The 72,089-nt window shown below is 33.3% G+C and overlaps 3 protein-coding genes across 7 annotated transcripts; 2 read left to right on the forward strand and 1 right to left on the reverse strand.

Annotated features, from left to right (window-relative positions):
* The first annotated feature begins 586 nt into the window (after positions 1–586).
* Positions 587–7,144, forward strand: LOC120280344 (probable serine/threonine-protein kinase At1g54610). The gene is given in 9 exon segments (XM_039287144.1): positions 587–949; positions 952–1,134; positions 1,818–2,102; positions 2,329–2,646; positions 3,549–3,776; positions 4,089–4,189; positions 5,097–5,202; positions 5,944–6,414; positions 6,576–7,144. Coding segments are annotated over 9 exon segments (2,151 nt in total). The 5' UTR covers positions 587–763; the 3' UTR covers positions 6,849–7,144.
* Positions 7,145–23,701: 16,557 nt separating this feature from the next.
* On the forward strand, positions 23,702–37,891 carry LOC120280123 (protein SPA1-RELATED 4-like). 3 transcript variants are annotated; one of them, XM_039286861.1, is made up of 8 exons: positions 23,702–23,795; positions 23,885–24,494; positions 24,605–24,762; positions 26,023–27,007; positions 27,075–27,221; positions 27,350–27,661; positions 29,212–29,271; positions 37,297–37,782. In XM_039286861.1, exons 2-8 carry the CDS (start codon positions 23,925–23,927, stop codon positions 37,483–37,485), a joined length of 2,421 nt encoding a protein of 806 aa, XP_039142795.1. In that variant the 5' UTR covers positions 23,702–23,795; positions 23,885–23,924; the 3' UTR covers positions 37,486–37,782. The 3 variants fall into 3 exon arrangements, 2 of the variants coding, with proteins under 2 accessions (XP_039142795.1, XP_039142797.1); XR_005542253.1 differs by lacking the exon at positions 23,702–23,795 and adding an exon at positions 37,798–37,891 and having other exon boundaries at positions 23,802–24,494; positions 37,297–37,581; XM_039286863.1 differs by lacking the exons at positions 23,702–23,795; positions 29,212–29,271; positions 37,297–37,782 and having other exon boundaries at positions 23,802–24,494; positions 27,075–27,244; positions 27,350–27,614.
* Positions 37,892–44,395: 6,504 nt separating this feature from the next.
* LOC120280519 (serine/threonine-protein kinase STY8-like) lies at positions 44,396–48,965 on the reverse strand. 3 transcript variants are annotated; one of them, XM_039287381.1, is made up of 4 exons: positions 48,528–48,965; positions 46,484–47,609; positions 45,102–45,557; positions 44,396–44,890 (listed from the first exon to the last, which is right to left on the reverse strand). In XM_039287381.1, the coding sequence occupies exons 2-4, from the start codon at positions 47,435–47,437 to the stop codon at positions 44,609–44,611; spliced, it is 1,692 nt and encodes a 563-aa protein (XP_039143315.1). In that variant the 5' UTR covers positions 47,438–47,609; positions 48,528–48,965; the 3' UTR covers positions 44,396–44,608. The 3 variants fall into 3 exon arrangements, with proteins under 3 accessions (XP_039143315.1, XP_039143313.1, XP_039143314.1); XM_039287379.1 differs by having other exon boundaries at positions 46,484–47,777; XM_039287380.1 differs by lacking the exon at positions 48,528–48,965 and adding an exon at positions 47,973–48,231 and having other exon boundaries at positions 46,484–47,777.
* Positions 48,966–72,089: the final 23,124 nt, after the last annotated feature.

Genomic DNA, 72,089 nt, shown 5'->3' on the forward strand with positions numbered 1-72,089 from the left:
CAAAAAAATCTAAAAATCTAAAATAAACACTTTATGCAAGAGACCCGGTGGTGGCAGAAGTCCGTTGGAAGTTGGAAGATGAATAAAGTTTAGTTCATAAATAAATAGTATAATACCCGGATTGATGCCTCTACTTTTCTCTCTTTACCCTTTTGGTCCCTCTACTCAGAAATGCCCTCAACTAGTCTCTCTACTTTTGAAAATAGGCTTACTTAGTCCCTTCTACTCTTGAAGATATGTCAACTAGTCCCTATATTTTTAAGAGTAGAGGGACAAGTTGGGAAGAGAATATGAGTAGAGGGACTAAGTGGACCCATTTTCAAAAATAGAGGGGGTTAGTTGGGAGCATTTTTGAGTAGAGAGACCAAAAGAGAAAGAAAAGTAGAGGACCTATTCAAGCATTATATCTAACTAAATAAATAAATAAAAATTAAAAAAATAGTTTACAAATGAATAATAATTTTTTAAAAGAAAAATCCTTTATTATGGACTCCCAAACTTGGTTTGTCTTTTCTAATTTATAAAATTTTAAATACTGTTTAAAAAAAATAGAAATCCAAGCATAAAAACCAGAAGACACTAATAAAAAATGAAGATGTACTCTAGTGAAGTGACCAGTGTTTAGCTTTCCTCCCAAAAGCCAGCAAACCCTAGAAATTCCGATCCCGATGGAGCTCGACGGCGAGCAGCCTCCGATCAGTGGCCTCGGGATCGGCATCCCGGTGGCTTACCCTTGGTGGTGATCATCTCTCAAGAGCCGGCCATGGGGTGCATCTGCGGGAAGCCCGCCGTTGCCGAGGACGGCGGCGCGGCGCCGGTGGCCTCGAAGCTCGCATCGTCGGTGTCTGCTTCGAGGCGTGAGGAGGTTGTGGCGGGCTCGCGAGGCACCGGCGTTCCGGTGTATGTAGGGGAGAAGAAGCAGGGGAGCGGGCCGGTAAGGGTCCGGGCTGTCAGGATGGGGAGAGGAAGAGGGAGAGGCAAGGGCAAGAGCTGCGTCCATTGCCGAACATTCCGAAGGCTCTGGAAGGGGAGCAGGTAGCCGCTGGGTGGCCGGTTTGGCTTGCGTCTGTTGCGGCGGAGGCTATCCGGGGATGGGTGCCCCGGCGTGCTGATTCCTTTGAGAAACTTGATAAAGTAGGTTCATTATTTATTTGGTTCTTTTTTTGCTTATCAGTGATCTTTTAGAGAAAAGGATTGAAACTTTGGACCAAAAGGCTTTGATCTTGTCCCCATGAGAAGATTATTTTAGAAGTCAACCATTTATTTAAGTCAAAAGATATGTATTTCTTTGTCTCTTTCTGATTGGTGAGTGCTATTGAATTCTTAAACATGCTTGCTGCATTTGTTCATTTGTTTCAAATTCGCTATCATGACCTGTATTAAGATGGTTTTTTGATGAAAAGATAAAACTTTTCACCAAAAACTTCAATATTTCTCTCATGAGAATATTATTTTAGAAGTCATAGATGTGTTTCTTTTGTCTCTCTCTTGAGTGGCGAGTGCTGCTGAATTCTTAACAAAAGGACACGTTGGATTAGTTCATTTAATGCACATTTGCTATTCAAACTTTTGGCTTATCTCGTGGAGTGTTTTTTTTTTTTTTGGACATTAGGCAGCTTGTTAGCAGTTTTGAATTTTATGGGGTTCTGATTGTCTGGAGTGAAGAACGTGATTGGCATCTTTTGTTAGTAATTTTAGTGGTGTGGTGCTGATCTGTATCCTTCAGAAAGGAACAATAACCCAGCAGTTTTGTGTTGAGTGTTACTTTCTGTTATGCATGTTCAGTGCTAGTTAATGGTGCATTTTGTCTTCTGCAGATTGGTCAGGGTACGTACAGTAATGTATATCGGGCTCGTGACCTTGATAGTGGAAAAATTGTGGCTTTGAAAAAAGTACGCTTTGATAACCTTGAGCCAGAAAGTGTTCGATTCATGGCTAGAGAAATACACATTCTGCGTAGACTTGATCATCCAAATATAGTGAAGCTGGAAGGCCTAGTAACATCACGAATGTCTTGCAGCTTATACCTTGTTTTTGAGTACATGGAACATGATCTTGCTGGCCTTGCCTCTTTCCCTGGTATCAAATTCACAGAACCACAGGTAACATGGAGAAGAAAAATTAAGAGATCCATCTTTTTGCATAAGATCTTTAGTCACAGCTCTTGAACTCATGACTTTTTATTTCTGGATGTCATGCAATTGCAGCCATGCTAGAATGTGCATTGATTTTTTTTTTGGCGTGGAAAAATAAAATAAACAACTTTGATTTTGGTCCCTTCGGAATTCTTAGTATTGTCCTATAAATAATCTTATCATACATTGACAGGTCAAATGTTATATTCAGCAACTGCTACGTGGACTTGATCATTGTCATACCCGTGGTGTTCTGCATAGAGACATCAAGGGTTCCAATCTTTTGATTGACAAATGTGGCATACTCAAAATTGCAGACTTTGGCTTAGCAAGTTTCTTTGATCCTGAACAACGTCACCCTTTGACTAGCCGTGTAGTTACATTATGGTACAGACCTCCTGAGCTTCTACTTGGGGCCACTAATTATGGAGTTGCGGTGGATTTATGGAGCACTGGTTGCATTCTTGCTGAACTCTATGCTGGAAAACCTATAATGCCCGGGAGAACAGAGGTGACTTCCTTTATATATTGTTGTTTTTGCAGGGAGGGCATCCCTCAGTTCATTTTTAATGAGCTGCAGAAAGTTTACAACTTTTGAGATATCTTTTACATTGATCAGGTTGCTATTTGTCATAAATGGATCTTTTGAAATTTTAATTTAAGGAGAATTAATGAATTATAATAAAATTAAAGTGGGGCCTGATCTTGTGAAGGCTGCTGGAAATAAACTGGTTATAGGAACCAATTTGCATATTTAAATTCTGATTGTCTTCTGTTATGTTTTTGTAAGCAGTATTGTATTGAATATTGAAAGATGATTGATTGATTCTCTTGTTCAAACACAACCTCTGGAGATAGTGATGTTTCTCTTTTGGAGAAAAGGGTATGTGAGTGCCTATGCATGGGTGTGTGTGAAAACAATTGGAAAATCAATAAGGTGTTCACCATTTCTTTCTCATTGCTTACTCTGATCACTTGCTGAAAGTTTGATGCAATGCCATCTCACACAATTTCATCCTGCCAATATGATATTCCTTACGGCTTTTAGCTTACTGGTTTAGAGATTCTATCTATGGTGCCTATAACAAAATTTCTTCGGAAATGAAAGATACATCCTACAAATTGTTTTGAGCAGATCAGACCTGCATGAGCATATTGCATTGTTGTTCTTAAGTTGTCTACATGCCTATGTTTCATTTTAGAAGAGAGTGATTCTATAGTACTCTAGATCACAAGTGCAAGAAAGTCAAACTCAGTCATCGAGTTGTTCTTGTTTGTTTTACTCATTGAAAACTTTGCTTATTGAACTATATTATAGTTTATCACCATTTTCTGTTTGCACTATTTTATGTTTACTGTCCCTTGAATGAATGATTACGATGTGTTAAAAATATATTCTTTTAAATACTCTAGGTAGAGCAACTCCACAAAATTTTCAAGCTGTGTGGATCTCCATCTGAAGATTATTGGAGGAAGTCCAAATTGCCTCATGCTACAATTTTTAAACCACAGCAGCCTTATAAGCGATGTGTTGCGGAAACGTTTAAAGACTTTCCTCCATCTGCTTTATCACTTATGGATATCCTTCTTTCAATAGATCCAGCAGACCGGGGAACTGCAGCATCTGCTCTCACGAGTGAGGTTCGTACTTTATAAACTGTATTATCTATTGTTGTTATCAGATCAGACGATGCTTTTATTGAGGAAATATGCCTGTGGTAAAGCAGAATTAGTTTTGCTAATTTTTATTACGCCGGAAGAATTATGTGTCTTCTACCTTTATTTGACAGCTACATCCTTTCTTCTCACATGTGTTTTTTACTGGTAATATCTCTTCTAAAATATTTACTAGTTTAAGTGTTCATCAATTGGTCTCTTTTGATTATGTTTTCAGACTAGGGTTCTAGATTGATTTTAAATTTTGGAATATTGACCTTCTGTCTTGGCATGCAGTTCTTTACAACGGAGCCAGTCGCTTGTGACCCTTCAAGCTTGCCAAAGTACCCTCCAAGCAAAGAGTTTGATGCGAAATTACGAGATGAGGAAGCTAGAAGGTTTGCTTTCATACTATATTCTCAATTTAGCAATATAAATCATCTTCAAAGGACCGTTTTGCTTACATCTGAAATGCAACATTTTTTTTGTCCTCTTGTACTTTGTATTTTTGCATTTCTTATATCTAGAAGGCTAAAATGAACATGGCCTCTAATACACTCTAGTCTGCATACGAATGTCTTCTGTTTTATAGTCTTTATATGGTACTTCACTCATTGTCATAAATCATAATCTTGTTTCAACTTTTCCTTTTTTGTTATGCTACTACTGGCAGTGAACTTATCTAAAGCTGAAGCATTTGAGGTAGTCTGTTACTCTGCTGCTGCTTTCACTCCTATAATGAAGCTATAGAAACTTCTATTTGTTTGTATGTAGAATTTCGTGTATCTACACCTGTATTTCCTTCTCACTATAATTTTCCACGATGCCAAGATTCGCTTAAGGTAATGATAGTTTCTTAGATGTTTCCTGGTTAAAAAACTTGCTGTGAATGGTCAACCTGAAACTGATTGACATTTGTTTTAATTTTATGTCAACTGTATGGATTATGTACTAAAAGAAGGTGAAGTCTATAAAACAAAGCTCATATATGGATAGAAAGAAATTAGAAATCATGGCAAAATATAAACCTTTATTACTTTGATCCTTATTGATTTTTAGATTCAAGTATGAACTAGTCCTGTAGTTTTTTGTTGCAGAGACTTTAACACATATAAGCTATGTAATCTATATAGAACAAAGCATTGCAAGATTAGTATTATTATGACAATGGTGATGGTTCCACATGTGAGAATTTTTAGTTTTTAGACTGCATGTATCAGAATCTGGTTCAATGCCCTACCAACTTAGAATAATGTTATCATTGTTTTAATAGAATAATGATATTCAACATTTTGATGTATGAAGGCGAGGATCCAAGGTGCATAGGCTTGATCTAGAAAAGAAAGGAACGAGAGAATCTAGAGCAGTCCCTGCACCGGATGCTAATGCTGAGTTAGCAATCTCAATGCAGGTAATGGCTTTTATAGTCTTATTTATGCGCAATTGTCATTTTTTTTTTTAATCTCTTTTGTCTAACAGAATTGCGATAATTGCATTTCTTTGTTGCTACTTTGATCTTTGGACATATCTTTTAACTTCCCTGTGATGCTTCTAAGTGTATCAAATGGAATGACTAATTTGCCGTAACGACTTAAATATATCCATATTTTGGTTTGGTGAGCAACTATATTTTATGGAAAAAAAGATCTTTCCCAGTGTCGTTTCCCAAATCAAGAAAAGTTTTCATCTCATGTGAGAGTTGGGAAGACATTTGCTGACAAGAGACCAACTTGGTTATTGCATTATTGGTGACTGACAGAAAATGGTTTGTTCACAATCTAAAAAAAAGATCGAGTAATATTTGACTTCATCAAAGGGTACCAATAGAACACAAATTCATCTGGCAATTACGGCTTTCAGTGTTGTTTTGGGCCTTCAGTCTGTGTTAACGGGAATTGTTTAAGAGAGAAGAACCATGTTCAAGGTCTACTTGGGTTTTATTGTTTACTTGCTTATAGAAACCATTACCACTACTAAAAAGATAAGGACTAAAAGTGACTTTGTAAATGGATTCTATATTACTCTCCATGGTTATATTGTATTACCTTTAATAAAAATAAATACCTAAAATAAAATTATAAATGAATTTATATTACTCTCGGTGGTTATGTTGTTGACATGACTTTTGCTTTATTTTCTTTTTGTTATTCAGAAAAGGCAAGCTCAACCTAATTCCAAAAGCAGGAGTGAGAAATTCAATCCACACCAGGAAGAGGTTGCTTCTGGCTTCCCTATTGAACCGCCTAGGCCAACACAAGTCCTGGAAGCAAATGAAGAACCTCGTGGTCATTATTCCAATAGAGCCTCCCATTCAGGGCCTTTGACTCACCGAAGTCAATGGACGAAGGCTCACAAAAATGAGGATCCTGTGCCCAAGGTTTCTTCAGCAGCCAATTTGTTAGCTCTATCTAATATAGTAGCAATGAGGAAGAATGGGGTATTAGAGGGTGGTGACAAGCATGGTGCTCAATTTGAAGGTGCCATTCCACCTGGCAGATTGTCTGAATCGGTTAATGACACTGCAGATGCCTCGAAAAATTATGATCAATTATATCATTCCCATGGACTTTCAGGCTCTCGACGGAAGGATGAAGAAAAGAGTGCCAACACAGAGCAAACTTTGGTAAGTTGGTGGAACCATGATGCAATGTTTTCTTTTCTTAATAACCATTAATAACATTATTATTATCTCTGTCAAATGAATTTAATCTGATGGATTTGTTATTAGTTGTTACTTGAAGAAGCGAATTTTATCTTTTGTTTGTTGGATCATCTTTCCTGCAGCTTGGCTATGGATCGAAGGGAAACAAAAACCACTATTCCGGGCCACTGCTTCGTCCCTCAGGTAATGTTGATCAGATACTCAAAGACCATGATCGCCAAATTCAAGAAGTTGTCCGACAGGCTCGAATTGACAGATCGAAAGCAAGAAAAGTTCAAGCCGATGGAAACCAGACCGGCAATAAACCTTCAGATTTCGGGGTCTTTCCATTGTACCCCTCCAGCCGAGGATCATCGGTTCCCGTCTTCACCTCAAGTCGCGGAGCTGCTCAATAGAACATCCTCAGGAACATATTTCCTTCCAAGGACTCTTTATATTTGTTTATGTAGAGTTTGTATAGAGGTCTGTGATGTTTGTCTATGAATCATTTTAAGGCTATTGTTTTGCCAGTTGAGAGATGATGTAGCCATTCTATTCAAATGGTACTTTAGGGACTGTACTACTTTGCATTGATTTGAACCATCAACCAAGAATCTCCAATTCATTGTTATTCATAATATTGTAATAACTTGCTTGGGGATAATAGCAGTTTGAGCTCATCCTCTGAAGTATCTTTGCTTATGTTGTTTCATGGGGATTTTGATGGGTTGCTGGATTGTATTTTTGAAAATTTTTCCTAATAATTAATTTGGAATGTATACTAATAATTATTGAAAAGGTAAGTCGTTTATTATTTTTAATAATAATAACATGATTTATCTATTTTGTTATAAAAATATTAATTTTTGTTTGTCTGATTTTAAATGCTTCAGTTATAAAAACATGAAGTGTTTGTTTGGATGATCTTCAAATGGTTTCTTTTTGCGGGTCTTCTCCATTGTGATTAAGATCGGTTTACTTTAAAAGCATCAATCAATTAGATATGGAAACTATTCCAAAAACTCTAAAATTTTGAGTTAAAAAAATGTGGATGATTAGATACTAATTTAAGTTGGAAATTAAATTAAAGACCATAATTTACATAGGGCTGCAAACACAAGCTGTTTGTGACCACTCGGAACTTTGGTTAAAAACTAATTCATTAAGTAATGAGCTGAGCTTAAGCCGTGCTCGACTCATGCTATTTGGCTCATCTCATACTATTTGGCTCATTAAAACTCATAAACTTGTTTGCGAGACTGCTAACCGGCTTACTTGAGCTCTTTTATTCTCTCTCTATATATATATATACTATGGACCAGTTTGATGAATATAATAAGATAAAAAGCGGGATAAGATATGAGAATTGGATAAATGTAAAAAAGAGATAGGCATGATAAACTCATATCTTAACTTGTGTTTGATATGCACCATATCTTATTTTAAGTATGAAGTGGAGTGGCGCTTGCAGGATATGTTATGAGTTGTATGTAAATAAACAACATTATCCTTTTTATAATATAATTGACTTTTTGTTTTTTATTTGTTTTTTACAATTTACTTATAGGTATATTTATTAGATTCCTATTAAATTATTAAAAAAATTATATAACCTATAAATAATAGAAAAACTTAAAATTTATACGATGTAACAAAATAAATAGATTCGAGTGTTTTTCACATCAAAATCAATTAAAAAAAAACATCTGATCAAAGAAAGCTAAATATAAAATATAATCAAATAAGATATATTCAAGAGTTCGATGAAAAAAACCTTTCAAACATTTCATATACGAGAAACCTTACTTGTAATAGAAAAATTGATCTTCTACTTAGTTGTTGATAAGTTTCTTGTCTCAAGCCCTTGGGTTTGATGATAAAAAGAGATACAATGAAACTCTAAATGAGAAAGATAAGCCAAGTTAAAAGCACAAAAAATAAATTTAATTTTTTATCCTATCATACCCATTTCTATCTTGATTTACTCATACGATTAGTTATCATATAGTCGGTATGATAAAGTGGATCAATAGGATAAGGCTATCCTATTTTATTGATTCATCGCATATAAAATAATAAGAAGATATAATAGTTTATGGTATTCATCAAACGGTCCCTGTATGTGTTTCATAAATATTCAAGGTTTAACAAGCTAGGCTTGTTTTCATTATAATTAAATATTTTTCCAAACCAAGGACAAATCAAGCTTGTGCTTAACTTTTCCAACTCATGCCAAGGTGAGCTATAGCTTGCAGCCACTTCTACAAAACCAAACTCGAACACGTCAAAGATCGGCTAATGTCGACCATTAGAAAAAGTACGAATTATTATTTACATGGTACAATTGGATAAAGAAATAATAAAAGAATTTTTTTAAAATAAATTAGTAAAAAGTATCTTTAAAATATGAAAAAAAGGCCAAATGTTAAAATATTGGCATAATTCCTGACTATCCGGTGATTTTTATTTATATTAGGACTCATTAACCTATTTAATAACCTAAAAATATAATAGTTTATTATATCCTATCGTTATTATTAATTTTCACCAAATGGGCCTATAGTCGGTATGATAGTCAGTCTATATGATTAGTTATTATATAGTCGATATGATAAAATTGATCAATAGGATCTTATTTTATCGACTCACTAAATATAAAATAATAGGAAAATATAATAGTTTGTCTTATGGTATATTCATCAAACGGTCCCTGTTATTTTATCTTATGGTATTCATCAAACGGTCCCTGTCTCATAAATATTCTAGGTTTAACAAGTTAGGTTTGTTTTCATTATAACTAGATATTTTTCAAACCGAGGACAAATCAATCTTGTGCTTAATTTTTCCAACTCATGCCAAGTTGGAAACTTAGAAATTGGAGCTCAAGGTGAGCTATAGCTTGCAGCCACTTCTACAAAACCAAACTTGAACACGTCAAAGGTTGGCTAATGTCGACCATTAGAAGAAGGACGAATTATTATTTTCATGGTACAATTGGATAAAGAAATAATAAAAGTATTTATTAAAATAAATTAGGAAAAAGTATCTTTAAAATATGAAAAAGACCCAATGTAAAATATTGGCATAATTCTAGCCTATCCATGTGGTGATTTTTATTTCTATCTAAATATCCACGGATTCATCAACCCATTGAATAATCTAAGAAAGAGAAAACAAAAGTTTATTTCTCTAGTAGTATTATTTTTGTATTATCCATACACTGTATATTTGAGCATAATACTATTTATCACTATGGATTTCAGATATCGGTCTTTTGTGGGAAAAACGATTATTTCGTCTATTCATAATTATAAGGTAAGAAGATTTTTCTACAAGATGTAAGTAAGTTAATCGCATCTGTACTTATATATATCTTTGACAATATCTTAAATTGTAGTCGCTTATCGCCTATTTAAAAAAAAAAACTACAGGATTCATAAACAATGATCTCAATATCTCATCCTGCCATTGCGTCCCTATGTTTCTTTCTTCCCTCCCTATGTTTCTTTTTATGAGCTCCTTTTGTACCCTTATTCTTTTGGAACCATTAAGTTTTCACAAATTCATGCCAACAACTCCTTTTTTTTTATAATTTTTTTAAATTGGCTCTATTTAATTATTTAAATCACCTAAAGATTAATTAATATATTGTTAATTCATGTTGTTGAATATAAAACTAAAATAATTTAGCTTCCCCCCCATCCCCCCTGGCAGGTTTGCATACCAATTTTCTATTCTAAGCAATAGTACCTTGCATGTGCTTAAAAAAGAATCGAATTAATAAATATAAATAATACTTAGTGATGTTATTCTATATATCAAACGACTTTAATAAATTAATTTTTAAAATGGTGAATATGTATTTAACTCATATTAAAATGGTGATGTTGTGCATGTGGATTGGTAACTATTATTCTATTATTATTATTATTATTATTTTTTGACAAGAGCTAAAGACGGTTAAAAAAAAAAAAGACTAAAGGCCTGTTTGGCTGTAAAATAAAAAAATATGGCATAATTTTATTATGTAGGAAGTGTAAGTGATTATTACAGAAATTATAACATATTTTTATTCCTACGAGATGAAAGTGTTTGGTCATCGAAAATAAAAATACTGAAATCGATCGGCCGAAGAACTAGACCATCGGTGGATCGCCGGTAGGTCCCGGAGGCCTACCGGTCGACCACTAGTGGATCACCGCGTGTCACTCGAGGCCGGTGGATCGGGTGGCTGGACCGGTGACATCGCCGGAAGCTCACGGACCACCGGTGATCGCCGGTGTCACCGGAGTCTCGATGGACCGTGATCGGACTCGCTTGAGATCGACGACTCAGCCGGAGGCCGGTTGGACCGCCGGTCGGACTGGTGGCCGGTCGCCGGAGGCTAGCCGAGCCACCGGTGGACTAGTGACTGCCTGCTAGATCAAAAAAGAAAGAGAGACTTTTTACAATAAAAAAATATTCCACTAAGAGTGGAATATTTTTTTACGCCATAACGCTGATATTATCGCTATAATTTTATACTTTTAAGATAAGATCTCAAAACATCCAATACGCAGATACTCGGAAAATATTAAATTATGGCATATTGTACAGATTATGCCATAATTTTGGCCTATCCAAACAGGCCCTAACAAACAAACTGCAGAGTTTAGTTAGAAATAAAAACCAGCTTCAACAGTTGCAATATTGACCAATTGTGGTAACTCCATGTCTCTAAAACAATAACTTCTTGTATGCAGTTGAGCAGTGAATTGATTCAGTGAATAATTTGCTACAACCTCCAAGTGATGATGTGTTGCTCCTTGTTGATGATATCTATAAGGTTTTGGCAGTCCACTAGAATATCTTTAGCTTTAATGCTCCTTTCTGGGCATATCTCCAATGCAATAAGCAAACTAGTTGCTTTAGCCTGCAAACTGGAATTACAAATATTAGCAATGCAACCTGTAATAATAATAATAATAAATTTCTCTTCAGCTAACAAGACAACACCTATACCCATGAGGTGGTTGTATTTTTTGAATATATTTCAAAATACAATATTTTTGGGATAAGTATTTTGAATTATCAAATGATATTTTATATTTATTTATTTAATAATAAAATTTTAATTTGACTCAATCCTTTTTATTATTATTGATAAGATTTTTCTTTATCACTCAACAAACTTTTACCATTTCTCTCGTGTTTATTTAAGTTTTAGGAGAATGTTAGATCTTTAACGTTTATTAGCCCTCTAACGTTAAAAAGTTAAAGTGAGTTCTTATCTAGATATATAAATAATTTGCTATTCATGATCCCTTGAAATAGAGATCTTGAGAAAGACTTGTTTTATTCTGGAGAAATATTTCAGTATCTCGAAATAATTTCTTTAGGACAGTGCTAATTAGCACGACTCAAGCATCTCTTAATTCTCAAGTTTCATTGTTAAAGAAAGCACCACATATTAAGGTAATATTTTAGGGTTTTGGTGAAAAAAAAAGAGTGTAAACCCTAACGTAGTTTGGATGCTTCATAAACTGTTCAATTATTGATCTGATTGTTGGATGTGGGTCCCACTTGGTCCCACATGTTTTACACTTAAACCAAATCCCTCTCATTCTTTTAGTCCCACATTGCCTATTTTGAAGAGTTGCTAATGAACTCTCTCCTATAAATGCATGTCCAAACCATGAACCCAAAAAACACACTTGCTTACTTACTTCTTCTCTCATATTCTCCTTCTCCCGGGTGTGCTTTTACGTACCTGGAACTGGGTGTGATTTTGCGTGCCTGGAAAACCTAAACATTTTGTTCTGTGGTTCTCTGTCTGAACCTTGCGGGTGCTCTTGGGATATCTCGACGCCGAACGTGCTAGGCTACAAGAGTTCTTCCTTCCCGGGTTAGTGTATCCTGCGCTTGGAGTGAGGCTGGAAAATCCTGCACGAGGGAGGCCAATTCAGCGTTAGGGCAGTGCTTACGCACGCCTAACCCAGGCTGGAAATTTCTAATTGTTATTTTTGAACTATTATTGTAGTTTGTGTTTTGCATATTATAGTTTGTAGTATTTGCATGCTATTCAGTAGTATATTTCCTACATTCTAACGCTGAATTGTTGTCTTATACATAAACTGTTTAGCCGCAAATATATTTCTGTATTTTGTAAACATATTCTGCAATATTATATTTTGTACGCATAATACTATAGACTATATTTTATACGTAGATATCCTATATATTGTATTCATACATATAATACTGTATCTTGTATTCCTGTACATATAGTTCTACAGTATCATATTTCTGCAAATCAATTTCTGCACATTAAAACTTGCTTGTGTCACATTAGTAGACCTTGAACCTGATTAACGTACATTACACACACATGGATGTACAATCTAATACTTTGTGTAGACCTGTCAAGTTTGACGGTAAGGTGAACTTTAGGAGGTGGAAACATTAGGCTGAATTTTGGTTGTACACCTTAGGAGTATCCACAGCTCTTACTCTATCCTCTGATTCTGATTCCTCTGATCTTGATCCTAGTGGACTTCGCCGATTATCCATCTCAACTGTAGACCAAACATCTAGCTCCTTAGCTCCTAGTAAAACTCCTGAAGAGATCGATTTCCACTGCCGCCATAGAATTCTTAGCATTCTTTCTGATCGTCTTTATGACAAATACTTTGATTATAAGACTGCTAAGGATATATGGAGTGCCTTAGAAAAGGAGTATGGCCCTGATAATGCTACTAGGATTAGCCACCTGAGCATAGAGTTTGAAAACTACAAGATGGTAGACGGAGTAGAGATGGGAGAACATATTCACACCTTTCAAGACTACCTTAGTGCCATAGAGAAGTATGGTACTATATACAATGAAAGCCACATTGTGTCCATTCTCCTGAACAAGCTACCACTTTCTTGGTCAGGCTTTGCGAATGGACTTAGACACAAGATCGATTCCTTGGACCTTGTAGGAGTTTACAACACCATTAGAATTGAGGAAGCCAACCGAATCTTCTCTAAGGGTGTAGATCCTCCTAAAGGCCGGGTTTATCTAGATGAACATAGTGATAGCCCTAATAACTCTAAAAGCTCTAGGAATTCCCACTCTTCTGATATAAGTCGCCAGTTTTTCCCTAAAGGGAAATCCTTTAAGGCTAAGGTCAAGCCAACCCATTCTCGTTCTCAAACCTCTCAGCAACCCAAATCTTCTGCTTCTAAACCTTATGAGAAAATTCCTAAACACTGTTTTGTTTGTGGTAGGACAAACCATGTTGCTCGAGATTGCTTCTTTCACAAGACTGAACCTATCAGCAAAAATTCCGGTCCAACCAAACCGCAAGTAAATGTACTTGAGATGAGTGAACCCTCCTCTGGGACTTTCTTTAGGTCAGTATCTTTCATTCCTTCTGTCAATTTGACTTGTCAAAACCTAGAGTGGGTTCCTTGATTCTGGTGCTAACGTCCACGTTTGCGCTGATCATTTCTGGTTCTCCACTTATCAGGTCTCAAGTGGAGGATGTGTGACTCTTGGAAATGGCTCAGTAGCACACGTGTTAGGGAGAGGACGGATTGATTTGAAGATGACATCTGGAAAAGTTCTCACTCTATTAGACGTTCATCATGTACCCGACAGTAGAAAAAATCTGATTAGTGGTTCCCTTTTGATTCAGTCTGGTTATAAGATTGTACTTGAGTCAAACCGTCTTGTAATCTCTATAAGTAATCTTTTTGTTGGTAAAGGTTTTGTATCTGGTGGTCTGTTCAAGCTCAATGTTTGTGAACCTTCTGATTTATCTATCAATGAAAGTTTTGATTATCTTGCTTCTTCTTCTTCTTCTTCTTCTTCTTCTTCTTCTTCTTCTTCTTCTGTTGTCTTAAATATTGAATATTCTAATCTTTGGCATGGAAGATTGGGTCATGTGAACTTTGGATCCATTAGAAGGTTGATGAACCTTGAACTGATTCCTAAATCCAAGATTGATAAAGTTTCTAAATGTCAAATCTGTGTTCAAGTCAAATTACCCAAGAAACCTTTTCCTCGCATTCATCGTAATTCTGAAGTTCTTGATATGATCCACAGTGATATTTGTGATTCTTGTAGACCTCCTACCAGAGCGGGAAACCGTTATTTCATTACCTTTACCGATGATCATTCTCGATTCTGTTATAACTACCTGATCAAATCCAAAGATGAAGCCCTTAGCAAGTTCATGATTTTCAAAGCCGAAGCTGAGAACCAGCTAGGCAAGACCATTAAGGTTCTCAGATCTGATAGAGGTGGAGAGTATACTTCTAATTCTATGTCTTCATTCTGATAGAGGTGGAGAGTATACTGCTCCTTACACTCCTGAGTCCAATGGGGTTGTTGAAAGGAAAAATAGGACATTGATGGACATGGTAAATGCCATGTTATTAAGTTCTGGTGTACCCGAGAACTTGTGGGGGGAGGCTTTGTTCTCAGCTTGTTTTATCCTGAATAGGATTCCTTTTAAAGACCGTAGCACAACACCCTATGAACTTTGGAAAGGAAGAGCCCCACAGCTCAACTACTTTAAAGTGTGGTGGTGTCTAGCTAAGGTTAAGATCCCTGATCTTAGAATCCGGAAGATAGGCCCTAAAACCTTACATGCAGTGTTTGTAGAGTATGCTCTAGATAGCAATGTTGGAAGATTCCTAGTTATTAACTCAGAGGTGAGTGAAATAGCTAGAAACACCATCATTGAAGCTAGAGATGCTGTCTACTTTGAGAACAACTTCCCTCATAGATCAGCCTCCAATCCCAGTCCTTCTGTACCTTTTACCTCTAGCTCTGCTTTTGGATCAGTTCCTATTCCTGTACAGGAACCTAGAAGAAGCAAGAGAGGTATAGTAGAAAGGAACCCTAGGTGATGATTTGTCACCTTCATGATTGAGGATACTCCTACCACATATCAAGAGGCTTTGGCTTCTATTGATTCAGTTTTCTGGAAAGAAGCTGTATATGGTGAGTACCACTCAATCATGAGTAACCACACCTGGATACTTACTTCCTTGCCTCTTGGGAGTAAACCTTTGGGCTGTAAATGGGTCTTCAGGAAGAAGTTGAGACCTGATGGATCCGTTGAAAAGTTCAAGGCCAGGTTAGTTGCAAAAGGGTTCAAACAGAAAGAGGGACTTGATTACTTTGACACCTACTCACCAGTTGCTCGCACCACCACCATTAGGATTCTTATAGCACTTGCCTCTGCTTTCATTTTTGAAATCCATTAAATGGATGTAAAGATTGTTTTCTTAAATGGTGATTTAGAGGAAGAAATTTACATGGACCAACCTGAAGGTTTTGTTGTCCCTGGACAAGAGCACAAGGTCTGCAAACTTGTAAAATCTCTTTATGGACTGAAGCAAGGCCCGAAGCAGTGGCATGCCAAGTTTGACTCTACAATCATCTCTTATGGATTTGTTGTAAACAACTATGACAGATGTGTTTACAGTAAATTAGTAGATGGCAAATGTGTTATTGTGTGCTTGTATGTTGATGATTTGCTTATCTTTGCTTCTGATCTTAATCTTGTCTGTGATGTCAAGAACTTTCTGAGCAGTAAGTTTGATATGAAAGATCTAGGAGAAGCTGATGTTATCCTAGGAATCAAGCTTACGAGATCAGTATATGGCATCACTTTATCTCAATCTCATTACACTGAGAAAGTGTTGGAGAAATACGGATATCTGGATTGCAAATTTGTTGCTACACCTTTTGATCCCAGTGTACACCTTAAGAAGAACAAAGGTGAACCTGTGAATCAGGATCTCTATACTCAGATCATAGGATCTCTGATGTATCTATCGAACAGAACTAGACCTGACATCGCGTATTCCGTATCTAGACTGAGTAGATATACTAGTAACCCAAATCAAGAACACTGGTTTGCTCTTGAGAGGGTTCCCTAGTGTGGTAGAGGGATACACAGATGGCAACTGGATATCTGACTCAGTGGATCTTAAATCAACCTCAGGCCAAGTATTTTTATTTGGTGGAGGAGCTGTCCAATGGAAATCTGCTAAGCAGAAGCTCAATGCTAGGAGCACCATGGAAGCTGAATTGATTGCGCTTGATTCTACATGTACAGAAGCTGAGTGGATTAGAAATTTACTTTCTGAGATTCCTGTTATGTGTTCTCCTATGCCTCCTATTGCTATACATTGTGATTCCAAATCTGCTATTGAACTGTGCAAACGTGAAAGTACTAACGATAAAATGAATAGGTATATGCGGATCCGCCACAAGTCATTATGGAGACATATGAAGCACAACGTTATGAGCATTGATTACATAAAGTCAGAGCTAAATCTAGAAGATTGCCTGACTAAAGGCTTATCGAGACAAATGATAGCCGAGGCGTCGAGGGGGATGGGGCTAAGCCCATAAAGGTCAATAACAATAGTGACCCTACTTCTTTGAATGGAGATCCCATGATAGAAGTTCAAAGGGAAGCTATTGATTGGTTGACTGGGAGAACACCCTATACATATTTGAGATATGTACATTATAACCCTATTCCTATGACGTGTGCTCTCATGTAGTGCTATAAAGGCTGAGCATAGCTCTTAATGAGATCAAAGGCTTGCTAAGCGAGATATTACACTACAAATATCTTTGGAGATCTCACCTATATGGAGATAGTTGTCAGGCCGCAGCTATGAGAGTCATCGGTCTAACTCTCTAATAATCTCCATGAAATGATATCGAGCGCATGGCCAATAACGCGCCAACCCCGTTTATCCAAGTGCAATCACAAGATTATCATTAAAGTTGAATTCTGATTCAAGGAGTTGTAGTTCAAGAACTCAGTTCACTACTATCTCTATCAGTTGGAAACTCTAATGAAAGGTTAAGGTTCAAGTCTTCAAAGACACCTTAGCTTGATCGAGTGAAAACCCAAGGTTTAGGCTGTTCATTCCTTCATTATTCTTTTGATCATTTACTTTTGATTGATTATCTTCTGAAAATCTTTGTTGCATCTGTTATCATTGTTGGTCGTACTTAGGTTATGAGTGTAGTGGGGGATTGTTGGATGTGGGTCCTATGGGTCCCACTTGGTTCCACATGTTTTACACTCAAACCAAATCCCTCTCATTCATTTTAGTCCCCACATCGCTTTATTTCTGAAGAGTTGCTAATGAACTCTCTCCTATAAATGCATGTCCAAAACCATGAACCCAAAAACACACTGCTACTTACTTCTTCTCTCATATTCTCCTTCTCCCGGGTGTGCTTTTGCGTACCTGGGACTGGTTGTGCTTTTGCGTACATGTTATGTTTTGTTCATATAATAAAACTCAATAATCAACCATGGATGCAATCATTGTTGGATGTGGGTCCTGTGGGTCCCATGTTTTCCCACTCAAACCAAATCCTCCTCATTCTTTTAGTCCACATTGCCTATTTTTGAAGAGTTGCTAATGAACCTCTCCTATAAATCGCATGTCCAAACATGAATCCCAGCACACTGCTATTACTTTCTCTGCATATTCTCCTTCGCGTGTCATTTGCGTGAACCCGGGTGTGCTTTTCGTGCACGCAGCACAACCAGTCCGTGCACGCAAAAGCACACCCGTGAGAGCGAGAATATCCGAATAGGAGAAGTAGTAAAGCAGTGTGCTTTTGGCTCATGCTTTGACATGCATTTATAGGAGAGAGTTCATTAAGCAACTCTTCAAAAATAAAGAATGCGACTAAAAAGAATGAGAGGGATTTGGTTTGAGTGTAAAACATGTGGGACCAAGTGAGACCCACAGGACCCACATCCAACAATGATTGCATCCATGGTTGATTATTGAGTTTTATTATATGAACAAAACATAACAAGATCTCTAAATAAGCCAATTTTCTCTGATCAGGATCTACGTAACTGAAGTACGTTTTAGCTCTTGAATGTTTACAAATGCATGGAGTTGTCTACTGAGACTTGAAACCAGAGTATGTGCTAGTTTGTGATAATGGTCATATAATGCTCTCAGATTTCAAACTATCACTAAGATGTGCAGTTCCTCCAATACTCATAAAAACCTCCAACTTTGACCCGTCCAAACACAATGGCAACAGTGCATTCTACATCCAACCTGCCTATATTGAACCTTCATCAATCTGCATCCAACCTGCCTATTTCATGCCCAAGATCTTTAACCAGTAAAAACAAGAAAAAGTCCGAAGAAGTCCAACAAACCATGAGCAGAGTCCGGAAGACAGCAACCCCCCATCCCTACTAGTGCTCAGTCAATGTCATTCGTAATGGACATTTGGTATTTTTTTTTTCAACGAGAGAGAGAAGAAAAAGTGGGGGAGGGGGGGTAGAGATGGCAAAAACCAAACCAATCCGTTTCTTCCGATCTGATCCGCCCCGGCTTTGGACGGGGCGGGTTTGGTTTTTTCATGTCCCACCCCGCTATTAATTTAACTTATTATAAATATTATATAGTGCATGGGTAAATGAATTTTTTTAAAATTTTTTTAATAAATTTCTTATGAGTTTGTTTTTATAAGTACTGGGCATTCTCCCCGACTTCACATCGGAGTTTTGCATAAATAAATAAGTACGATTAATTTTTTTCTTCAATTATTAATATCATAAGTAATATAGAATAAAAACTTATATATAATAAAAAAATTTAAATTTGTTTTTTAAACACTCTCATAGCAAATTATAAAAATAATATAATTAAACAACTTAATGGAAACTGTTGAGTATATACTTTGGATTTCAAAGTCTTATGGACGTTTATTGCATATATAAATGAATGCAATTAAAGTTTTTCTATTATTAATATCATAAGTAATATAAATAAAAACTTAAATATAATAAAAAATTTAAATTTATTCTTTCAAACACAACATGAGCATCTTAAAATAATATAATTAAACAACCCATACAATTGAAACTGTTGTATACTTTTAATTTTAAAGATTTTATAGACAATTATTGCATAAATAAAAAAAGTGTAATTAAAGTTTATCAATTATTAATATCATAAGTAATACATATAAAAATTTAAATATAATAAACAATTTTAAATTTATTTTAGATTTTTCATCTTCTTCTACAATTGCCTATTCATCTTCCAATAAACCCAATCTATATCAATTAATAAATATAAAATTATTGGTAATTTTTTTAAAAAAAGATAAAGCTTATGTTGTAATTTAATGTAATACCAAATAAATGTCGTATATATTTTTTATTCATTTAATTATAATTTTTTTTATTAATAACACAATATTTTTTTTTCATATTTAATGTCATACCAAATAAATGTTGTTTATTCTTTTCTAAACCAATAATTCCAAATAAATTTAGCAAAGATTTTCAATTTTCAAAGACCATATGTTTCCATGAGCACGTCTATTAAATGTTTAATATAAAACTGGCTTAATGCCCATGATAAATCAATTCCATTAAATCTTATATGTTCATAATGCAATGGGAAATTTTTTTAAAAAAGAGTTTAAAAATCTTTATTAAAACCCTATCCAATCATATTATCATCTGTTTTCATTAGAAGATCTTATTTAATATAATAATATTATCTATTAGTCTCCTTTTTTTTTGCACTTTTTAATATTTAATATAATACCAAATAAATATTTTTAAATATTTTTTAAACCAAAAATTAAAAAAACACGAAGGATTTAATATAAAACCGATTTAATGGCCATGATGAAATTTATGCCACATTAAATATATGCAAAATCTTCCTTAAAACGCTCTCCAATCATATTATCATTCATTTCCATTAGAACATCCTATTAAGTATCTAATATAAAACCAATTTAATGCCCATGATGAAATCAATGTCTGTTATGCAATTAAAATTTTTAATTATTAATATCATATTTAAATATTATAAAATTATTAAAATTATTCTTAGAATCACTCATAGAGCACTTTATACATCTACTTTAATAATATGCATAGATATGTTTTATAAAAAAATATATTTTAAATTTTTTTTAGGAATTTTAGTTACTTATTTGTAACTATGAGCGGAGTGAGGACGGGGCGGGGTAGGTAATTTATAAATTAAAAAAACCGACGGGGAGAGAGATGGTAAAGGCGTGCCCTGTCCTGCCCTGCTTCATTGTCATCCGGGACTGGGATGGTAGAGGCGTGCCCTGCCCCCGCCCCACCCCCGCTTCATTGCCATCGCTCAGGGGGAGGTAAAATTCTCAAGGAATCAAGTCCATGGAATCATTATTCGAACATAATAGGGCCGTCATCAAGCCAAGGATGATTGGTACTGTTACTAGTCTATTGTTGTTTGTTATGAATAATGTGAGTTGTTATTGCATTAATTAACCTTTTTAAAACTGATTCGAATCCAACCAATTTAATAAAGTGTTCAAAATAGCTAAATTCAAAGGTAGTTGATACTACTTAACCCACAAGCTCCCCTGTATACTTAATCAATCTAATGATATACTGGGTAGCCTATAAGAAGATAAACCTTTCTTAATATGTGTTTTTGCATATATATATATATATATATATATATACACGGATAAGAACTCATGACCACTTACTCAAGCAACTCAAACTAATATTTAGAAATAAATTATTTACAAATATTAACTCACATGTGTTTTGTGAGGATTAATTTTTAACTTTATAATAAATATTATTTTATATTAATTTATTTATAATGGTTTAAGATTGGTTATGTTATTTTTAACAAGCATATACTGATTAACAAGGTTGGTCCAAGCAGCAGTTAAGAAAAAAAAAATACACTTTTACTATTTATTATACACCATGAAAAAAAAATTAAAAAACTATAAATTACAAATCTTTTGGAATTTTACATATCAACTAATCTGTAACCAGGTTGACACATGGTCATAATTAATGGATTGGACCTATTTAAACCCAATTCACTCAACAAAGATCAAGGTTGATTTGGTTGGACCTACATTATTATTATTATTATTATTATTATTATTATAAGTTCTTGATTTATTAATTTTGATTTTAACTATATATTTATCATATAATTTTATAATTTTAAAATTTCAAAGCAATTTGTGCATCGATATCATGTACTTATGCACTTATTTTACTCTTTTATTAGGGACATGTCAATTTAGAAAAAACTAAGGGGAAAATGTTAGGAAGTGACATTAGGTTATTATTATTATTATTATTTTTTTGAATAGTGATACTATTATTATTATTATTATTATTATTATTATTATTATTATTATTTTAAACAAAATCACAAATTGGGAAAAAGTGCAAGTAAAATCCAATAGACCCACTCTCAACCATTTTAGTAAAAAAAAAATGAGGAAAATTTTAAGTCTCTGATGTCCTCACTTCTGTAAAATATCGTATATATATATATATATATATATATCAATAATAGAAAATGATCACAGGGCAAGCTCAATTATCAGTATATTCAATTTTTTTTCCTAATTTTTTAATATCTTAATAGGACCTTTTTTATTTAAAACATTACGTATTAATCAATTGCATATATATATATATTAAATTTAATGAAAATTTTATAAAATTATATTTATATTTATATTTATTATTTTTTTATTTTTATCGTCCAAGCTTAGGACTAGTTCACTATTCCAGACGAGCTCATGTGTGGACAAGTAAGCTTGGATAGAGTTTTTTTGTGATCTTTATATGATCGAGTAAGTTAGGTAAATGAAAAATGCCTTTGCTGTCGTTCCAGTTTGAGCAAGCTTGTTTGGTCACATTCAAATTTGTTAATGAGTGAGTTTTGAAAAAACTAAAAAATAAAAAAATATATACATTAAAAATGTGTAACATATTTTTTATAAAAAAATTATCCCAAAGAACAACGTAGCGACAGAAGCTTATAAAGTTCATTAGGTCCTGTACAAACAATGCAAAAACTTAGGAGATACGATGTCCGGCTAGTCTTATGAGCCAGCTTAGTCCTATAAAGGGCCTATTTTTCCCTACTTCCCTATCACTCCCCTCAGCTGGGGCCAAGACCTTGAAATTATACTTCTATCCCCAAACTCAGACCGAACTTAAATACAATTTTTTTTTTTTTTCCTTCCTTTGTACTCGAGGAGATTTTTCGGATTCCCTGGTCTCAATTAATAAATTAAAATATTATTATAATTTAAAATAAAATTTATAAAATATTTACTAAAAATACCATAAAAGTTTATAATAGTTGAGAAACTCATTTACAAATATGACCTAACACAAACTACCAATATACACCATCAATAATAAATTATTCACAAAATTTTAAAAAATTTAAAAAATACAATATAATTAATATAAGTTTAATATTTTATTTAATTTTTGTACTAATGTTCATTTAATTATTAATAATTTACTATGTTTTTTTTTCAATTTTTATTTAGATATATATATATATATATAATATTTAAATTAAATATTTAATATTTCGAGTAAGGGCTCTTGTGTTGAGAATATTCCCCGGGCGCGCCCCTGATGGGGAATTTTTTTCGGTCCTGCCCAGACTCTTGAAAAAATTCTCTGACCCCATCGTGATGGGCGGGGAATTGAGTTCTCTATCGGAACCAGGATCGGGGTCAGGACGGGGCCCATTGTCATTGACATCCTTACCCCAAACCCTTAATTTCAAAATATATATATATATATATATGTGAAATAAATCATTTGCGGACGTTCATCCGCAGATGAGCACAATAACGATTAATGTACTACATTCGAGCTAATTATGGGCTAAGTTGGGTTGATTAGTTAGAAACGTCTCACTTTTTCACTGTGTTATTATTTATAAGTACAATAATATTATTTATCTAATAGGGATGAATCGTTAAATTACGATCTAACGGTTGATAACAACGGTTCATGGGATTTCAATTCTACGAAACGTGAATATACACACATAATTATTAGCGCGGTAAACAGCAGAAAAACCAGAGACTGACTTGTGGTTTTAATAATGACAATCTCATCTAGAACATTGAAATTTAAATCCTTTGAAGGGGTCAAATTGAATAAAAAAAAAAAAAATATTTATTTAATTTTTTTTTTGCCTCTTATAGTAACAAAACAAATAAAGATCGATGGCATACTTTTCCCAATCAACGTGAGATTAAAATCTCTTCTCGATTACCATCTCGGGAAACGCGTCCACATGTCCATGCGGCCAAAATTTCGCCACGTAGTCATTTAGGGGTATTCTCGGAAACTCATACATTTTCTCTCTCTTCTTTCTCTTTTCTTTACTTAATTTTTCTCTCTCTAAGCTCTCTCTTTTCTTCTCTTCTCTGGCCCTACCCTTCCCGATTGTGAGGCTGAGAGCTTCCATGGCTGCTCCAGGGCTGGAGTGAGTGTGTGGCCCTCGTCTCCGCTCAGGTTTGGGCTCTCAGATCCTCCTTATCATCTCTCCTTCTCCTTCTTGAGATCTCTCCCAACCCTAATCCTTCTATTTTTTTTGGTTCAAGATCGGGTTTTTGCATCCATCGCTATGGGGTAGCTGCCGGTATGGATGGTTCTGAGGAGGATTCTGGTTTGGATCGGTCGTTGAACTCCCGCGGTGGAGCTGATAAGATTTCTTGCGTCCGCCATGGATCATTTAGTAGTTTCTTGAATGGTCGCCGGAGATCGGCCTGGGAGATTAGCTTGCGTGAGTGGCTTGATCGTCCTGGACGCCCTGTTGATATGCTGCAGTGTTTGCACGTTTTTCAGCAGGTTGTGGACGTGGTGGGTGTTGCGCACTCTCAGAGTGTTGTTCTTGCCAACGCTCGGCCGTCTTGCTTCGTTGTGTCGAGTTTTAATCGTGTGGCGTTTGTTGAGTCTGTGTCTTGCTCGAGTTCGGGGTCGGAGTCTTGCGGGCGGCGTCCTGGGTCGGTTCTTGATGCGCAGGTGGAGGATGGGAGGAAGGAGGTGGGCGGTGGTGGGTGGCCGCGGAATGCGGTGTCGGAGATGAATGATTTTCCGATGAAGAGAATGTTGGTTATCGAGCTCGATTGGTATACGAGCCCTGAGGAGGTTGATGGCTGTGCTGGCTCTTTGGCTTCAGATGTCTATCGTTTGGGTGTTCTTCTCTTTGAGGTGAAGTAGCTTCTTTTATTGGTATTTATTTATTTTAAATTTATTTTTGGAGGTTTTGTTTCTTCGGGGTTTCTTTGTCTGTTGTGTATTGATGTGTTGTTTGCGAATAGTTGTTCTGCATGTTCAACACACTGGATGAGAAGCTAAGGACCATGGCCAATCTGAGACATCGTGTACTTCCACCACAGTTGCTCTTGAAGTGGCCAAAAGTGGCTTCTTTTTGCCTGTGGCTCTTGCACCCTCAACCGAGTAACCGGCCAAAAATGAGGTCAATTTTGACTCCTTGAAAGCTTGTCTTGCGTCTATGGTGATTTTATTCTATTTAATTTGTTTTTTATTTTATGTGCGAGTGTGACTGATTATTTCTTTTTGTATAAGAACATGATTTATATGCAATTGGTTGACATGTGCATAAATACTATGCGAGTGTATCTTTAATGAGTTGGGCCTCACGTGCTCCTGGTTGTGTTTGAAGAAAAGTTTTTGGCCTATGATTGCCATTAAAGCTTGTAGAGCTCACTGTAGCTAGCAAGAAACATACTGGGATAAACCAGTTTAGAGATTATATTGGAGTTTTGAATTTGTTTAGACATAAGATCACAGTGCTGGCCAAGAGAGTATACTGTAGAAGACAAAAGTGTGCCTAATTACTAGCAATTAGAATAGTTTGTAACTTACATTCAATAAGGATTATTTTTACAAAACTAGATTCCAAAAATGATTATTTAGGTCGAATCTTTAAATGCAATTTCACTAGCATGTTAGTCCAAATTCAGTTTGGGATTGGGATTGGGATTTTTTTCTCACTTTTAACCTTATTTGATTAAAGGAGGTCTTGGCAAATTTGAACTTAAAAGTTTAAAACTGCATATGGCAGGTGGGCGATGTGACAAAATTAATTACTATACTACATATCTGTGTCATGTAAAATCTTCCCTTTTTATGTTAGTCCAAGATTGGCTAAGGATTTTCTTCTCAATTACTGACTTACAATTTTATTTGGTTTTCACGTTAAAGGTTGTCTTGGCTGAGTTGAGCCTAAACTGTATGTGGTAGGTGAGCGTATATTGGCATGTAAAAATAGTTGCAATACAGCACAACCTTTGTTTCTAATACCTTCCCATTTTGTGTGGGCTCCTTCATTGTAGATTTATAGAGTAGAGAGGCATTTCCTATTCGATGATGCAGTGAAGTGGCATTCTCACTCGATGGTGTTTGACCTATTATTTCATGGTTTAGGCATTCTTTTACACTTGCTATGTTACACTGTCAGTCAGTCATACTATCCACAAGAAGACTACCCTTTTTGTCTTGACAACGATCAGTCTGTTGCTGCCTACATATTCAGCCACCTTTAAGATTTTCATCGATGTTTAGCCTTTCTGGTTGCCATAGAGTTCATCTTCTTATTTTTTTGTTTTAGGGAATTGATTGATAGTAACTTAGTATGTCTAAAACAACCTCAAGTAAAAAAAATCATTTCTCATGTTGATTGCTGTCTAGTGATGTTTACTGCGATTGCTTGTAGTGAAGTATTACAAAGTGAATTCCTTAATGAGACAAGGGATAGCTTGGAACAACGTGAAGCAGCACTCAAGTTAAAAGAGGAGATTGAAGGTCAGGAACTGCTGCTTGAATTTCTTCTGGAGCTGCAGCAAAGAAAACAGGAAACTGCTAATAAGTTGCATGATACGATTTGTTTTCTCTCTGCTGATATTGAAGAGGTTGTAAACCGGCATTCAGCACTGAAGGAGAAAGGAAGTACTTATATGGAACTGAACAAGGCTTGCTATTCTGAGGTGGAAAAGGTGGATCATCCTTTGTGCTATTCAGCAGTAATTGAGGATTCAGCTTTCTCGGGCTCTAGGAAGCGCTCCAGACCTGAACTTGAGCATTATGAAGTGGAGGACCGCAGTGACAATCTTGCTGAAGGTTTCAGATCAGAGAGAGTCCCTGAGGTTCAGCAAGATATTTTATCAAAAAATTCTCGTTTAATGAAGAATTTTAATAAGTTGGAGGCAGCTTATTTCTCATCAAGGTGTAGGCTGTTGAAACCTGGTGGCAAGTTCATAAACAAAAAATTGACGAGCTCTGGTGGTACTGGTCAAGGGTCAATTGCAAGAACTGAGGTGAGCTCAATTGATGATTTGCTTCCGAAGGAAGCATGTAATGCAGCAAGAAGAAGTGGATGGATTGATCCGTTCCTTGAAGGTTTGTGCAAATATCTGTCCTACAGCAGGTTGAAAGTCCGGGCAGACCTAAAGCAAGGGGATTTGTTGAACTCATCCAATTTAGTCTGTTCTTTAGGATTTGATCGTGACAAAGAGTTTTTTGCTACTGCTGGCGTGAATAGGAAAATAAAAGTTTTTGAATGTAATATGATCTTAAATGAAGAGCGGGACATCCATTATCCTGTCATTGAAATGGGAAGCGGCTCAAAAGTTAGCAGCATATGCTGGAACAGTTATATCAAGAACCAGATTGCTTCTAGTGATTTTGAAGGTGTTGTGCAGGTATATTGCATTTACATTTCTTTGGCCTTATATCTTTAATTGTTCTGATCCTGGTTTGGTGATGTAGGTGTGGGATGTAACAAGAAGCCAAGTTTTTGCAGAATTCAGGGAGCATGAAAGGCGTGTATGGTCTGTGGATTTTTCAGTGGCAGATCCCACTAAATTAGCCAGCGGAAGTGATGACGGTTCTGTGAAGTTGTGGAATATCAATCAGGCAATTCTACTCTTGCACTTGGTGTATGTCTGCTTTGAAACTAAATGTACTGACATCTAATTGAAGTGATTGTTTTTACTCCAAATGTCATAAATGAACTTGTTCTTGTTTCATGATTTTTACTGCAGGGAGGAAGCATTGGAACTATTAGAACAAAAGCTAATATATGTTCTGTCCAATTTCCACCTGAATCTTCTCGCTCGCTTGCAATTGGCTCTGCTGATCATAATATATACTTCTATGACCTTCGTAACGTGAGATTGCCCTGGTGTACATTAGTTGGGCACTCTAAGACTGTGAGCTATGTGAAGTTTGTGGACTCATCAACTCTTGTATCTGCATCCACTGACAACTCTTTGAAGCTCTGGGACTTGTCTGGGAATGTGTCAAGGTTGCATGACAATCCTCTTCAGACATTCACTGGGCACACAAACATAAAGGTACACCCATTGATTCGGTAGCGTTTTGTAAACTGTGTGATAATTATAATAAGTATCATATGAAGTTCTCATATATCTTTACTACCTTATACATTCCATACTTCAAAGGTTCTATGATAGGAACAGATAAACTAAATTGAAAGGAATAATAATTAGAACCAAAGAAAGAAACTTTAATGAATGTGACCTGTGCAAGGATCTTAAAACACGCATTTTTTCAAGAAAGTTGTCCGTGAGGAGTGGACAAATCTTCAACTACAAGGGAATTTTGAAAAATAGAGCTCTCCTTACATAACTCCCGATGCAGATATTTATAATATATGATGGTGTATTATTTGCATAAATACAAAAAGAACAAAATGCTAGAACTTAGGAAGGGTGGAGATGTCGAAATCATGAAGCATAACTGCCCATGACAAATCCTCCCACGTATGCTTTGATGTGGTCAGCCAAGAACCCCTCAACATTAACATTACCATGTTTCTTCTTCCTAAAATAGGTGCGAAGGGGTAGTATCATATCATTCCTATCAATAAGTTTGTGATAAAATTCATTTACAGGCTTCAATGCCCTGACATCTTTTCCAAGTGAATGGTAGTCATTCTTAATATCCAACATCAGATTTAATTCATCAAAGTAGAATATTTGGGAGAAATTATTGTTGTTTTATGCTTTCTTTTTGGTTTCTTCAAATTCCTTCCTTTTATTGGTACATAATACACTTGAATTTTAGTTCATATTTGGGTTTATCATGTCGATTTTGTAGTTTAAAATTCTTTTTTTTTTTGAGCTGAGGATTAGATGTTTTCATATGTCCCAAATAATTGTGCGTCTTTTTGTGTGTCTTTTGTGTGCGTGTGTGCGCGGGCGTGTGTGCGTGTGTTGTAGACTCGAAGTATACTTTTCCCCTACTTATGCTTCCTCTATGCCCTTTATATTCTTCTTGGCATGATCATGGTAGTTTTATGTGTTTTGTTTCATAACTTTGAAAGCAATAAGAACAACCACCATGGCACTTAACATCCTCTTAGTTTGGGCAACCATACATTATAAATTACCCCAAGGTCACTTTTTTAATTTACCCTATTGTTTTGTTTCGAGCAAATGACACTATGTTAATTAATGGTTTGCATGTTACCTTGATAGACATGTGGCTTGACTTTTGTTGACATTGGCAATATGCCACATTTATAAAATACATTATGATATTTGCAAATTAATCTTGTGTTTTCCAAAACTCAGTATTTTGCAGGTATGGCGTCATCTACAAATCAGGGACATATCATGTGTTTATGTTATTATCATTTGCACTATGCCAGCATTTATTTAATTGGACTCAAGTTGATTATCAGTGTTTTTGTTGAAAGTGACTTTTTACCCTAAAGTAATATGTTGTATAACCTTATTAAGGAGGGTTGGTTCACCCATTTGGACTAAGCTCATTTTGTTATTTTGTGAATGCTACTTCAATTTTAGATATTATCTTTCTTTTCCAGTACATTATGTTCTTATTCACTTTTGCTAATGTGTTTGATTTCTATCAATTGCAGAACTTTGTCGGTCTATCTATATATGATGGATATATAGCTACTGGCTCAGAAACTAACGAGGTATGTCTTTCAAAGTGGATTTTTTTTTTTTTTAATGCCAGCCCTTTTAAAGGCTTTGTTTTTAAGTGCAACCTACATGGCTAATGTGCTTTTGAAAAATTTAGAATACAATATTGTGGAGAGAAAAAAACAAGAAAATGTAGTTAAGAAAATTAGAGGAGAATTGAATAGTTATTTCTTCCCGATTTTTGATTCAATAATACATCACATATACACAATTCTAAAACACAAAATAGGAAACCAAATAACAAATAACTACAAATCATGGAGATAAAAATTAGACCTGAGAGGTTGTTTGGTTGGGGGTAATATTAGATTACCCCCTAGAATGTGGACTAGGTAATTAGTGTAATTAAAAGTGGTTGACACCCTTAAGGTGATGAGAATGTAAATTGTTTGAGGCGCTAGGTGCCACCCTAGGCACTCATCTGAGCGACATGGAGCGCTACTTAAATAAAATAAATAAATAAATAGAAAACAACATTGAAATTACATAAAATTGAACTTAAATTAGTATAATAATCATTTACTAACGGTCTAACATATTGAATATATAAAATAAAAAAATAAACAAAGAACCATAAAAGGCAATCTAAACATTTAGGTTTAATATGCAAGATCTAATTTAGAATTGTAATTCTAGTCTAATCATCATTTAACTTTATTAGGCCATCTTTCTCATCATTTAGGCTATCATTTTCTTCGTCATCTAGGCCATCTTCCTCTTTGAAAGTAATATGCCGCTTCAATATTCTTCTCAAAATAGAACTCTCGTGAAATCTTTCAAGTTTTCCTCTAGTTTTCTTATAAAGTTTCTTGTTTTTTTTTTTTTAAAAAAATCTCTTTGTTTTATTCTCCCCTAAAAAATCTCTCCATATTCCAAAAAGTTGCCTTAATTTGTTTTAAAAAAATAAAAATAAAAAAACCTCTTTCTTCTTAGTTGTTACATTTCCCAAGCATAATGTTTATATTTCCAAAAAAACTCTAAAATATAGTTTCCTAAAAAGTATTTAAAAAATATACAAAAAGAGAAAAGTAACAAAGGCAATTGTCTTGTCTTTTTTGCCTTGCGCCTGGGCTGAGGAGCTTGCTTAGGCTGCGCTTCTTTGATGGCACCTCGTCTTGAGGGTTATAAGACGCTATAGCCTCACCTTACCTCACTTGGGCGTCTGGGCGAGCGTTTTTTTGCGTTTTTAATAACACTGCAAGTAATGTTATATTACCTTGTTTGGTTTTATTGGATAGGAATATCATATTCCCGGAATGTGATGACCAATATTTTTTAATAATAACAAATATTTATTATTAAACAATTTCGATATTAACTTCAAAAGAATACGAATTTTGTGCACTTATTATAAATTGTTATTTTAGTAAAATAACAATTTATAATTAAAGCTTCTCAAGAAACCAAACACAATAATGTACATTCCAACCACATTACTAGTTTGTTAACCAAATAAAAATTGCGAATATTCTTGTCAACTTGGGAATCATATTTCTAGTAAGGGGTTGTTTGATTGGGGTAAACCGGGTATCAGATCCAAATTTAAGTCTTATCAACTCTATGGATTTGTTTTATATACCAACATTACATTAAAAACAAATATGAAAAACTTATAACTTAATATTAAACTCTTATATTATTCTCCACATAACAAAAAGTCATAGAGTTTTTATCAATCTTAGGCATTACAAAAACAAAAACAAAACAAAAAACAAACAAACTTTTGAAGCATCAAGTGTTTCATCAATAATGATCATTAGTTGCTAGAGAGAGAAGAGATTTGAATGGAGGCTAAAGAGAAGAGGTGGGGTAATGACCATTGGGGAATAGGAGGCAGGGATTTGGAATTTTTTCTTTTTTACTTTTAACCCTTGTAGAATTTAAATTTATATATATATATATATAACTATATGAGTATATAACTCTTTAAGTTATTTGATTAGGCATTTGGATATATATATATATATATATTTTTAGCACTTGTATAACTCTTAAAGGGTTGAGATGAGGGATTTGGATTTTTTTTTTTATAATTTTAGGCCATATAAAATTTAAAATTATTATTAATATATATAATATAATATAATATAAATTAAAAACCGGATAAAATTCAGATACCCAATTTTTAATTTCTCCCGACCTGAATCTGACTGGATTTTCATCTTAAAAATTCGGATCGTGTACCCAAAAAATTAGGGTCAAAAAATCGGATACCGGATAATCACTAACTCAATAGGTGGTAATCTCACATTCAGGGCAGAATGTGAATTTTATCAACTTTCTAAAAAAAATGTTATGGTTTTCAAAGGTGGTGATTAGTGGTGGGCAAAAAAAATCTGGATCTGATGATCCAATATGATTGCGGATTTTTAAAGAATTTTTTTGGGTATCTGATCCGAAAAACCAGGTATCCGATCCAAATTTTTAAGATAAAAATCTGATTGGACTTGAGTTGGGACAAAGGAAAACAGAGTACCCGGATCAGATTTGGTTTTTAACATTTTCCTATATATTGAGAAGTTGATATTATTTTTAAAATGCATAGGCTTAGCCAAATTGTCTATTATAATTTGACAACTTATTTATTTGACTTGTAAAAATATAAATGCAAATAGAAGTTTCCAATACAACAATTATGAAATTTAAAATATAGATAATTAGTAAAAAAAATTGAATGAATATGACTTATGAAACTATATGAAATTTCTAAAGGTGAGGAATAAAGCTTAGAACATGAGTATTTCGAAAGAAAACTCTGACTAAATACTTGTTAGGTGCTAATTTGAATAATATTAAATACCCCTATTTATATGCTATAAAAAATTTTATTTATATCCATCAAACTAGTTGCATTTCAAAAAAAAAGAAATTGATGTATTCTCTAATTCGTTTTCTTTTTGGTGAAACAATAACTTTGCTCAAAACAAAACAAATCTTTATTGAACATGAAATAAATTACAAGAAAACAAATATTCCAAGTTAAGTACAACCTAAATTCAGATCCGGATATCCAATATCCAATCTGGTTTAAACCAAATCCAAAAAACTGGGTACCTAGTTTTGTTTGGTGATAGAATGTTGTTAGTTACTTTTATAATACTTCATTAGCTTGTTTTGACATATCTTTTATATGAAAATATCATCCAAATGTTTGGATAAAGATAAAAATCATTTGAGATTAATTTTTTTAAAATATAAAGTTAGAGGGAAATTTTATATTTATCAAAAATAAATAAGTTTGAGTTAATTTATATTAATAAAAATTAACTATATTATAATCACAAATTTATTTTTAAATAAATTAGTAAAGAATTTTGATATTTATTTCAGAATATTATGAATTTTGATATTTTTGGCACTTACTATATAAGGGTATTTAAGTAAAAATAATTTATAGTGAAAGATTCTTGGTGAACCAAACATGACAATGTTACATTCCAACCACATTACTGTTTTATCAATCAAACAAAAATTACACATATTCCCTTTAACATGACTTGGAAATGATATTCCTAGTAATTGTATTCCTAGCAGTATTGTTTATTCCGTGAACCAAATGGCTCTGAAAGTCTTGAAACTTTCTAAACAAAAGATAGGATAATAATGACAGATAGATCTCCTAATATATGATACAATTGTACAATCCAATATTCTCCCCCAAGGTAGAGAATAGATATCTTCCTTTCTTAGTTTGGAAATAATTTTATGAAAAATTGCATTATTAAGTCCTCTGCTTAAACATCCACCAAGTTTTTCCTCGGAAGACTCATAAAGCATGCAGACCAGCCTTCTTCCAGTTTTTCTTTGATGAAGTGTTTTTGTACTGTCATATTATGCATGATTATGGGCATGCTAATAGCTGGTTTATTATTACAATACAGCTTCGTAGGTCTTTTCCATGTAATTTTTAAATCATTTAGGATGATCTTGAGCTACAATAATTCACACGATCCTTAAGCCATTGAATTCCTCAATTCCTTTTTTGATAATGTCTTAGATAAATAGAAAAAACATTCATGCTTACATTAAAATTCCTATGAAAAGATGAACGTTTAAGGGACACATAGTGAGATATAGGACATAATGATCTCTCTAGTGCTCTTTCTGGGGTTGATCCTAGTAGTGACAGGAAGGTGATGACCATTTTGTTGTGCTTCAATAGATTATGTTCATAAGAGAGGATCGGAAGTTACCATGTTTCCATTTTTAGAGTTTGAGTTGGCTTCTTAGACTTGTGTCAGGTTTGGAAGAGCTGATCTTGAATATTTTGGAAGAAATTTCCTAGTTGTAAATCTTGATAGAGCTTTGAGTATTTTCTGGGACTGAGATAGACAGTTTCATTTAAGTTTGGCTTGCCGCTCAATTGAAGTGGTTTGTTGTGAAGTACACAAATATAGTGCTGATTGTTGATCAAAAAGGCCTGACGTCACAGAAGTCCTTATCTATCATACGTGAAATCTCCTCTTGAAGATAAGCCTCCATGAAGCATGGTTTGCTTTCAGCAAATGTCACATATGTAGATGTGTAGAATTTTTTAGAGGGAGGATGATAACATTTTTACCTTTCTGTGCGGAAGAATAACCAGGAAGCATATTCTTGAGTGCTATGGGATCTAATTTCCCTCTACGTTGGTTATGAAGATAGACATGGGCAGTACATCGAAAGATTTTAGGAATGAGACCATTTGATGTTATGAAATGTGGATTGAATTTGGCTAGAGCCTTCGTAGGACTTTTTTTTATTATAATATTGTGAGGGTAGTCTATTTATTTGTTGTGTGACAGCAAGGGCAGCTTCTTCCCAATAGAATTTAGGACATTCCCTTGGATGGTGTTAATTGTTAAGTACAAGTCTATTTTTCTTTTGTGCTAACCCATTTATTGTGGTATGTCACTACGTGATAATTCATGAATAGTGCCCTCTTCTTAGAAGTACAGTGAAAAAGTTTGGTTGAAGTAATCTCTTGCATTATTAGACCTAAAGTTCCTAATTTTTACCCCAAATTGATTTTGAACCATGGAGTGAAAAATGGGGACAATAGTACTGACGGCAGACTTTTACTTGAGCCAAAAAATTTATGTAACCCTTGTACAGTCATCAATTAGAGAAACCAATTATCCTGCCCTTCTAAAATTTGGAATTGTGGATGGTCCTCAAATGTCATTATAAATAAAACAAATGGTACACAAGTATGTTTTGCTAGTTCACAAATATCACATGAAACTCTGAAATATCTAATTCTTTAAACAAAATGGGAGACATTACATTTAAGACTTGCAAAGATGCACTTCCTAATTGAAAATGTTGAAGCCAAATAGTATCTTTATTAGATGTACCTAAAAAGACATGGATAAATTATTCATGACTCTCTTTGTATACTTAGATATTTCAAGATAGTAAAGCCTGTTTCTTTCCTTAACAAGTCCAATCTTCTTTGCTGAACCTTAGTGCTGGAACACACCGTTAGAAGGGTGAAATAATGCATGGCACTGGAGGCCTTCTGTGAGTTTTTGAATTGAAACAAGATTTGCTGGCAATTTTGGTACATAAAGAACATCTTCATGGATGATATCTCCTAATCCTAGAACAGTAGTTAGGGGTCCTTTGCTATTACACTTTTCCTATTACTTGGACAAGGAGTATATGTGCTGAAGTGTTGGGAAGTGTGTGGTCATATAGTCTTATATGACCATCGAGTCAATTATTCAAGATTTGATAAAACATTTATTTAGGGCATGTAATCTAAAAGAAAATTAAGGCGTACCGGAGAGTATCAATGAACATGCAACTGAAGGCTTTTCAAGAGATACTATCAATTCTCTTAGCTTTTCATTCTCCTCGCCATTGAGTCTAGAAATATTTGAGACTGTTGACATGATGAAAGACAGAGAAGGAAAAATAGATGAAGGCCCTGGAAAAGAAATAGAGTGTGGTAATGATGGTTGCATGAAACCCAGAAGTAGAGCCTAAGGATTTGATATTATGTGGAGAGAAAAAAAAACAAAGTGTAGTCGCAAAAACTAGAGAAGAAGAGAATTATTCTTTCTTTCAAATTTCTGATTGGATAATGCATCACAATTTATTCACAATTCTAAGATACAAAACATGAAAGAACTAATTACCATAAATCAGGGAGCTACTGATAGCTCTAGCACATACCATTCACCTCTTCTTTGATCATGTTAGTTGTCACCATCTGTGTTTTTTTTTTTTTTATTATTTTTTGTCTTCAAAACGCATTGAATCATTGATTTTATTTCTTTCCTTCATTACTAACTGTCCACCATTACACTGCTATCTTGCTTGTATTCAAGAATCGCAGTTGTAATAACCATTTAAAATGCCTTCATAGTGATGGAGTTAAGCTTTTTATGTGGGGGGAAAAAGATTAAATTAACACATTATTGTAAATCAGAAGAGTTCAAATATAAACCAATAAATTGAGTCAGGGAGGAGAGTTTTCTGCAATCTCATATCTTTATAACTTTTATTGAGGTTGAGAAATATAAATAGTAGCAACTATTTCTTGTGTAGTAGAATATATCATTTTCTACTACAATGGATTGACCAGCACCTTTACAAAGAGTTCTTGAGTTAATTCGAAGCACATGTCATGTTACTTGAAAGATTTTCACCATTTACATGAAGTGCTGCGGCTTGATATTTGTTTCCTTTTGGCACTGTGAGAAGGCTCATAGGGAGTTCTACGTATTGGCAATGATCAAGGATACCCTTTTTGCCATTGGGTGAAGTGCCTAGAAGAAAATATGAAAAATGAAGGATGTGCACCAGGCAGTCACAGATGGACATTGTAATTACTTGGGCCTCCTATGTTTAATCAAGCATTTATTAATGAAAGAAAAATAACTATTTAAATCAAAATTTTCCCTTTTGTCAACCCAGTCATGATGCTTGTTGAAAAAAAATATATTATGGCACCTATGTTGTTGGAACAGATATATTTTCTGTAAACAGGACGGACTGTTTTGGAATTTATGATCAAGTTACACCTATTTTCTCTGTTCTTCAGATTTTCACCAGACCAAGTTTTGATATAGTTTGAATCTTCATTTAGCAATTGGTTCACAAAGCAAAATGAGGTGGATAGAAATACTTGCAAAATGCTGCCTGGTTATAAACCTAGCATGAAATTCAAGAGGAATACCAATTTTCTTATTGCATATAATAATAGATTACTTAGGTAACCAAGGAGTCAGATGCATGATCAAGGATTATTAGTGTATATTTAGGCTGTAGGAGTTGCTGTCTTAAGTGTGAGGGTGAACTGAGTGATACAAACACACACACTCATCCCTGAAGTACTGATCCCTCAACTTAGCTGAATCTACTTATTTAGATATCATGAGTTCACCACAAACGAGAAATGAAGGGGAGGATGAGGTGAGGTACAAGGTTGGAAAAGTTACAATACACTTGTGTTATGTTGAGGAGCTTATTCGGTTAATATACACTTATTAATTGGGAGGCTGACCTGGTGGTCCTTGGCTATATATTTTTGTAATCAGTTATTTTTTTTGTTTAATAAGAAAAAATCACATCATACTTTTTAATTGAGGTTATAATTTAACTCCATCTTCAGCCAGGTGTTCTTGAAAACACCATGATTTTTGCCATTTTTAAGGAAATTATTCTATGGAAGTTGCTGGGGGTACATGACAACCTTAGGGAATTTGGCAGAATGAGTTGTCTCCTTGGAGTCATGCAATAAAATTGGAGTATGGAAGAATGAGATTGTGAAAGGTCTAATTAATAATCTTTGCGCGCGCGCACACACACACACATGTTCAACTAGTTCTTTCAGTGACATCTATTATTTGAGAATCAGAAATGATAACCCACTATGGTGTTATTCTTATTGCAGCCTAACCTTTTCAATGGATGGAATGTGATGTGATTATGCTTTTTATTTGCAATTCAAACTTTTGAATTAAATTTTTTCACTGGGTTTGTCTGTCTTAAGCTGCCATTCTCATGTCAAGTGCTCCTTCTTGGAACAGGTCTTTGTGTATCACAAAGCTTTTCCTATGCCAGTTTTGTCGTACAAATTTGAAACAGTTGACCCCATTACTGGTCGGGAAGTAGATGACACATCACAGTTTATCTCCTGTGTCTGCTGGCGCGGCCAGTCTTCCATGCTAGTTGCAGCAAATTCAAGCGGCAATATTAAGCTTTTGGAGATGGTCTAACTCTGTTTACCAAATGTTATCAATGGACAACCAGCTTCGATTTTCAGTTATAGCCGGAAAAAACAACCCCTCTCGGAAGTCACTCATCCATTACAGGTAAGGTATTAGCAAATGTATCATATAAAGGAATTTAGGGAAAAGAAGAGTTGGATAGAGTGATTAATGTGTGACAATGATTAGATGAACAAATAGCCAATGAGTTAAGTTATTTCTCTTCAATCTAGTCATAGCAGTTCATTCTCTCATGTGAAGCATCCAATTGGTTCAATTGCATTGTTGGTTTGCTTATTCTTTCTACTTAATATTTCCCAGGGTGGATATATCTGCTGATGACTGACAAGTCTTTTCTCCTTGAAATCCATTACCTTGTTCATTATTCATAGGGATTTGTGGTTAACTTTTTTTCTTTCCTGGAATTGTAACTATGTAACTGTGGGAGTTTATTATCTCGCCTAAAGTTGGTATAACTCTTCGTACAAACTGAAAGCTCAATTCAGGTTTCATTTTAGGAATCACTTCTCAACTCAGGTTGTTCATTTAGGGGGGGGAAATGAGGAAATGATATGATTTTTCCCTTATTTTTTATGTTTCGTTTGGGGTGATGTAAGTTTTGAACTAAATCTATTTTAGAAATTTTTTTTACTGAAGTGAAGTGGGTGGAAGTGAATTTTTATAGATTTCTTTTTTACTTTTAAAATTTTTTTTTGAATTCATAAAACTTATGTTAGGAATTGTGTAATTTAAATTTCACTTAACAATAACAAAAATAAAATAAAATAAAATAAAATAAGATAGTAGAGTAAAAAGAAACAAGACATCAAAATTTATACATGTTCATCTTTAATTTTTTTAAAACAAACATATTTATAAAAATTTTGTTGTTTAGACTTTTTGATCATTATATGCTATGTTTGGATTGAGAGCCGGTGAGGGAAAAGTAAAATAAAGCGAGGGTTTTGGAGGGTCAGAGTCAGTCATTCTCTCGTTTGGATTGGTATTTTTAATTTAACGAAGGGAAACGAAGGGTTAACTCTGACCCTCCAAAACTCTCCGAAACCCTTTTTTTCTTGGCCCCCCAATTTGGGGTGCCGGGGGAGGGAGAACCTCTTAAAAATTTTAAAATTTTTTTAAAGACCTTATTACCCTTAATTTTTAAAAATTAATTACATAACACCACTTCATAAGTTTTTTCTTTTATTTTTTTCAATCTAATTTTATTTTAGTCAAGTATTCACATGACACCCATCACGATCTTTGTTTTTATGTATTTCTTTTTTGTTTGCTTATTTTTTTATCTATTTGTTTATATTGTGTTTTTTATTTCTCAATTCATCATTAGAATAATTTATCTTAATAGAATTCTATTTTTAATTTAATTCTATTACTATTCAAATTTTATTCGAAGTACAAATAAAATTAAAATTTTCTTTGAGTGAAAAAAACTAATAATTATCTAATTCAACATGATTATTATGCTATGATATAAAATATTAAAATAAGTTTATTAACAATATGATAGTGATCTTGTGATGATCCATATAGAATTGTAGGAGGAATTGGTCTTTAAATCCTAATTAAGTAATTTGGTGTTACATAATTGAGAGGGAAACTATTCTAAGAATAGTTAGAAGCTACTTTGCATTGGCACGACTAATTGTTAATGCGTGATGTTACATAGGATAACGTGGTATTTAAAAAGTAGGCTGTTCTTTTAACTATAGATTCTGATGATTAATAATTTGTTTGTATTTCAAAAATTTGATGTTTGGGAAATATATATTTTGGTTTCACTTTTATCGACTTTCTTTTTGTCTTCTTTATGCAAATATTATATAGTTATATGATAGACAATAGTTTATTTGTGCTTCAAATCTCCGCATAATTTAATTTCTTTTATAAATTATGTGATTAGACATTAATGCAATTGTATTTTATTATAAAGTATAAAAATCAAAATCAAAATAATAATTTTAATATTTATTAAAAAAATCTACTTAAAGTGTAAATTTATTCGAGATATTCATAATCCATGTGTTTAAATAGAAATAAGTAATTTTTATTTAATAATAAAGATATAATTGGTAAATCATATTATTATATATCATTTCCTTTCCCTTCCGTAACCAAACAAGGTTTATTAGAGAACTCTCGTTTCCTTTCCCTCCATAAAATTTGTCTATCCAAACGAGGGTTGAACACGTCCTTTCTTTTCCCTCACTTTTCCTCCTCTTCCCTCCCCTTACTTTCTCTTCGACTTTTGAATCCAAATACTATGTAAGTAGATTTTTTTTAATAAATATTAAAATTATTATTTTGATTTTTTGATTTTTATACTTTATAATAAAATACAATTGCATTAATGTCTAATCACATAATTTATAAAAGAAAATAAATTATGCGGATATTTGAAGCACAAATAAACTATTGTCTATCATATAACCATATAATATTTGCATAAAGAAAACAAACGAAAGTCGAAGATAAAAGTTAAACCAAAATATATATTTCCCAAACATCAAATTTTTGAAATACAAACAAATTATTAGTTATCAGAATCTATAGTTAAAAGAACAACCTACCTTTTGAATAGCACGTTATCCTATGTAGCACCACGCATAAACAATTAGTCGTGCCGATGCAAAGTAGCTTCTAACTATTCTTAGAATAGTTCCCCTCTCAATTATGCAACACCAAATTACTTAATTAGGATTTAAAGACCAATTCCTCCTACAATTCTATACAGATCATCACAAGATCACTTTATCATATTGTTAATAAACCTATTTTAATATTTTAATTCATAGCATAATAATCATGTTGAACTAGATAATTATTAGTTTTTTTTTCTCACTCAAAGAAAATTTTAATTTTATTTGTACTTCGAATAAAATTTGGATAGCAATAGAATTATATTAAGAATAGAATCTTATTAAGATAAATTACTCTAATGACAAATTGACAAATAAAAAACACAATATAAACAAATAGATAAAAAAAAAACAAACAAAAAAGAAATACATAAAAACAAAGATTGTGATGGGTGTCATGTGAATACTTGATTAAAATAAAATTAGATTGAAAAAAGTGAAAGAAAAAACTTATGAAGTGGTGTTATGTAATTAATTTAAAAAAATTAAGGGTAATAATGTCTTTTAAAAAAATTTAAAATTTTTATGAGGTTCTCCCTCCCCTGGCACCCCAAATCGGGGGGCCAGGAAAAGGGGGGTTTCGGAGAGTTTTGGAGGGTCAGAGTTAACACTTCCTTTTCCCTTCGTTAAATTAAAAATACCAATCCAAACGAGGGAAGGGTTGACTCTGACCCTCCAAAACCCTCGCTTTACTTCCCTCGCCGGCCCTCAATCCAAATATAGCATTAAAGTGTGAATTTATTTGAGATATTCATAATGCATGCGTTTAAATAGAAATAAATAATTTTTATTTAATAATAAGGGTATAATTGGTAAATTATATTATTATATATCCTTTCTTTTTCTTTCCTTTCCATAATCAAATAAGGTTTATTACAGAAGTTTCATTTCTTTTCCCTCCATAAAATTTGTCTATCCAAACGAGGGTTGAACTCGTCCTTTCCTTTCCCTCACTTTCCCTCCCCTTCCCTCTCTTTACTTTTCCTTTCGACTTTTGAATCTAAACACTATGTTAATAATAGTAACAATTTTTTTTTAAAAAGTTCTTATTCGACAATTTGATTTTTTTAAAAATTTGTATATATATATGCTATTTAAAAAAAAGTATAGTTTTAGAAAAATATTTATAAAAAAATCTAATATTTGCCTCACTAACTTGTTACTTGTCTTCTAAATATTTTTTTGCTCATTTTAAAAAAAATTTTGGCCTCCCTTAAAATTTTTTTTTTGCCTCTCCCCCCAAGATGAAAATAACACATGGGTGCTTGTAATTACACACAATGTGGCTTCTGAGTCACGAATAATTGCTACTTATTATTAACATGACTTTAAGGTCAAAATTAATGGCTACCAACCATTAATATGAGTGAGTTTTTTTTATTTTTGTTTGAACACATGGACAATTAGATTTATCTTCATTTTTTAACAACTTCACCATTCTTATTTTTTTGATAAATGCATATCAGAAATTCTGGAAGTAATGCCAATTTTTTTTTTTATTTCAAATATGGGACACTTTGTAAATAGAGGCGTGAATATATGACTTTTTTGAAATTATCGGTTTAAATTTGGTATAAACGAGTTTGTTCATTTATTGATTAACAAAAATTAGATTGGGTCATAATTATATCTGTCAATTGGTCAAATGGCAACGCGCAGTACTCTCCCTCTTGTAGAAGTGGACATGTCACACATTTGTATAATTATATATATTTACGGGTGGTTCAAATATCAAAATGATCCCTTTTATTTTATGTTTTCCGCCCTTTTAGTCCATTTAATATAAAATCTACTTTTTGGTTCTCATATTTGCACATTTCGGTCATTTAGTTGATGGATCCACTTTTTTAGTCCTCATATTTGCACATTTTTGTCTTTTTTGGTCCTTTCAATTAACGAATCTGTCCTTTTGGTCCCTCTAGCTGATGAACTGGAGGGACAAAAAAAGATGAAAATGTGTAAATTCGAGCATCAAAAGAGTGGATCCGTCAACTTAAGGACAGAAATGTGCAAATAAGAGGACAAAAAAGAACGGATTTTATATTAAAAAGGCTAAAAAAACGCAAAACGCAAAACGCAAAATAAAGTAACCATTTTGATATTTTGACCTGTATTTACGTAGTAATACGTGTCTGACTATTACCTTATATATTATCTTCATTTAAAAAAAAGGGACAATGATTTTTGGGTCTATTAACACCGATTTTAGTACATAGTTTTCGTTTTAAAAAAGAATTTAAGATCCAAACTTAACTTCCACAAAATGAAGGTAAGAACGTTTGTTTTCCTTTTTACATAGATAGAAAGCGGCTTTAGTTTCTCTCAACTTTCATAGTACTAAGGGGCCGTTTGGATTGCGGAATAGGAATGATAAGAGGGGGAATAATAAGAAGGGAGGAATGAGAATAAGAATAGGGGGAAAGAGGAGGATAACGAAGATGTGTTTGGATGGAGGGAATGAGAGTTAGGAATAGGAAAAAATAAGGGAGAGATAGGATGAAAATTACATTAATACCCTTTTGTGTAAATAAATCATTTGTATAAAATAATGAATTATGTTTAATAATAAATATTTAATATTATTTATTATTAAATATTTAGAATTTATTATAATTAAATATTTAAACTTAATATAATTAATTTACATATTTAATTAATTATTTTAATTATAATAATTAAAATAATAATAGGGTATTACACCCCATTAATTAATTATTTATTTGAAATTAATATAATTAAATTTATTAATTAATTATATTAATTTTAAATATTAATTAAATATAAAGAGGGGTAATATGGGTATTACACCCCATTACCCCCTCTCATGAGTCCCATTATCCCTAATTTTGGGGGTAATAGGAATCCCCTTGATGGGATGGTCCAACAATGGGACTCTCATTACTTCAACCCAAACATGGGAGTGGGAAGCATGAGTACTTGTGATTCCCACTCCCAATGATCCAATCCTGGATCCAAACGCCCCCTAAAATGCTCTAGCAACTTTTCGGACTTTAAGAATTCTCATATTTTCAATAAAAAAATATTAATAATTTTTTTTTAAATTTAATTAATTTTTATAAAATTATTATTTTATCTTCATTTTTATATACTCTCTCTACTACCATGGAGCTTGCATGAGACTAGACAAACTCACTTAGGGCGGAACTAATTTCTATTTGACTCCAATTAGCTTGTGTTAGCTTTCTCTTGAGGTCACACAAACTCTGTAGAGTGAGTTTATAAATTTTTTATAAAATTTTTTTTTTAGATATATTTAAAAAAAAAAGATATTTTTGGGCATATTAAGTAAATTAGATGGATGCGTAGGTCATTTTTATTTTAAGAACTTAGAAAATAATTAATAAAATTTTAGTAAATTTTAAAAAGATATGGATAAGCTTTGAGTAAGACACTTCAGACATTTGAGTAGGAAAATGAATGAAGCAACAACTATTTTATTGCAGTGGTAGGGATGATTATGAAGGATTGACATGTCTTTGAAATTTTTTTAATTCATTTCTTTTATTGGAAATATATTCTATAAATCTTTGGTTTTGAAGAATTAACATTTTAATGGTCTTTTCTTTTCTATTATTTTCTCCATTAAGTTCATGGGATCACAGTGATCTGCCCAATGTATCCGTACATAACATTAGTGGACGTAATGAGAGCTTGCCCTTGGTTTTAGGGAGCTTATTAGCACCAAAAAAACATAGAGACAAAAATTAAAAAAAAAATATTTTATGTTTTAGGTAGTTACACATGTGAGAGAGACATTGGAGGCCATTAAGGTTTTAAAAAAATATATATAAAAGGTTTAGAAGATAATTATGAAAATCATTGGATTTAAAGAGAGAGAGAGAGAGAGAGAGAGAGAGAGAGAGAATCACAAGTGACAAAGAACATCAAACAAGCTCACTGAATTTCAATTTACATACTGAAACCTATTATTATTCTCCATCAGAAATCCTCAAGACTGATTTATAAAAATTTTGCAAGATATAAACCCTTTCTTTTCAAAACAAGAGCGAGCACGCTTTTGAAATAGATGATAAACATCCATATTTTTACACATTTGTGCTTTCACTGCATAGATTATGAGATTCAATTTTGGGTATTCTCCAAAAACAAACATTCTACGTAAAAAAACCTGATACTAATATACCAATGAATCATTGGTAACACAGTAACCAACTTGAGCATAAAGTTTAGTTGCAAATGAATTCAGCACTGAAATATGAAATCCACATATAAATCACAAGTAAACACAACTCGAGCTAATTACTGCCAACGAATGCCAGAGTTAATGCAGTAATATACCAATACAATCCCAGTGAGAGTCAAAGAGCAACATTGATTTCCAACAGATGTACACAAGTACAATCTAAGAAACAATGGAAAATACAAACAAGCATGTCAAGGTCCTAAGATTGAATGGATAATTACACAGCAAGCTATCAAAATCGAAAGTGAAGTTACAAGAGCTTAGGCATCAGGTGCAGTGAATCATCGTCGTCATCACCATGCAAATGTTTGAGCTTTTGGATCCAATGAAGCAATCGTTTCTTGTGTTCTTGGCTTGTCATATTTGGAATGCGATCAAGAGTACCTTCCTGAGAGAGAACAGACTCAAATTGTTCAAACACCTTCACAATTTGCCAAAACTCGGGCCTCTTTTCTGCATTTAATGCCCAACATTGCTCGATCAAGACTCGTAGAGCAGTTGGACATTCGGTAGGAATAGTTGGCCTCAAGTTCTGAAAAGTTTGATGCCTATCAGTGATCAATCTTTCATGATGCCTCATATATTATTTCACTTGTAGTAAATCCAAGTACTCATATTACAAGTTTATTTTCTGAAACTTAAAATATCAGTATTACAAGTATCATGCAAGCCATCTCATAACAATGAAAGAAATTTTCTGAAGAACTTGTGATGAATGAAATTAGGGATAACCAGCTCCATACCTTATCGACAACAGCAAAAGCTGCTTGGATGGGTGTCATTTCTTCGTATGGGATTGTTCCCGTGACCATCTCCCATAGGACTAGTCCAAAGCTATACACATCAACTTTATGTCCATAAGGCTTGTGCTTAATCATCTCGGGTGCCATCCAACGGTAAGTTCCTGGGTCCTCTGCAAGTGTATCACAATAGGCCACCTCACAGGCAATTCCAAAATCAGCAATTTTTACACAGAATTCTTGGTCGAAGAGGATATTCTCAGGCTTCAGGTCACGATGGATAACACCTTGAGAGTGAATATATTCCATTCCCCGGGCAATATCCAGAGCAATTGCAATCAGCTTCGGCAAAGGAAGTGATTTGTGCTCAAGTTTATGGAGAAACGATCTTAGTGAACCTCCAGAAAGATATTCTGTGATGATGCATAAGACTGGAGGGTTTTTCCATGCGCCTACCAACTGCATTAGGTGCGACATAATGAGAACAAAAACTAATTATCAAGCATCTGCCTCAACAGCAAAAAACTTCAAGATGTGCATGGTTCGATGTGATTATCCAGAACAACAGATACATTCATTCAACACACAACAATGATTATGCAAGTCATAAGAGCTATCTTCCAAGTATAATTATGCCACTCTAAGTCGCAATTGTTTCTTCCTCTGAGAATATGGCTGCAACGTTGCAAAATAAAGCTGTTTTCTTCGAGTGTTGTTTCTTTCCAAAAATATTAGCCAGAAATTTGTGCATGAAATTCAATTAAATTTACATAAAAGATAAATCCACATGTACACGCATTAGAATACTGATAGAAAACATAGAAACTATATTCAAGTTCACTTATCATCAAACCTTCCTTTCCTTAGTGACAAACTTTGCATAACTTTAACACAAGAACCCCAGTTCTCTTCCTCAGTAATTCTCAGTCATGATGAAGCCTAGATTTTATTTTAAGTTGATAATCCATTTGCAAGGTTTAACACGTTCAACTTCACTAAGACCCCCGGAAAAGGATGTCCTAGAAAGTTATTCATATGTGCCTGGTAATGTATCTTCATGAATATAAGAAAATAGTAATGCCTTCCTCTAAACATAAAAGAGATCACAAATGAAGAAACTAAGAATGCTCTTGATATATAAGAGGTCATGCCCTGCATATCCAAAAAGTGCTGTGTGCTAAATATAGAACAAGAAATTCACAAATTCGTACCTAGAAAATAATGCAACAAGAAAATAATCTTGATTCATAGTTATCTTGTTCATTGAGGATAGTTTTCAGTATATTTACAAGCATCGATTTCAGATTCATGCACACCAACTACGATCCAGATGTCCACAGAATAGGATTAAAGAATGGCTATTTATAAGGATATACAGCAAATACCTTTATCACATTTCGGTGATATAGACGAGAAAGCAGAGTGACTTCCCTAGTAAATTGCTTTTCAAGTCGAAAAGCCATCTCTCCACTTTCATCATCCTCAGGTTGCCTAATAATCTTCACTGCAACAGGCTGATCCTCATAGATACCATGGTATAACCTACTATGAGCCCCAGATGCAAACCTCAACCCAAGATACAACTTGGAAAGATTAATCATCCATTCGTCGGTGGTATCCACAGCATTAACTCTCCCTCCGCCATGGTCAAAATACCTCACCCATGTCGTCTCTTTGCGGCCCTTTGACTTATCAGAAACCTTCATTGAAGAGAAATGCTGGAGTGGACTTGCTTCAGGAGGTGATAGGGGATTGAACATCCGATGATCATGTGCTTCTCTTGAGACCAGCTTCCCAAAAATACCTTTGTCTGATACTTTCCTGCTAGGGGGTGGCGTAGAAAATCTCTTCCCATCAGCTCTACCTTCTCTGAAGCTATCCGAAAGGATAGTAGTTGGAAGAGGGGACAAGGACCTCTTCTTCAGCTTGGCATGTCGTTCAGCATTTCTAAACTGACTGAATTTATGAGAATTGTGATTTGCTTCAGCTTCAACTGATATCTTTGATCCAAAATCTTGATTAGGATGGAATGAGAAATCTGCTGAGTCTGGTATTGATTCTTCTGGTTTCAGTTTATGATCATCACCAATCTGAAACGAGAACCTACTCGGTAACGAACTAGAAATCTGCAACTTTGACTTACTAGATTCCTTCCTCTCAAGGCTTGACATAGAAGGAAATTTAGACGGGATTGCTTTTGGGCTATTTAGCTTCAATTCAGGATCACAATCAGCTTCAGCATCAAGAGGTATCACCGGCAATCGAGATGAATCCAGCCGGTGACAAACAGTGTGTGAGAACTTTGCCCTCCTCACCCAAGAATTGGTATCCTCCTCCATTGTTTCCCAGAGCTACTAAATTAAACCACTATGAAAGAAATCCAAATACAATGCAAATTCTGAAAGAACTAAACTCCATCATGATAGAAAACATTGTGACACCCTTGCAACTCATCAAAGGAAGCATCTACAGCTTTGTCCATGCAACTCTGACCCCATCAACATCAAAGCCCTTTGAATACCAACAAAAGTATCCAATCAGATTTAACTGCCCAAAAGGTTCACCATCTCAGATGAACCTCCCCAAGATGAACCCATACCAATAAGAAATGAATGGAACAGTCCTACTCAAAAAAGCAAAGATAAAGAACATCCAACCATTTGTCCATCTTCCATGAATCTAATAAAAAAACAATGGAGCATAATTATGAAAAGGTACAAGAAAGAGGACAGTAAAGCAAACCATAGGACATATTAAATAGATTCAAAGGTCGAACATAAGTTAGAACATATAAAAAAAACAAAACATTTCACAGAGGAAGAAGAAGAAGAAGAAGAAGAAGAAGAAGGCAAGCATGACATGAGAGATTCTCACTCAATGTATGGTCAGAAGGGAAGATAATAATAACTTAATTCCATCAAAAGCATCGTCTTTCTCAGGAGAGTTGAAAGAAAAACCACCAGCAAAGCAATTCAATCCAAATACAAAAACCATACTTTCACTGGGGCAAAACGAAACCAAAAAATAAAGCAGGAATGAAAAGCTCCCATCCATGATGTGAGAGCGAGAGAGACCGTCAATCCCCATAAATGCTCCATTGCCTCAAAAGTCACATCAAAATTTCACCTTTTTGTTTTTAACAGATTCGCCTCAAATCATCAAGCAGAACAAGAAAAAAAAACAAGTAAATTCAATACCATCCCATCCAATCCCTTCATCAAAACCCCCTCAACGACTCAAACCACTTCATTGACCCAAAATTCAGATAAAAATCCATCCTTTCCGCCGGTTCTCCTCCAAATTCACAAAACCAAACACCAAGATCCCTCCTTTTCCACCAAACTCAATACAAAAAAGATCAACAAAACCCAAAATCAAAGAAAACATTAAAAAAACACAAACCAAATACACACACACATGTATACACACCTAGGATGCTCATACTCTCCAGCTAAAGAGACGCAACGGAGTAGAAGAGGCTCATCGGCACAAGCATCATCTACGTGGATCTAAGAGGTCACCGGAGTTGGGGAAAGGAGGCGATGCGGCAGGCGTGGTGCTCCGGGCGCTGCCATGGACCGCCATCAATGAATGATTGAGAGTGAATAGAGAGAGAGAGAGCGCGCCTGAAAGAGTTGGGCGGTGGGGCCCAGAAAGGAAGGGATGAAAAGTCAAAGACGGCGTATATTTGTCACCATCCCTTCGTGCTTACCATTTATTCCTTCTTTTTCTCCTCCCTTTCCTGCCCTAACGGGTTGGATCCCTTAGTGCTTCTCTATCTGGACCCGGAATGTAGTTCTCAGGAATTGTGATTTAGTTTAAAAATAATCATTTATGGTTGTAATTGAGAAGTTTTAAATTCCAAACTTCTCAAAGTATAAGGGGAGGTCATGGGTTCAAATCCCTCCCCGACAATACTGTTTACCGTACTGTTTATATACTGTTCTCCCGAGATTCTTATATTATTCTCATACTGTACATATATTGTACATCCGGATTCTAATACTGTTTGGTACTGTTTGTATTTATATAAAAAAAGGCGCTTGTCATCTATTATTCAAAAAATAATAATAATAATAATGATAATTTATATTCAGAGTTCCCTATAAGAATTTTGTATGTGATTTACTTTTAGTTTTTTTTTTTAGAATTACATAGCTGAAATTTATCTCAAAAACAGTCAATCAAATACTCAATCTGAAGCTTGTGTGCATTTTATACTTTAATATTTATTTAAAAAAAATAAATTAATCATTTGAATTTAAATTAAAAAATTAAAAAAAGGAAGGAAAAAAAAATGGATAGTTTAAAAGAAAAAAAAAGGTGTTTGACAATAAAGACATAATCCACTAACTGTGGACGGTCCAATCAGAAAAATAAAACACAAACTACAATATATATATATATATATATATATATCTAGTAGTATTTAAGTTTTTAAATTTTTATTGCTTTTTAAAAGATAAAAAAAATTAACAAAAAGAGATTAATTTTATTGTTGCTTCTTTAGACAACAACATGGCCGTATTTCTAGTGAATCTATGTCCTCGGCTCTCAAAAGCATATGAAGGTTCTTAATAATTAGCTCAAATAATTATAGGCAAAACTTACATCCTTTTTCTAGATCTTATTTTCTTTGTAACTTTTTTTTAACCTTTTTTTTTTTTACATTAATTTTTTTTACTTCCATGCCATTATATATCAATATTGCATGTTGATGTAAGCAAGGTTTTTCTTCAGAGGAAGGACATGAAGAAGGCAAGCTTCATCAGTGTGTCAACAACAAATATTTACCTATGGTGGGTTAAAATTAAATGGATTCATTCATTCAGTTTCAACCTTGAAATCTTAAGTTGTATAGAAAAGGAAATAAACAGGTATTTGCATGGTGGAGATGTGAGTCATCAAAAGAGACAAGAACCTGAAAATACTATTAAGAAGTTCACTATAAAAAACTTCAAATTCAATGTCAACATTTGTTCAGGTTGAAAATACCAAATCCTGATGCCATTCTTCAGTGACAAGTGGATGTTGCATGTTGAAGAGTTTGAGCTTTCTTAATTTGCTTCCTTGTTTCACTTGCTGCTGCATGTGATTCCAATGAAGGAGTTATTGAAGCACTTCATCATTATATACCTCATTAATTCCAGACCAAGTCATAAGGACTTTGATCATGCTAAAGATTTGCAGAACCTTTGATTCTAATTGTTTTTGCTTGTTCAAAGATGACATTATTTATTTTCTTGATAGATGTTTGTTGCTCTTAGAAGGAATCATTTGATAATGTGTAGATATATATGGTGAATGTTTCATTTTTCAACTTGTATTTTGTATATACTAATTATTTAGTTTATCAACGAAAGTCTCATCTTGTTTCACCTAGCATATTTTCTCTCCTCTTGAAGCTGCATTTTGATTAATTATCCTCTGTATTCTTGTGCCAGTTAAATTATCTTATTACTGTGTGATTTTAATTGCAGACTTGTTTAGCTGTAACATTTTTTAGTTTGAACTATATGGGTCAAAGATCAAAATTGTCAATCAAGATAATATTTTATTTGAGATTTTGATTTTATATTATTTATTTATTTCTTAGTATTCATTTCAACTTCTGTAATCAGGGGTGAGCATAAAAATCCGGATCCAATGATCAGCTCCGATATCCGATTTTTTAATCCTAATTTTTTGAGTTACCGATCCAAAAAAATGTCAAAGTACCTAATCTGATTTTTTTAAATGAAAACAAGGTTTCGGTTTGGGAAAAATAAAAAATTAGATATCCAATCCGGTTTAAACCAGGTACTCGGTTTAAACTGGTCGGATACGGGTCGAGTATTTACCAAACTGAAAAACCGGGTATCGAAACCGGATCGAGTATCCAGTTTTGCTCACCCCCTATCTATAATAATCAACAAGCTTTTGGCAAATTTATTTCAATAAAATCAGTATATTTCAAGTTCCTATGTGAGACAAAGACTCCAACTAACTATTAGGTTTTAAGTAGCAAAAGTTAAGTAAAAAAAAAAAAATTATGTGTGTTTATATATTTTTAATATAAAAATCTACCTAATGATAATTTTTTTTTCTAACAAGAACAAACTACAAACACCCTAGGATGGATTAAAATTCATTTTGGGAGAGAAATGATGTAACATCTTTCTAATATAAAGATGTCTAATAATAAAATTCTCACTTGCTTGTCAGTAGTTCTTTTTACTTGCATGTCTGTTATAAAATTGAGAAAATTTTAATATATTTTTTGGGAAAAAAATATTTATATATCTTTATAAATTCATTCTTAAGTAATTTTGTTACCGTTTGTGACGTATGATTGCTTATGCCACGTCAACACAATCAACTAGGACCACTGCGAGGGCAACAACGGGTGCTCTGCCATGTGTCACTCCTTTTCGATTATAAAACCGCCTTCTTGTTTGTGGGAGTTGGCGCAAATTCCAGTGCATCGTGAGCAACCCTTTCTTCCTTTCTCCATGGGTCTCATTCTCTCTCTCACTCCCCCTCTATGGAGCTCCTCGTCGTGACGGTCCGTCACCCAGTTCCCCCTCTTGTAGTTCAGATAGCTTCGCTGAATCTCCAATAGGCTCTTTCACCAATGAGGTGATTTCTAACTCTCATTGGTTTGTTTTTTGGATTCAATTTTTGTTTTCCTAAATTTGATTTATAAACCTCAATAGCTTGTTTTTAAATTCCCTTGTTTTCGTTCATTGAATTTCTAACCTTTATTGGCTTATGTTTTTAGGTGGTGGTCTTAATTTGTTATTGAATTTTGGATTTATAATCCTTATTAGGTTTTTTTTTAATGCAGGTCTTGGTTTTATGAGTTGGATTTTTAACCCTCATTTGACTTGTTTTCGGATTTGGTGTTTATTTATTTATTTATCTATCTATCTATCTATTTATTTATTTATCTATTTATCTATCTATTTTATCTATTATTTATTTATTTATTTATATATCTATCTATCTATTTATGTAGCTCCTGCACTAGGTGCGTTTCCCCAAAAGTGCCCCAAAGTTCCTCCACCGAACTGTAGTACGGAATCATCCCCAAAGATTTCGGTCAGAGCAGGCATATGCCAAACATGAATACCCCCAGAAGCCACGGGTATAACACCCGGCATAGAGACCCAATCTTGAGTGAAAAAAATACCGCGACTTCGGTCTTTTTCAATAAAATCATCACGTAATAAATCAACAAAACCCAAAGTCATCTCGCGTTCCCCTTCTAGTTTACCTACTACTGTACCAGCGTGAATATGATCTCCACCAGACATATTTCGCTCCACATGAAAAAGAGATTATTTCGCTTCGACTATAGATTAGGTACCTCTATGATAACCACATCACTGCTTTCAACCAACTGGTAGCTGATTTGATAAATCTAGATGAAACTTTTAAAGATGAAGATTTAGCCTTGATGGTGTTATCTTCCCTTCCTGATGAATTTGAATACCTTGTGACTACTTTACTTTATCGAAAAGATAAGGTATCTCTTGATAAAGTCTATGTTGCTTTGTATAGTCATGAATTAAGGAAAAAAATAAGAAAAAGAAAAAAAGCATGAACGTCTCAGCAGAAGTAATGGTAGCAAGAGGTCGTTCTCAAAGCAGAAATTTGGAAGGAGAGGAAGATCTCATTTGAAGACCAAACTAGGGAAAGATGAGTGTGCTTTCTGTCATGAGAAAGGACATTGGAAGAAAGATTGCCCCAAGTTGAAGAAAAAGAAGGAGAAAGCTGTCCCAAATACAAATGTAACTGAATATGAGAGTGATGCTGAATTCTCATTAGCTATTATATCTTCAACAGTTTATTTAAATGAATGGATGCTATATTCGGGCTGCACCTATGATATGTCTCCTAATCGGGAGTGGTTCTTTGATTTAAAGAACTAGATGGAGGAGTTTTTTTACATAGGCAATGGTGACCCTTGCAAGACAGCTAGAATAGGTTTAATTTGACTGAAGAACCATGATGGATCGATGAAAATTTTGACAGAAGTTCATTATGTACCAAGTTTAAAGAAGAATCTTATCTCTTTGGGGGATTTGGAGTCCAAAGGCTTAATAATAACAATGAAAGATGGATGTTAGAAGGCTATGTCAGGCGCACTTGTAGTAATCAAAGGCATTAGAAGAAATAATCTATATTACTATCAAGGTAGCATTGTTATTGGGATAATAGCAACAACTTCAGTGGAGGATAAGGTGTTGGAGGCAACCAAGATGTGGCATATGTGCTTGGGACATGCTAGTGAAAAATCCTTGCAAATTTGCCGAAGTAAGAATTGTTGAAAGGTGCAAAGGCTTGTAAATTAGATTTCTGCGAGCATTGTGTTCTGGGAAAGCAGAAGAGAGTAAAGTTTGGCACCACTATTCATAATACAAAAGGTATTCTAGATTATGTTCACTCAAATGTGTGGGGACCTTCCAAAACTCCTTCATTAGGAGGTAAGCATAACTTTGTAATATTTATTGATGATTTTTCTATAAGAGTTTGGGTGTATAGCACGAAAACTAAAGATGAAGTGCTAAAAATCTTCATCAAGTGGAAAGATATGGTGGAGAAATAGATTGGCAAAAAAATTAAACGGCTCAGAATAGATAATGGTGGAGAATGCAAGAGTGATATGTTCTTTGATGTTTGTAATAATCATGGCATTGTTCGACACATCACTGTAAGAGATACACCACAAAAGAATGGGATGTCAGAGCGCATGAACCAGACATTAATTGAGAAAGTTTGTTGTATGTTGTCCAATGCTGGATTGGGCAAGCAATTATGGGCTGAGGCTTTGGAGTACGTACATTATCTCATCAACCATTTATCGTCATCAGCTATTAGTGGTAAAACACCTATGAAGGTATGGTCAGGAAACCTTGACAGATTATGATTCCTTACATATATTTGGTTGCAATGCATATTATCCTGTTAAGGAATCAAAATTGGACCCAAGAGCAAATAAAGCATTATTTATGAGAATCACTTCTGGAATAAAAGGATTCTACCTCTAAGACCCAGTTATGAAAAAGGTGATTTTTAGCAACAAATGAAGTTGTTCCCATGGTGATGAAGTCAACAAATGAAGTTGTTCAAACCAATTGCACTCTACAGAAGGAAGAGAGTACTTCGAAGAAGGTGGAGTTTGAGAAGATGATAATTAACACAACAAAAGAAGTAGAAGTGGTAAGTGATTCTCGGACAGTAGTAGGGAATCAAATGAAGAAGAGGTTCTAACCCAAAAACCACAACAACAACCAAACTCAATTGCAATTAGAAAGCCAAGATGGGAAATTCGAGATTTTCTTATTTTATAAATATGATGGGATATGCACTTCAAGTGGTAGATGAAGATATTCCTTCCAACTTTCAAGTAACAACCCGAAGCTTAGAGAGTGGACAATGGGAGAAAACCATGGATGAGGAGATGCAATCTCTTCATAAGAACAAGACCTAGAGGTTGGTGCAACTACTGAAGGATAAAAAAAGACGACAGTTGAATGGGTGTATACGAAGAAAGAAAGATTTTCTAATAAGACGAAGATTCTCTACAAAGCAAGATTGGTGGAAAAAGCTACACACGAAAGGAGGGAGGCGACTACAATGAGATATTTTCTACAGTTGTAAAACATTCCTCCATTAGAATTTTCTTGGCTTTGGTAGCATAGTGGAATTTGGAGTTGGCTTGATGTGAAGACCGCATTCTTACAAGGTGATTTGGAGGAGCAAATCTACATAACCCAGCTAGAGGGGCAGGTTGTAGATAGAGAAAATTGAGTTTGCAAGCTGAGCAGGTCGCTATATGGATTAAAGTAGTCTCCAAGGCGGTGGTATAAGCGGTTTGATGGCTTCATGAGAGGACAAAGGTACAACAAAAGTAAGTATGATCACTGTGTGTATTTTCAAAAGCTGCAAGATGGATCTTTTATTTTTCTAGTCTTGTATGTCGACAATATGTTGATTGCATCCAAGAAGCAAGCAGAGATTGACAAGTTAAAAATTCAGTTGAATCAAGAGTTTGAGATGAAAGATCTAGGTGAAGCCCCTAAGAAAATTCTTGGGATGGAGATAAATAGAGATAGAGCAAAGGGAAAGCTTTGTTTAACTCAAAAACAATATTTGAAAAAGGTATTGTAGTGTTTTGATATACATGATAATTCAAAACCTGTAGATACTCTATTTGCTCCATATTTAAATCTTAATAAAAATATGTCTCCAAAGGGTGAAGAGGAACGAGAATATATGGCTAAAATATCGTATGCTAATGCTATAGACAGCTTGATGTATGCGATGATGTATACAAGGTCTGACTTTTCACAAGCAGTTGGAGTAGTGAGCAAGTATATGCATGATGTTGGTAGAGATCATTGGCAAGCTGTGAAAAGGATTCCACGGTATATTTTGAACACCGTAGATGTTGGTTTGGTGTATGAGCAGGATGTTGATGTTGGTAAATTTATAGTTGGATATTGTGATTTTGACTATGCAGGTGATTTGGATAAGCATTGATCAACAACTGGCTTTTTATTCACTTTATCCAGAGCACCGATTAATTGAAAATCTAATTTACAGTAAATAGTGGCTTTGTCTACAACAAAAATAGGGTATATGGCAGTTACAGAGGCTATTAAAGAGGCAATTTGGGTTAAAAGAATGCTAGAAGATTTGGGAGATGGTCAGAAACACATTATGGTGTATTGTGGCAGTCAAAGTGATATTTGTTTAGCAAAAAACCAAGTTTTTCATTCAAGAACAAAGCACATTGACATTTGGTATCACTTTGTGCAAAAAAATACTTGAAGAAGGTGAGATACTTCTTCAAAAAATCCAAACAAAAGAAAATCCTGCAGATATGATGACAAAAGTGATGAAAGTTGTCAAGTTCAAGCATTGTTTGAATTTGATAAATATCTTGCAAGTTTAAGCACCTTCTGGTGTATGGCATTGACAACAGTATTTGGAGGCAATTCAATTTGGTGATATGTGGAACTAGGGAATTGTGTAAAGCTAACAAACTCGTCAAGGTGGAGATTGTTATGAATTGGCTTGTTTGTTAAGCGGGAATAATCCCACATTGGCTATTTGTGAAAGTAGCATGGGTTGTGTGTGTGTGTGTGTGTGTTTTGGCTATAAATATGCCCATGTATTCTCAGTTGTAATTATCCTAAAAAGTCCTTTTTCTTCCATTATTTAAATTTTGGTGAAGGTTCTTTAGTTAGAACTTCCCATGAGGGGGTAATTGAAACATTGGCTGTAATTGTTACTTCTTCGAAGATAGTGAAGTGGTCTCCTGTTTTGCATTGCCCGAGGAGTAGGCTATTTGCAGAACTTCTAAAATTCGGTGTGTTTGTTCCTTTTATTTATTTATTTTTTTTAGTATTAGTCTGTATTCAACTACATTGTTTACCTAGGTATTTTTGCTTAATTTTTTTTTTGTTTTCACAATATTATCAATTATGGGGTTGTTTTTGTAAGGGAAATTATCTAGGTTTTCCCTAGGAATGGCAATTTTCACCCTAACCCGTGGTTTCCAACCAGCACTGCCCAGGCGGGGTGGGGATTTTGTTTGAGAGTGGGGGCAGGGCGGGTTTAGTATTATTTTGGCCCGTCCCTGCTAATAATTTAACTTATTAATAAAAATTATATAGTATAGATAAATAACTGAATTTTTTTTTTTTGAAATTTTAATAAATTTCTTATGAGCTTGATTTCATAAATATATGTTTTTATAAAGAAATTTAATTTTATAAATATTTTTAAGGCATTTTAGTTATTTATTTATAATTATGAGCTGGGCGAGGTAAGGTTAATTATGAAAAAAAAAAAAGTGAGGTGGGGCGGGATATGAAGAAAAAAAAGTCAGTGGGCGGGGTGACTGTTTGGACAGGGCGGGACAGGTAGAGGCTTGCCCCACTTTGTCCCGTCCCATTGCCATTCCTAGTTTCTCAACATGAATCACATGCAAAGAGAAGTCTAGAATCTTATAAAACAAACCAAGAATCGAAGAGAAACCCATTCATGAACTTCTTTCAAAAAATTAGTCGAAACCCATACAAATCCTCAAACTTCTCAACATAAAGAAAGATTGAAAACTCTAAACCACAAATTCTATAGAATTTCAAAACCTAGAATCGTGACCGAGACCACGATTCTTGCTAATCAAGGAGATAAAGAAACAAATAATGGGTTTGGAGAAATCGCACTTTGAGCGAATGAAGAGATCTCCGACGAAGGAACGATGAACTCAAGATGAGGTTACAAACCTTTCTTGAACTGATTGGGCTAGTATGTGGGCCTTGGGCTGGACTGGGCTCACAAAATAAAAACTTGAGCCACGTACTTCAAGCCAGACATACTTTGGCATGAATGCCATGATTTATAAACCCATGCACAATGCATAAATTGCGTTTTTCTTAATTAGTTTTGTTTCTTAAGTTGCTAATACTTCAAGCACAACATAGTTTTGATTAATTATTTATGTGCATTTGTAAGCATTATATTTGATTATATAGTCCGACAATCGCATGAGAGATGACCAATAATTTACATTTATTATTAAAAAAAAAGTACGAAGTAGATGTGCAGTATTTGTCTTGATAGCTGGATGATAAAAAATATATATATAAAATAACCATGCATAAATATACATAAATAATTATCTTTTTCAAAAATATTAAAAAAGTGCTTATTTAAAAAAAAAAAAATTAACTCAAACATCTTTACATGATTTAGGACTTTCTTGATATCTGCTAAAAGAAATGTTTTTTTATTTTTTATTTTTTATTGCTTGATCACTATGTTATATGAGGGTCACCCAGCACATCTCTTTCAAGGTTGCTTGGTATAAACCATTGAATATATATGAAACATGTGACATATAATGTCAGAGTTTGCTTTTAGGTTGTTACAGCGCAGAGTGTGAAGTGTGTGTGACGTTCACTTCACATACCGTACAAATCTAAAGAATTAATAAAAGAAAGCAACAATGCCACATGGTCTGAACAAGTAAACCTTCCATAAAGAAACAACTGCTCAAGTTGGGATCATAGATTCAAAAAATGAATGTAATACTGATGTCAGACCCAAAAACATGCGGGCTAAGTAGCAGAAATTCTCAGTAATCTAAACAATGTTGGTAAGGGCTCAAAATTTTCAATGGTATGAAGAATAAACAGTGCAAGTGAATGGAAAATCCTTCTCCCTATGAAGATATTTATAATCCAAAATGCATGCAGAAGTAGGAGAAGAAAGTCAGTAAGGAAATAATAAGAGTAGCAGTGATCAAGCAAGTTAGTAAGAACAAATTTAGAAATTTACCTCAATTGGGCGAGTAAATTACCAGGAAACTTGTTCTTTATCTGCAGTGATCTGTAGACGCGTCTGGAAAATGATTCCCTTGTGCAACATTATTCATCATAGTGTCACAATCACCACATAGAACAAATTTCATCTGAAGTGTGTCTCAGATGGATAGTTCACTGTACAATTGTAAAGCATTTAAATCTCTGGAAATGTCCACACAAATAGACAATAGTATTGCATTTACTGTCCATCCTAGTATGGTAAAAGTAGTAACTTTCTACTTGACAAGAGTTGATAACATGACTAAAGCTGAAAAGATAACCAAGACCTGCAGATGGATTACATTAAGACAACAGATTCCTAAACCATTCTCCATTTAATCTATGTTTTAACAATTCCTTTTGAGAAAAGATCAGTCTGATTTGATTTTTCCCTTGGCTTTTATGATTCCAAAGTTTGGAATGGTCAAACTGCTGCATGTATAACAGTTGTCTCTTGCTGCAGAATAGGACAATATTATCCATTTCCCATCTTATCGGTATTTTTGGTTCCATACTGCATTCTCAAAGATGAAGATAAGCCAAAGATTTACACTTCTTTTCTACTCAGTCAATGACTGTAAGCCTGGAACATAAGGGTCAGAGAGTAGAACTTTCTCTTAAAACCATGCGCCAATGAATCCAATTCAAGTAGCTATTACTTAGGCAATCATGTGCACAAAGCAAGTATCACAAGAATATTAAAAAATGCTTTCGAGGATCTCCATCTCAACCGACGTCTCCACTTTAAAAATCTCAAAGCTAGGAAAAATATTCGCACAAATTCATTTAAGAACAAAACACAAGATGATTGACTATCTCAATATAGCCTTTTGTAAAAGGAAGATCAAAGGTAGGCAACTGTAGTGTAGTAAAATAAAACCTATTATAAAAAGTCCCAAGATTCTTCACTTTGAATTTTCATGCCCTACTATTATTAACAAAACAATGTCAGTCTCCAAAGTTCATGAACCTCATGAACTGGAGATACACCACAAACCTTACCCAGAAACCCTCATAATCCAGTATCTTAGAGTCACTAGCAAGTGAAATTATATCTCCTAGACAGTGTGTTGTGAAACTTGAGCCTCATCAATTTCCCGATATCACATTTCTGCTTAAGCCACCCAAACTCAATATCACTTTTCAGGAGGACCCACACAATTTCATCACACAAGAAAACAAAATGACTTCTATATGAAAAACCAGAGTTACGAATTAAGTAACAATTGCACCTCTTGACCTTTCAACGAAATTTTCATTGACACACAAGGCTATCTAGCAGAAGTTCAAAGAAAGATATCCGTGGGAACAATAGCTTCTCATGCAAGGAGCAAAGTTACACACAAAGAATGCAATACATGAATAGTACTTTAGAAGCCTACCATTCTATACCGCCTATGAAAGTCTGCATCGAACTGAAGAATTAACCATAAATTATTTAAACCACAGAAATCTTCAAAAGTTCCTCCACAAGCTACACCTATTTTAATCAAATTAGAAATGGCATGGAATTCACATTCAGAATGTAATTTCTACAGAATGTCTGAAACATCACAATAATTTTGAGAATGCCTCACAAAAGGACAGAAGATGTTAAGTTGAGGAAATTTGCTTGAGGAGAATCAAATGTAGTCAACATAGATGTATGTATACCTTCATAGAAAAACACATCATACTGAGGTTTACATCCAAATATTAAAACATGGACATACATTTATCATGAAATTTGAATCACTATCTTTCCAAAAAGTTGATGAATCAAAACTATTGCATCATTCATAGCCATGAAATTTTAGAAGGTTAAATGCGCAATACATGAGAATGGTGTTCATAGTGGGGCTGGTAACTGTTAATATCAAGCTTAGATTATCTGTAACAGTCACAATAGAACTTTAATCCTACTTAAATGTAGAACTAAACCAAAATTGTAAAAACATATTCTGCAATCCATCTATGACCCAATACCTTTCCATCTTTTCCACTAGGAAACTCTTAAAACATTGTATGTAATGATTGAAAAGTCTAAATCGAAGTGATAAGGTTTTAAAGCACCTAACAATGATGTAAGTCATGTAACTATGGCAATATGCATCAGACGTAAATAACTAAAATGATATGTGCAAATAGGTCGTCATTCTAATGTAAGATGCCATGAGCACAGGAATGATTATCTAACAGCACCAGTGTCACCAGAGTAGGGGCAGAGAGGTGGGGCCGACTGCGCACTAGGCGTATTGGAGAGGACACTACGAGAGTGGCCTCCATTTCGGCACCAATGTGATGGGAGCCACATGTGTGGCTTGTGGAGGAGCCAGACATCGCTTAAGGTTCTTTCTCCATACAACAGTTGCAGATTTAATAAAAATTGTTCGGCAAAGAAGATCAAAAGGATGAAAGAAAGTCAAGGTGCGCGAAGAAAACATGACAAGAAGAAATTGAACTTTTGAGATGTTCTACAATTATGTCACATTTGTGCAAAAAATTGTAGTGCAAGGGCATCTAAATTACGGACTGTTTCACACTATAAGAAACGAGAACTCCATGATTGTCCATTGTGGATAGCATAAATGCACAAGCAAATTTAGTATAAAGTAAGCATTATTTAAGGTGTCAATCTCTACAGTGTCAAAAAAAAAAAAAAGATTAGCTAGTCTAATCAGTCAATCTTATTTCAGATATAATACTCAGGGGAAGAAACAAAGTGCACAAATAGAAAAGAAACTATGAACATGAAAAGGTAAACTGCACTGGCAATAACTGATATACATAAATAGTGCCAGAACCAATCCAAACCTGACACACCTAAACTTTGGATTAACTACCACCAGCAAAATAGACAGAATTACCTGGTGTTCTTATAATTCATGAGTTTAGACACAAAATCATCCTAATGACAAGTAAAACAGAACAAAGGAAAAAATGGCAACTTTGCTCCTTATCTGGATAGAGATAAGCTAGAACAAATCAGAATCCAGCAAACAAATACCATAAATCCATGTCACAAAAGTAAACAAGAAATACCCCATCATTCACCAAACAATGGGCATGAATTAGGGCAAAAACATATCACAAATACAAAAGACCAGAATCCACACCATCCACACCCAGCACAATGAAAGCATTCAAAATTTTAAATTAAAAAAGATATCTTTGCATTTACCCCTTATAAGATCAAGTCAGATTTCGCATAAGAATCCACCAAAACAAGCCACATTTCCCAGAAATCAAGACAAGAAAACAAGCATCATGAGATCAAAAGAAAAAAAAAGCAAAAAAAAAGGAAAGCAAAGGAACTGAACGGCGAGCGAGTGTATGGAAAGGATCAAATCATGAAGAGATGTTAGCGGCCACGGACGACTGCATTCTTGCCTGGCTTCACCCTGTCTGCCGTGTCTGTACACCGGGTTAGAAGGGATCCGAGATTGTTGTCAAGGAACTACGACGACCGGTGAGGGAGACGCCGCCACCGGCGGCGCCGGATCCGGCGAGCGGCGGTTGGGGCGAAACCCTCGATCGCCATTGGCGAAAGCTTGCTCTTTTTTTCCCTTCTTTTTTTTTTCTTTTTGTTTTTCTCTGGGACTTCGTTGGAGGTTTCTTTTCTATTTGTTTTCTCAAGTCCGCGTTCCCGCTCTCTTCGAGGGTGCTGACGTGGACACCTATTTATTGGCTTTTTTTCACCAATACCCTTGGAAAAAATTATATTTACTCTTACTAGTAAGTAATTTGAAAAGCTTTTAACTTTTAAGGTTTTAATGTATGAATTAATATACTGTGAAAAAAAAAGTCATTTGAACTTGGTTAATTAATTAATTTAATTTATTTGAAAGATTGAAGAGAGGTGGTATTAAAGGTTTTTGTAGTGGAACTCTTAATTTATATCTTGTGAATGCTCTCATGTACAGAATTTTAATTCAAACAGTACATATTTAGCGCTTCTGTCAATGCATTATATTTTGCATTGATTTGTTAGGTAGTGGATAGATAGAGGTATCCAAACCATCTTTAATTATTATTCACATTATTATTATTCTTATTAGACACATTATTTTAAATTTTAAATTATGTAATTAATATACAAGTGATTGTGCTAGTTTTTATTGGTTAGTAACTTATTTATATTTTCAAAGAATAATAGTTGTTTCCTCCATGGTTGAAGGACAATAAAAAAACTAATCATCTATTAGACATGCAATCCTCTACGTTCTTAGTTTGCCAAAGTAGCAATAGGCTAATAATTTTATTAGACGATCATTTTTAGTTTGGGTGTCATATGCTCTTTTTATCTTTAATTTTATATTCTACTATAGATTTCTTTCGCTATTCTCTTTTGTACTAAAGTTTCTTGTATTTTTACAGATAAAAACTATATTCTAAAGATGATTTATCTATTTCTAAAAAAAGCTAATATAGCAAAAAGATTAGAAATAAATGTAAGAATGATTTATTATTATTTTTTGAATTATTTGACAATGATCATGAGTAAATGGTTGAGTTAGAAGAAGCAATTAATTGGGAAATCAGAAAGGGGAAAGAAAGGAATTTGATAGGTGATGTGAATGGAGGGAGTGGTTGGCATGGGAGGGCATTATCTCTGGCAGTGCAGTGCAGGGACAGTGCAGTCCTGCAAGTCCTCAAAGCTTCATTTGATTGCACTATGGACTCGGAGCTTTTCAATTGCTGGCCACCACCAAACACACACAAACACACACAAACACACCCAGAGAGTCTTCCACATTTCCAAAGTGCATGATATGCTGCTTCTCATCACTCTTTTCTCATTTGCACTGTTGCTTTAATTTCACAAGTACACAACCATCTTTACTTTTATGGTGGATGAAGGTAGTTGTGATTGAGTTGAACTGAGAGTGATGTCTAAATTCCATGTTTATGCTTGTTTATTATGTTTGAATAAAGGTCTTTTGGATCACCAAACAAGAATAAAAATAGAAAGAATGAAAATTGGAATGATGAGAATGTGAATGAGATTTACCTGTAGGGTTTGCAAAACAACCCAAAAAATAATAAAAGTGAGACTTATGTATAGGAGTTTTCAAAACAAGCCCTCCTCTCATACATCTAAATCGACCATCACCACCCCCTCTGCTACATCTTTGGCAAGTTTCTTCCGGTTCTGGCACTTCCAGCGTACTTCCCCTCAGCTATACCTCCCACAGGTTTTTTTTACGTCATCTTTTTTTTCAGATTTTATTTATCTTGTTTTTTTATGATAAAAATAGTTAAATCAAGTTTGTTAATTAGGTAGATTATCTATTTTGTAATTTTTTTATCCTCATAATCTTTTATTTCTTATATGACATACATTATAGATTGCAAACAGCAAAATGACAGAGGAACAAGAAAATTCTGTGGTCCAAAAATATGATTAAATCCTACATATATATCATGGTGGAAGAAATTACAAAAAGAAACATAAACAATGGAGTGTTTTGTCCTAAAATTTGAAAAAAATTAATTTTAGAAAGGTTGAATACCATTTGTGAGGTGTGGTTTCACTTTAAAACAAATAAAAGCAGAAAGTTTAATAGATTTCGTCTTGAGCATCAAGAATTTTCTTTATTGTTATAACTTTTTGGGTTTGGTTGGGATGCCGCGGCGGATGCCTAAACCAATACAGTCATTGTAGATGAGAAGGCTTTGGAAGAACTACTTATTGGTACATAGCAATTTCAAGACTTGTTAATAGTGTTGTTTATATTGATCTTGATGGGAATGATGATGATGCCCCATAAATTATTGAGTTTATACTTTCTTTGGCTACATTATAATAATTTGGAGCATTGAACTTACACTTGTACTTTTTATTTCCAAAAATTATTAATGAACATTTAACATATGCATTATAATTCACTCTCATCATCTGGCCCAAGGCCTCACGGACCGGCCCAAGGCCGACCTAAGCCTAATCCAAACCCAATCCAAAGTTAATGTTTGACGAATCAGTCTCGACCCAAGCAAACCTTGGATTGGATATGGATATCATTTTTAAATGATGGGCCGACCCGAGGCCGACCTTTTTGGACATTTTTTGGGTTGATCCAATGGATTGGTCCATGAGCTGACCCATTGGATTCATTATTAAATATTAGTAAAAAAAAATTTTACAAAAATATTATAAAGAAAATATAATGATAGAATGAGTATGTGTCAATCTAGTTGAGATTTACTCATATTCTAGTGATGCAATATTTCTCTCAAGTGAAAAATATAATAATGCTAATCAATTAATAAAATTATTCATTTATATTTATATTTTTATTATATTTTTATTTTTATTTTTTAAATCATCACAAAGATTAATTAAGTAAAGTTAAAAAAAAATAACAACGGACGATTCGAGTCGAATCCAACGGGCCAATCCTAGTCCGATCCAATAATTGATCCATAGCCAAGCCCATGAGCTAGGTCATGGGCTTCATATTTAAAATTTGGGCCCGGCCCGGCCTCGACCCAAATTATTTATGAGGCTCGTTGGATTTGGGCTTGGGCTGGGCCAAACCCTAAATTTTCTGGGCTGGGCCAGCCTAGCCCGGCCCAATGACATGTGTGAATTATAATGTCATATTGATTTCTATTTATATTCATTTTAGGCTTATTTTTACAAAATATATTATTATATTAGTTATTTAAAGTAATATGATTATTAATTAATTTAATTTATAGTAAACCATGCAATAATATCAATTACATAAAACAACTGAATCGAACAAGTTTTGTATTTTTTATTTTTAAAAACATGTTTTTAAAAACTTTTTCCAAACGAGTTTTTTTTATATATGTTTTCAAAACACTTTCATTCGAATATGTTCTTTTGTTTTTTTTTTTAAATTTCCAAAACTTGTTCTGAAAAACAGTTTTACAAAACTGTTCTGAAAACATAAAAACAAAAACAAAATCAAACAGGCCCAACATTTCTCATATTATCTGGTTTCTTTCTCATCAAGGGTTTGATTGTATCCCTTTGATCTTTGAACCCTAAGTTTGGCACAAGAAGTTTGCCAACGACTAAATAGTACACTAATTTCACTATTTTTAAGTAGGTTTTCTTGCATCTGAAGTTGGGTTTCTTCGTCGATCTCGTGTTTGAACATGTTTTTCTTATAAAAATATCTCTTTTGATTATGTTTTATTTTTAGTTTATAGTCGAATGATTTTTTTTTTTTTTTCCTAATTGAGTTTGATGTGATTTATTTATTTTTACTACATATATAGATTTTGGGTTAATATAATGGGTAATTTTGTTTATTTACGTACAATTCATATCATATTCTTCTATTATCTGATCCACTTCAAATGTAAAATATAATAACAAAATGCTATCAAATGGCTTATTTAGTGCACATCAAACATAACATAGGATATGAGCTTATCATGCACATATCCTTTCCGACTCCTATCTAGTCCTCAAATTTTATCCTATCCACCATATCAACCCTAACTATAGCCTTAATTTTAAAATATACCAATATTTAAAATATTTTAATAATAAAATTATGAATTATAATAAACCTAAATCAATTTGTTATAAAATTAACTAAAATCAAATTTAAATGGATAATAATTATTTTTTAGCACTGCATAATTATGTTGGTAAAATTTTGTCATATCAAATATTTTTTGCGAATATGATTTAAGGTATTCTTGTCATATGAAGAATACAGTTCAACTCTATCTAAAAAAAAAAAAATTGAATAATTTTATTGGTTTGCATATCCTTAATATAAGTAATGATATATTAATATATAAAATAATTACATATAAATAAATATCTAGTCTCGTAATTATTATAATTAAATACTTTTATTAACTATTTTATTTAATTAAATCTAAAAGGTAAAAAAAATATCATTTTATTTTAATTATTATAATATAATAAAAAATTCTTCTTAATTATTATTATTTAATTATTATAATATTTTAAATGACTCAATTTATGTTCAATATAATTTACTTTAATCATTACAATTAATTATTTAAATAAATGATTATTATTTAATTAAATCTCAACTATGAGTAAAATTATTATTTCACTATCAGTAATTTATTTAATTAAATATATACTAGGTAAAAAGTGTCATTTCAATTTAATTACCATAATGAAATACTTTTATTGACTATTTTATTTAATTAAATCTTCATAGGTGCAAAAATGTCATTTCAATTTAATTATTATAATATAATATGTATATTAAATAATTCTTGTTAATTATTATTTATTTTAATTATTATAATATTTAAATGATGTTTATTATAATTTATTATAATTATTATAATTAGTTAAATAAATAGATTATTATTATTTAATTAAATCTTAAGTAGAGGCAAATGTGTCAATTCACTATCAATAGTATTTATTCCCCTCTATTACCCTCAATTTTGGAGGTAATGAAAAACCTTCACTATATATAATGACATTATCTGTATTACTAAGTTAATAGTAATATATCTAAACATGATTATATATTACTATTTATAATCATTCTTATTCTAAGTTTTCTAACCCATAATCCAAACGCCTCCTAAAGTTATAGAGTGTACGGATGACTTTTGCTCTCAAACAAGTACCTAAATATTATATCTAAATTTTGGGCCTATTTAAGATCAACCAAAGGAAGCTGAAACCCAAGCCCAGATATTTTTGGACCTTAGTCTTGGGCCATTTAGGAGACAGTATCTATATCTGAACTTATTATTCACACCTCCAACCATGAATTTTAATGTCTATACCAACTCATCAATTGGATTTGAGTCATCTTCAATGTATAATCATACTATCATATAAATATATTTTTTTATTTACTAGTAAAGTTATTATTTATACCTTCAACCAGGTTAAACACATTAACATAGATTTACTAATAAAATTTATAAATAAGTTGTTGCGTTAGGTCATAACAATCATAATTTGAGCTAGCTTTAGGTTTTATATTATTAGTCTTTTTAATAACAATGCGTTCAAAATTTGAGTGAATTGAACCTAACCACTCAATTCATTTTTTTTTTACATCTCTACTTTCAACCAAACCTACCCTATATCCACTTAGTCTTTTAGTATTAAATTATATAAAAGCAAATCTAGATAAAACTTTTTTGTTTTTCCTTTTTCTTTTAGTTCGTTTTGAAATGTTGAACATATAATCAAATCTTCGTTGTTCTTCCACCGGGCAAGTTCATATTATTATTATTTGAAGGCTTAGTCGCCGTATTTTTAGGAGATGTAGTTTCTCTATTTAAACTTATTATTGATGCCTTCAAATATTCAATTAGAAATTTTAATGTCCACAACACTAACTTGTCAATCAGATTTGAGTCATCAGTCAATTTGTAATCATAAGGATGATTTATTTTTTTTATTTAATAGCAAAGTTATTATTCAAACTTTAGCTAGATTCAACATATCAATATAAATCTACTAATAAAGTTATTAAATTAGTTGTTAGGTTAGGTCAGATCAATTGTTATTTTTTTTTTTAATATAAGAGTAGCTCCAGGTTTAAACTTTTAACCATTCTAATAACATGTTGGATGATAATTAGGTTGAATTTAACCTGACCAATCAATCCAATTATTTATTTACATCCTAATCTTTTTTTAAAAAAACTCACCCTATATAAACTTATTCTTTTAGTATTAAACAATAAAAGCAAAGCTAAATAAAAACTATTTCAACTATATATACCCAGGGCTATATTAACATAATTCTTGTTTTAAATAATATAAAAACAGATCTAAATATATTTTTTTATTTATACAACGTGGACATACCACCCCACACATATATTTCACATACGTTCTACATAGAAGTTAATTATACTATCTTGATATATTGCACTGGTGTTATTATCCTTATATATATATATATTAATATTGGATAGATAATCAAATCTTCATCGTTGTCCCACTTGATTATTTCTAAGAATAGCAATGGGTAATGTTTGGGTAAGATACTATAACACTCGTCTATATACCCACATTTTATACAATTACTTATACTCATCCCCATATCCTCTAGGTGACAATTTAATACCTATTCCCGTAATCACTATGTACCCACATCTTTATACCTGTCTCTATTACCCACAGTTCAGTTAATTAAAATATGATTTTTTGTAACAATTTTTTCTTATATATGAATTAATAAAATATAATACTATTATAAAATAAAGAACTTTTCATTAGAAATATTTTGAGCAATCAGAAGTATTCAAACTGAGTTACTAAAGTCAAACATAATAACATAATGTATCAAATTAAAATATAATATAATATTTTTTTATAGAATAATAAAATATCAAAATAAACTTCTAACACTGTTAATTTATTGAGTTGTAAGTCCCATATTAGCACTCTCCAAGGTCTACCTCATTCAGACAATTCTAAGTTTTTGAATAAATAAATAATTATTTATATAGTGTACGGGTAAATGGATATCCATAGAATTTTGTGGGTATTTATTCATACTGAAACTTAAACTGATTATGTGAGTATTTAGCTTATTTATTATGGGTATTTTTTATGGATATCTATTGAGTCGGGGTCTAATTGTCATCCCTAATAATTTGATATGACAGCAAAGATGACGATGATAATAATGATGCAAGACGAAAGAGAGTCTTCATCACTGACAGAATAAGATGCTAGACCTAAGGAAAATCAATGGATATACATCCATACAAGTCTAATTATTTCATTCATCCTCCCGCTTGTATTATTACCTGTAACCATGTTCCGGAGGCAGACAAAAAACAAAAAACAAAAACAAAGAAAATTCCATGTTCCTCCGAGATGCACATGTTTTGATTCTTTGCATTGCTTGAAGACTATGGTCCAAGTCTTCCGGAAATATTAATAATGTGCTATAAGTAACTTAACATTATTTAAAACTAGTATTGTATCCATAGTTATCAGACCCGGCCCGGACATCGATCCGGTCTAGGCTCCGGGTCTCGGGTCAATTGGTTCAACCGCCGGGTCATTTGAGGTCAATCTTTGGGTTAATAAAATTATTTTTTATATTATTTTTTTAAATTATAAATTAGTTTTTTAATTCTATAATAATATATAATATTCATTTATTATTTGTTATCAAATAAATAATATGAGAGGGAAAAAATAAATTGTAAAAAAATACGATGACGATAAAATCAATACATATGAAAATTTGAAAATTCAAGTTTCACATGGTGACTATTCCACGACACGAAATTTAAATTTAACATGAATCGATCTACAATACATGTTTTAAAACTTAACATCAAACCAATTTAATCCAATACATAACAAAACTAAAGGATGAAAGGGTCATTTTTACCCTCCAACATATAAAAAATATACAAAAACTAAAAAATAAAAAGGTCATTTTATAAACAAGCATTAACCCAGCTCGGGTCATTGAAAACCCGCCGGGTCACCAGGTTTAGCCGGGTCACACGGTCACATCGGGTTCCGGACGGGTTGATTGCAGTGTCCGGTCTAATTAGAGCCCGAACCGGTTTAGTCACCGGGTCACCGGGTCGACCGGTCGAACCGCCGGGCCGGTCCGGGTTTGATAACAATGATTGTATCATAATATTTTATTATAATATTATTTTATCCAGTTGTATTTAAACACAACAGATATAATTATCTAGAACATGTTGTTAAATAAATTGTTAAAAATAAATATAACCAGTTGATATTTGGCTCCCCTTTCTTCTCTCTCTCTCTCTCTCTCTCTCTCTCTGTGCCAAAGTTGTTTATTATATATTTTAAAAATAAATAATAGATATAAAACAAAAAAGAAAAGATTAAATTATAGTAAATTTTGATTTATTTTATTTGTTCCTCCATCATCAAATCAATCATAATCTTGTTGCTGATATTTTTTAAATTCTACGAAAGCTCTAGTCAAGTCAACTTGTTCTTTATTGAAGAACCTAGACAATATATATGCATCATAATTCATAAAGGATGGTTCATACTTCACATCTCAGTCTTTATTTATTCTTTCTTCTAGATGACAAAGGGAGAAGTAGCATGGAAATAAGTTGGAAAATGGCATCAATATTATTCGATAAGATTTTTCAATTCAATACTTATATATCAACCACTTTTTCTCTCTCTCTCTCTCTCTCTCTCTAAACATCCTTTTAATAACAACAAGCAAGGAATATATTAGAGCTTTTTGGTTTTTCTTAAAAAATCAAATGTTTCTACACTGTGGTTTAGGGAATAATTTTAATTAAATAAGAGATATTTAACATAATATTAATTTGACTATTTTTTTGGAAATCATCTATAGTAAATAAACGGATAAATTATTTTTTTATAAGTGAAAAAAGAAATAATTAATAACACACTTAATAATTATAAAACAACAAAAATGTTTAGACTTTAGTCAACAATTCCAAGTTGATCTTAAAATAATTTTCTGGGAAGGAAATATAAACTTCTAGAAACATTTAAGAAAGGAAGATTATTCTACATATCCAATTGAAAAGAAGATATATATATATATATATATATGGGTAAAATTAATTTCTTTAATTTATAACCATACTTTTATAGAGTTTACCAACTAATTATCTTTTAGTTTAAAATTAAACTATATTCAAATCTAGAAGAGGTATGCATTTACAACATTTATATTTATAAATATAATAAATAAAAGGTGAAATTAAAAAAATAAAAATAAAAGCCCTCTATAATATATTTGTACAGAGGCTTTAATGGGAAGATATTAGAACACTAATAAGATCATAGTTTGATTGTTTGAATTTGTGTAAATTTTAATTAATTTTTTTCACATAATTACATACATAAATATTGATATTACATATAATAATTTTATAAAAATATATGCATATTATATATAGGCAATACGTCAGCTGCGGACGTTCTATAAACACCACAGTTGAGCAAAGTAACCATTAGAGTGATACAGTCTGCGGACGTCTATGAATATCCACAGTTGAGTACAATAACTATTAAAGTGATACAGTGAAAACTAATTAGGGGTTAGTTAGGTTGATTAATTTAGTTTACGGTTCAGATTTATTCAGACATTATGTTGAAATTGATTGTACGGTCCAGATAAAAATATTGTATATTTTAATTTTTTACTATGCTAAAAATTAGAGTTTAATTTATTTTATGAATATTATACTTAAAGTTTTTAATATTTTCGTATAATTATTGGGGAGTCAAAGTCAATGGTCAAGAAATGTAGGCATAGTACAAGTGCACGTGGTGTTGACGGTGATGCAATCAAAATTATTGGGACAAGAACAACCCAACTGGACTCATGCATTCATTTCGATGCCCGGACTTCTCTCGTTTAATCCGTTTACTTAACTTCTCATGAAGTCATCCACTCAGAACCGGACTCGTCTTTCTTGCATCTCCCAACGGGAAAAGCATGGAGCAAAGAATGGAGGGTCAAAGTTGCCCCTCTGCCTTTGCGGTATTGACGGAGTGATTAAAGTATTTAACTTTTATATAAATATATATATATATATATATTAAAAAAATTTATTATTTTTTTAATTTGTTTTTTTTTAACTAATTTATATAGATTAAAAAAATCAATTAAAATTAATTGGTAATGTACAATTTTTAAAAAATTATATTAATT

This window comes from Dioscorea cayenensis, chromosome 17, assembly GCF_009730915.1.
Source record: "Dioscorea cayenensis subsp. rotundata cultivar TDr96_F1 chromosome 17, TDr96_F1_v2_PseudoChromosome.rev07_lg8_w22 25.fasta, whole genome shotgun sequence".
Taxonomy (NCBI): Eukaryota; Viridiplantae; Streptophyta; class Magnoliopsida; order Dioscoreales; family Dioscoreaceae; genus Dioscorea; species Dioscorea cayenensis.

Bases quoted from the DNA above. Each gene is read 5' to 3' on its own strand.
- LOC120280123 (XM_039286861.1), top strand. From the start codon at position 23,925: ATGGATGGTTCTGAGGAGGATTCTGGTTTGGATCGGTCGTTGAACTCC. The intron at 27,222-27,349 runs GCAATTCTACTC...TTTTTACTGCAG, and splicing joins AGTTGTGGAATATCAATCAG to GGAGGAAGCATTGGAACTAT. The intron at 27,662-29,211 runs GTACACCCATTG...TATCAATTGCAG, and splicing joins CTGGGCACACAAACATAAAG to AACTTTGTCGGTCTATCTAT.
- LOC120280519 (XM_039287381.1), bottom strand. From the start codon at position 47,437: ATGGAGGAGGATACCAATTCTTGGGTGAGGAGGGCAAAGTTCTCACAC. The intron at 45,558-46,483 runs GTATTTGCTGTA...CACCTAATGCAG, and splicing joins ATCACCGAAATGTGATAAAG to TTGGTAGGCGCATGGAAAAA. The intron at 44,891-45,101 runs GTATGGAGCTGG...CAAACTTTTCAG, and splicing joins CTTTTGCTGTTGTCGATAAG to AACTTGAGGCCAACTATTCC.